This window comes from Ipomoea triloba, chromosome 7, assembly GCF_003576645.1.
Source record: "Ipomoea triloba cultivar NCNSP0323 chromosome 7, ASM357664v1".
In the NCBI taxonomy this organism is placed as follows: Eukaryota; Viridiplantae; Streptophyta; class Magnoliopsida; order Solanales; family Convolvulaceae; genus Ipomoea; species Ipomoea triloba.
In genome coordinates this window covers 22,531,221-22,601,723 of record NC_044922.1, presented here as the reverse complement: position 1 = coordinate 22,601,723, position 70,503 = coordinate 22,531,221, and the positions used below count along the sequence as shown (strand labels likewise).

Sequence of the window (70,503 nt, the reverse complement as noted above, 5' to 3'; positions counted from 1 at the left end):
ACCCGTACTGGAATGAACATAAGCAGGACATCCAAAAACTCGTAACATAGAGTAGTCAACAGGATTACCTGACCAAACTTCTTCTGGAATTTTGAAATCGAGGGATGAATGTGGAGACCTATTTACCAAATAGGATGCAGTAGAAACGGCCTCGGCCCAAAAGTCACGCCGTTTCCATAACCCAGCATTAGAGAGCATACAACGAGCTCTCTCTAACAGAGTCCTGTTCATACGTTCGACAACACCATTCTGCTAGGGTTTTCCAGGCAAGGTCTTGTGCCTGGCAATTCCTTGTGCTGCACAGAACTCAGTGAAATCTGTCTCACAGAACTCCAAGCCATTGTCTGTCCTGAGCTTCTTGACCTTTTTTCCTGTCTGAGTTTCAATGAGAATTTTCCACTTTTTGAAAATAGAAAATGCCTGATTTTTATGTTTCAGGAAATAGACCCAGACTTTACGAGAAAAGTCATCAATAATAGACATAAAATATCTACAGCCTCCCATAGACTGGACTTTAGTCGGTCCCCATAAATCAGAATGTATATATTCCAATACATCTTTGGTACGGTGTGTAGCAGTAGAGAAACTAACCCTCTTTTGTTTCCCAAAAACACAATGCTCACAAAATTGTAATTTACCCGTATCTAAACCGAGGAGGCCTTTCTTGCTCAGGATATGCATGCCTTTCTCACTCATATGCCCCAGACGCATATGCCATAGTTGAGTGAGATCAGCATCAGACACCGATGAGGATACCGCAACTGAACCTGTCACAGTACTGCCATGCAACACGTACAAGCTTCCAGAACGAGAAGCTTTCATGAGAACGAGAGAGCCTTTTATAACCTTCAGAACTCCACCTTCAGCTGTGTACTTGCACCCTAAAGATTCCAAGGTGCCCAATGAAATCAGATTGCGTTTCAAATCAGGAATATACCGAACATTGGTAAGAGTCCTGATAACGTTATCATGAGTTTTAATTTGAACACTTCCAATTCCACTAACCTTGCATTGGGTATCATTACCCAGCAAGACAACTCCACCATCAACTGGTTCTAGAGAGACGAACCAGTCTTTGTGTGGACACATGTGGAATGTACAACCAGAGTCCAGAATCCACTCAGTTTCGCTTCGTTTGTCACCGGAGCTAACAGATAACATCACATCGCCTTCTGAATCACTTTCAACAACACTAGCTTCAGCGGACTTCTTCTCTCTCTCTTGCTTGTTCTTCAGTTTGAAGCATTCAGTCACATCATGACCATGCTTTTTGCAGTACTTACAGGATTTGTTGGACTTACGCCCTTTGGACTTGGATCTAGATTTTTTATTGCTACTATCCGTTTCAACTGAACGACCCCTAACAGTCAAGCCTTCACCTTTGTCCCCAGACTTAGTTTCTAAGTCAAATTTTTCTTTGGACAGTAAGTTCGACTTAACACTTTCGAAAGTTAGGACTCCAAGAGAATTACCATACAGCATAATTTCGAAAGTTAGGACTCCAAGAGAATTACCATACAGCATAATTTCTAAAGTTAGGACTCCAAGAGAATTACCATACAGCATAATTTCTTTAGTTAGGACTCCAAGAGAATTACCATACAGCATAATTTCTTTGATTAGGACTCCAAGAGAATTACCATACAGCATAATTTCTTTGAAATGCTTGTATGATTCAGGGAGAGAAACAAGCAATAAAATAGCACGATCCTCATCATCAATTACGACATCAATATTTTCCAAGTCCAATAAAATAGAATTGAATTCATCCAAATGAGACTGAATTGAAGTACCTTCCGTCATACGGATTGTGTACAGCCGCTCCTTCAGGCGCAGCTTGTTCGCCAGAGATTTGTCTGTTGGTCCCAAGGGGATGGGGTACAAGTCTAGAGGGGGGGGTGAATAGACTTGTATAAGATTTTGCAAATCTTTTCGACCTCTCGTGTGTATTGAACTTAGGATGTTTAGGTTCGATACCTCACGAGGTGAAGACAAAGTTTTATGCGCAGCGGAAATGTTATCCCCTTTTAGTTAGCACGAGTAGTTAGTTCGAGAGGTGCGTTTATATGCAGTGCAATCGAGAAGTTAGCGAGAGATAAAAAAACTGTAAGTAAATGCAAGAGAGATTTTTAAGTGGTTCGGCCAACCCGCCTACGTCCACTCTTCTTCCAGAAACTCCCTGGAAGGATTGCACTAAAAACTTCCTTTATTTAGTACAATATTGAGCGCTTGAGCTTTGATCACGAAGCCCGCCTCAAGCCTCAGGTTTTTCACCCCGCTTCTTGTTACTCCACCTCTCGAGCACTTGACCTTTGATCACCAAGCCCGCGTCAAGCCTCANTTTCGAAAGTTAGGACTCCAAGAGAATTACCATACAGCATAATTTCTTTGAAATGCTTGTATGATTCAGGGAGAGAAACAAGCAATAAAATAGCACGATCCTCATCATCAATTACGACATCAATATTTTCCAAGTCCAATAAAATAGAATTGAATTCATCCAAATGAGACTGAATTGAAGTACCTTCCGTCATACGGATTGTGTACAGCCGCTCCTTCAGGCGCAGCTTGTTCGCCAGAGATTTGTCTGTTGGTCCCAAGGGGATGGGGTACAAGTCTAGAGGGGGGGGTGAATAGACTTGTATAAGATTTTGCAAATCTTTTCGACCTCTCGTGTGTATTGAACTTAGGATGTTTAGGTTCGATACCTCACGAGGTGAAGACAAAGTTTTATGCGCAGCGGAAATGTTATCCCCTTTTAGTTAGCACGAGTAGTTAGTTCGAGAGGTGCGTTTATATGCAGTGCAATCGAGAAGTTAGCGAGAGATAAAAAAACTGTAAGTAAATGCAAGAGAGATTTTTAAGTGGTTCGGCCAACCCGCCTACGTCCACTCTTCTTCCAGAAACTCCCTGGAAGGATTGCACTAAAAACTTCCTTTATTTAGTACAATATTGAGCGCTTGAGCTTTGATCACGAAGCCCCGCCTCAAGCCTCAGGTTTTTCACCCCGCTTCTTGTTACTCCACCTCTCGAGCACTTGACCTTTGATCACCAAGCCCGCGTCAAGCCTCAGGTTTCTTTCGCTCGGACAGCAGCCAGGGTTACTCCGCCTCTCCTCAGGTTTTCTCCCGCTTCCAGTTACTCCACCTCTCGAGCACTTGACCTTTGATCACCAAGCCCGCGTCAAGCCTCAGGTTTCTTTCGCTCGGACAGCAGCCAGGATACTCCACCTCCCTTGCTTAATCCAAAGCAAGACGTTGTTGATAGTCACAGTTGAATGTAACAATCTCCAATCTGACCACAAGCTATCGTTGAATCAACTTTGATGTAGAGCAGCTTTGGTCACCTTCTGGATGTATGACAGTTTAGCTTTGTAACTCTCTTCGAACACTAAGATGTGTTCTCTCGCTGTATTGAATATCAGGATGATATTCCAAGTTAAGCACTTTGCACTGGAACGTTTTTATCAGACACCTCTTGTTAACCTCTTGACCTCCTTTTTTTTTTTTTAACCCCTTTTTTTTTGTCTTCTGTGTCTTTACGTCCTTATATATGAGAGTAGAAGAATAGTTCCGTTGGAGGGAAAACTATTCCGTTTGAAATTGGTCTCCCACGCCGAACATGGGTCTTTGCACAATTTCAGCATTTTTCATGGAGTAGTGGTCTTGTAACTTGAGCCTTTTGTTTTGTAGTGAATATTCCATATTCCACTTTCTTGAGTTCATGCTTCACTTGCTTCTTTTGGATAAAGTTACTCTTTTTATGTTCCCATCATTCCTTGTTTGGGGAATCTGACCACTTCAGGATTGGTGCACTTCTTGACCGTTTGTGGTGGAGGTCTGACGTGTCATCCACTTCCGTCCATTTTGAAACCTCCCGCTCAGCACCTCTTCAATATTTTATCTCCATGATATTCTTCTTCTCCAAACTTAAAGTATTTTATCTGCACATGTTGACTAACATTCAGCCTCTTGGAGAAGTGCCAGTTTATCGAGACCATAAAGGATGTCTCGACCACTTGATGTTTCAATCCCATGTATCGAGAGGTCTATCTCTCGAATATTCTTTACGTCTCGAACTCGATAGGTATATCGAGAGGTCCTTACCTCTCGAACTTGGCTTGTGTCTCGAGACTTAGTTGATGTCTCGTAGACCCTTATTCCTCCAGAGTTGTCTCGTGCCTGCTTCTGATCTATCTGTTTGCTTACAACACGAAAACTTCTAAGTTGTTCAAACAAGTTTACCTTAAGCTTAAATATTTCCCGAGTTGAGCTCAAATTACCCGGTTGTATTTTCGCTCTTAGTTTACTTATCGAACTTACATTGTTTTGCCTATTTATCGAGACTTGGGGATTCTTACTTAACAGTTGGTATCATCAAAACCTATTACATGATGTTCCTAACATTGTCCATGTAGCGCGAATCCAGCTCGGACCATAAACCTGACGTAGTCGTCTCACCTATCACCTCACGTAGAACCGATTTAGACAGGCACAATTGAATGGTTGAACGTGCCTTGTCATCTAAATCTTCCCAATCTTCATCTGTCATTGTAGCCGGTTTCTTCTTCTTCCCAGCTAGCGCTTTCTTCAAACCGTTCTGGGTCAGAACGGCTTCCATCTGAACCTTCCAGATAGAAAAGCTAATTTTCCCGTCGAACTTCTCGATATCGAACTTGGTAACAGTCGACATCTTTGAAAATAATTCTCAATTAAACCGCTCTGATACCACTTGTTAGGAATATAGCGGAATAATGCGGAAGGAATAATCGAAAATTGAGAATTATAGAAGTTAAATAATAGGGACAATATAATAATGACAAATAAGGAAATTGCTAAATTGGGAAATTATAAAATATATATATATATATATATATATATATATATATATATATATATATATTAATATCTTAATAGAGAATAACAAGGAAATATATATATACGTACGTGAAGCTGACAAAAGAAAGGAAATGAATTCAAATTAAATTGATAATGAATTGTATTGATGCAAATTACAAAGCAAATGCCTATACCTATTTATACAATCAAAATAGGAGACAAAAACGGCATTTCATGGTGGAGAGATGAACACGGAACATAGTGTAGGAATGTGTACAGGCGCTCGACAAAAACGGAGAAATGGTCCAAGCAAATTTGAGCCACCCAAATTATCATATTCTAACAGAAAGAGCAAGAAAGAAAGAAAGAGCAGTAGAGGGAACCTGAAGAGAATAATCAGCCATCGTCATCGCAGAGGGAGGGAGGGGGGGGGATTACGAGACAGTAATTCAAAAAATATTACAACTGTGGAACCGAGCCATTTCCGGCTCCGCGTATGCGAGAGCCAGTTTGAACCGAGCCATTTCCGGCTCCGCGTATGCGAGAGCCAGTTTGGCTGGTTCCCTGTTCGCCCATCAACGGATGGAGCTTTGTGTTTAAGTTTGAGCCTTGAGGCATCAACGGATGGAGCTTTGTGTTTAAGTTTGAGCCTTGAGGCCCCTTTTATAGGAGCCTCAAGGCTCCCATGCCACTTTTCCCACCGATGTGGGAAACTGGAAACTGAAAACTGGAAAGCTTGCCGGTCGCCGCAACTGCCCTCGCCGCCTCTGCCCTCGTTGGTCACCGCCTTCGCCGCTCCGCCTCACCGCCTCCCCTCGCCGGTCGCCGCCTCTCCGGCTCTGCGAGATTTCGACGCAGCTCACACACGCAAACGGCACACAGGATGAGGATTGGGGATTTGGGGCTGAGATGAGAAATAAAACCTAAAAATTACCCCAAATTTTGCTTAATCAAAGGCCCAAAATATTGTAAAAAATAAAAATAAAAATAAAAATTGGCCCAAAAAAGGCCCAAAAATATGTTCCCAAATTAAACAATATTATTAAGAAATATTAATTTTATTATCATTATTAATACACAAGGACATATAGGTCTTTATAGTCATTATTCCCATACTCTTTTACCTCCAACCAAACAACAAAATTTATCGTCGCAGCAACTTCTTTTCCACCAACCAAACAACAGAATTTATCTTCCTTGTAACTACTTTTCCACGTAATTTCACTTCCACTTCCCTTCAAATATTTTCCGCGAACCAAACGAGCCTGAAATTTACTTTACTTCTTTTCTGTGGTATATTAAAGCAAAAAAATCAACACAATAATTAGTTAAGTGGCAACTGAATTCTTTTTTAGAAAAGAATTTCAAGAAAATTCGGGTTCGACTCCAAAGAGTGAGGAACAATTAAATTATTGATTAGGAACGCAATCAATTAAATTCCATTATTTTTTATTTTTTTTTTTTGCCTAGTGTAATGAAGGGGGGTGACTACATTAAAGAGTGAAATTAAATTCTAGTAATGAAACGTCACTATACATATCTTTTTAAGTAACATTTATTATTTGATAATAATTTATACTATTAATAAAAGTAAAATCATCCTATTCAATTTTTCCGTTCAACCTTTTCTTAATATTAATTAATTGGTAAAAGAATTAATAAAGCTTAATTGGTACCAAAATGTATATGAAAATTAACTACTACCTCCGTCCCAAAATGGTTGTCTGGTTCGTTTAAAGAGGCTTGACTGAAGTAATTTTTAATCCAATTTTTCATATTATTAAGTTTAGCATTAATATATATAATTTATATATTTAGAAACTACATTAAAAGTACTATTAAACACAAAAAATTAAATTTAAAAATAATAAAAAATTACTAAAGAAAATAAGCAAAGAAGGAAGAATTGGTTTGACCAATGAATATAAATAGGACAGGTAAAATGTGACAGAGGGAGTAATATCTATTAAATTGTTACCACAAATTAAACTCAATATATGTAATTAAAAAGGAAAAATGGTTACCAAATCTGCATAATAATGAATTGTGAAAATAATGAAATCAATTTTGCGTAATAATTGGTAATATTTCTTGAAAATTTTCGTAATAATAATAGTATTTTGAATACTAATTCCGCGTAATAAACTGTTGTGAAAATAATGGATACAATTTTACGTAATATTTGAAAATATTCCTTGAAAATCATATTACATATCGATTTTCTAAGATAATTGTAGACAAACGAGTCATATATTATTCAATTAATTGAGTAATACTTTTGCACTAATTTTAAAATCAAATAAATGTACCTTCAAATATTAGAATGGTTTATAATTTTATTTTTAATTTTATTTNCCCATCAACGGATGGAGCTTTGTGTTTAAGTTTGAGCCTTGAGGCCCCTTTTATAGGAGCCTCAAGGCTCCCATGCCACTTTTCCCACCGATGTGGGAAACTGGAAACTGAAAACTGGAAAGCTTGCCGGTCGCCGCAACTGCCCTCGCCGCCTCTGCCCTCGTTGGTCACCGCCTTCGCCGCTCCGCCTCACCGCCTCCCCTCGCCGGTCGCCGCCTCTCCGGCTCTGCGAGATTTCGACGCAGCTCACACACGCAAACGGCACACAGGATGAGGATTGGGGATTTGGGGCTGAGATGAGAAATAAAACCTAAAAATTACCCCAAATTTTGCTTAATCAAAGGCCCAAAATATTGTAAAAAATAAAAATAAAAATAAAAATTGGCCCAAAAAAGGCCCAAAAATATGTTCCCAAATTAAACAATATTATTAAGAAATATTAATTTTATTATCATTATTAATACACAAGGACATATAGGTCTTTATAGTCATTATTCCCATACTCTTTTACCTCCAACCAAACAACAAAATTTATCGTCGCAGCAACTTCTTTTCCACCAACCAAACAACAGAATTTATCTTCCTTGTAACTACTTTTCCACGTAATTTCACTTCCACTTCCCTTCAAATATTTTCCGCGAACCAAACGAGCCTGAAATTTACTTTACTTCTTTTCTGTGGTATATTAAAGCAAAAAAATCAACACAATAATTAGTTAAGTGGCAACTGAATTCTTTTTTAGAAAAGAATTTCAAGAAAATTCGGGTTCGACTCCAAAGAGTGAGGAACAATTAAATTATTGATTAGGAACGCAATCAATTAAATTCCATTATTTTTTATTTTTTTTTTTTGCCTAGTGTAATGAAGGGGGGTGACTACATTAAAGAGTGAAATTAAATTCTAGTAATGAAACGTCACTATACATATCTTTTTAAGTAACATTTATTATTTGATAATAATTTATACTATTAATAAAAGTAAAATCATCCTATTCAATTTTTCCGTTCAACCTTTTCTTAATATTAATTAATTGGTAAAAGAATTAATAAAGCTTAATTGGTACCAAAATGTATATGAAAATTAACTACTACCTCCGTCCCAAAATGGTTGTCTGGTTCGTTTAAAGAGGCTTGACTGAAGTAATTTTTAATCCAATTTTTCATATTATTAAGTTTAGCATTAATATATATAATTTATATATTTAGAAACTACATTAAAAGTACTATTAAACACAAAAAATTAAATTTAAAAATAATAAAAAATTACTAAAGAAAATAAGCAAAGAAGGAAGAATTGGTTTGACCAATGAATATAAATAGGACAGGTAAAATGTGACAGAGGGAGTAATATCTATTAAATTGTTACCACAAATTAAACTCAATATATGTAATTAAAAAGGAAAAATGGTTACCAAATCTGCATAATAATGAATTGTGAAAATAATGAAATCAATTTTGCGTAATAATTGGTAATATTTCTTGAAAATTTTCGTAATAATAATAGTATTTTGAATACTAATTCCGCGTAATAAACTGTTGTGAAAATAATGGATACAATTTTACGTAATATTTGAAAATATTCCTTGAAAATCATATTACATATCGATTTTCTAAGATAATTGTAGACAAACGAGTCATATATTATTCAATTAATTGAGTAATACTTTTGCACTAATTTTAAAATCAAATAAATGTACCTTCAAATATTAGAATGGTTTATAATTTTATTTTTAATTTTATTTTATAAATATATAATAAATAAATTTTATCCGTGCATCGCACAGGTAGTTTACTAGTAATAGTAATATATTTTTTATAAGTATTAAATTTAAATATATAGAGATGTTATCACGGTGACAATAAATTTTGTAACGTTAATGAACATTATTGTAGTTAACTATTAAAATTAACACATAATTTTTTATCTTTAATTTTATCAATTTCAAAATTATAAAAAACTAAATTTATCAAAATAAAATAAAATAGTATATTAAAGGGATTTCTTAATTTTGAGTGTTCCAATAATAAGAGTTTAAATTGGGAGTCCAAGGTATTACTTTCCTATTAGAACATATTTGTTAATTCCAATTTTAGTCCCTCAATACTATTTTCAGAATTAATTTTGTTTTAAAAAAGTTTATGTAATTTTGTTTAACTGATTAAATCAGATAACAAAAATTTAAAAGATACTACCCAAAAAAAAAAAAAATTGAAGTTAGAGATATAATGTGGTCAAATTTAAAAAGGATTAAATATGAAAAATAGTACATAATGCAGACTAAAACTACAATTAAGTCCTAGCCTCTCACCTTCTGATCTCATTGCCATCAGTGGCACCATAAGCTCCATTAATACGATTTCAATTTTCAAGTCAACTCCACAAGATATTGTGAAGTGATACTTAACCTGAAGTCAAATTTCTATTCATAAGTTCCAGCTTTTTTTTTTTTGAAAATCAGTTCCAGCTTAAGTATCACTCTATAATCTTTTATGAAATCGATGTGTGTTGGTCCCGAGCAAGCTAAAATGTCTAGAAAAGGGTTGAATAGGCTTTTTCAAATTTTGTATCGTAGCTCTAGTATAACAAAGTTAAGAAATAAATTTCCTTACCGGGGAAGTCTCAAGCTTGCTTAAAATCTGTGCTTGTACTGTTTTGTAAATATTGTGCTCATGTGAATAACAGTTATGAGGTTAGTTGCACAGTAATAATAATAGCAGTAAAAGTAAAATGCAAGAAAGAATTTTTAAGTGGTTCGACAAACCCAGCTTACGTTCACTCTTCCCCTTTCACTCCAAAGAGGAATTTCACTAAGTATTTTCTCCAAAACAAAGTGCAGACAAAAACACCCCGCTTCTACCGTATTTGACATCCCTTGAGACAAGGATCAAATTACAATGATACCCTATCCTTCACTGTCTGATTGGAACTTGCCAAGGATCTATCACCAAGTCCCCTTGCAAACTGCTACCAACTTCCTTGAAACATGGTGTTGTTGAGTGCTGGAATTTCAAAAGAATCAACGTGATTTTGTTTTTTTTTTTTTGTTTTTTTTGTTTTTGTTTTTGTTTTTGTTTTTTTTTTTTTGGAGCTTAGAATATGCACACTAGATATTATACTCTCTCTGTTGAGTTGACAATTTGATCTTCACTTTCGACTGCTTTAGTTTTTCTTACGTTACTTGTACTTCTAGTATGTGCTTTTGTGACTTGGGCCCCATTTATGCTTCGACATAGTTGATTTCCAAGAATGCAATCTCTCACTGATTTTGATTGTGAAATTGATCTTCAACTCCTCTTTTCCTTCCTCTTCTATCTGTTGAGTTGACAATTTGATCTTCACTTTCGGTTGCTCTAGTTTTTCTTACCGTACTTGTACTTCTAGTATGTGCTTTTGTGACTTGTGCCCCATATATGCTTCAACATAGTTGATTTCCAAGAACGTAATCTCTCACTGATTTTGATCGTGAAATTGATATTCAACTTTTTTTTTCCTTCCTATCGTTCTCGTTCTCTATCTTCTCCTTCTTGTTCTCCCATCTTCAACCCTCTTTTCCTTCTCGTTCTCTATCTTCTCCTTCTTTTTCTCTCATCTTCAACTCCTATTTTCCTTCCTCTTCTATTGTTCTCTCTTCTCCTTCTTGTGATCTCTCATCTCTTCTACATTAACTTCTTTTTTTGACAAAAAATAATTTTCATTAAAACTAAGGATGCATAATTTTCCCGTCAACTTCTTCTTGTTCTCATCTTTTCCTTCCCTCTTCTCCTTCGTCAACTTCTACAAGCTTGTGCTACCATGCTATTAAGTTGAGATTCGAAACTTGTTCATTCTACTTTAAGCTTTGCTATCAAGTTTTCTACCAACTTGAATAAATTGTCTCCATTACTACTTCATAAAATAAATTTCATCTCCCCTCTTAATTAAATGCTTGGATCAACTCTACTTCTTCTTTTTCTCATAGACACTAACAATACATTTATACAACGAAATTTTAGGATTTTTAATAATTCAAAATAAAATACACTTGACTCATCAAAATTTAATAAATACAATTATTCCTAACAATGTGAGATCGCATCATGAAGCATAGTAATATGAAACGATAAGATTGTCCAGTCATCATCCTCACGCCATTGATTCGCGGCGGTGTTAATATGATGAGCGCTGAAAATGAGCACAAATTCCAGCTGCTTAATTTCTCTCAACAACGTAACATTCTTCCAATAACACTCATATTACAAACACTGTATAGTATATGTCTAATCCATTACAACGTAACATTCTTCCTTATTTTACTCTTCACTATCAATCACACTAATCCTATAGTTTATGGTATAACAAGAATATATTCATACTGATTTCTCTTTGTGAGCTGAGGCAACACTGAATTTCTTCAGAATCTGCTTTTTTTGCCAACAATTCCTGCAATCACCTGTCCTACTTCTTCCCCGCTATCTTCTTGAACATGATGACCAGCCTGCACAAACCAACCAACAAATTAGCCTATCGGGTGTTTGGCAATTAGCTGTTAGCTGATACAGAGTAGTTGATAGCTGATTGTGTTAGCTGGTTTGGCCAGATAATAGTATTAGCTGAAATTAGCATATGAAAGAAAATGACATTGAGGTTCAAGTGCAAGGCAGCTGTGACAGTATATTACCATGGGAAGCTCAACTAGTCGGAGCTTTGATTCTTTGCAGAAATCTTCTACACCATCAAAACTTAGCCAACGGTCTCTTTGCCCCCAACATACTGTTGTTGGGACTTCCCAATTTTTGCCCGTGAGTATCCCTCGTGCTTCCTCAACGTACCCCTAAATATTAGAGGGGATTGGTATATATTAGTCCATGAAAGGAGACTTAGAATTTGCGTGCTAGTTGAGCATTCAACAACCGAGTCTAGTGATTTATGATTATGAATGATAATGGTAAGAAACAAAGAACCAATGCCATAAAGTCGATCTGTGGCTTATGGAGCTAGTTTTAATTTATAAACATTTCAGTAAGTAAGCCAACTAAGACGAGTTGAATAAACAAAAGAAAGCAACAAGTGGAAAGAAATGAAGGTAAGAATTGCACCTTAAGCTGCTTCTTCATTGCCCTACTTAGTGCGTTCAACGCAAACCCTGAAGATCCAGATGTAAGATATGGTCTCCTATATACCATGGCTACCTCTTCTTTTATTTGGTAAGGACCACAGCTCAACAATGCCTTGTCACTCGCCCTTAGTGGATCCTTCATGAGCAAAATTAAACGAAGTGTCAGGCCAAAAACGGAAAATTTTTGTGAAGGCCGGGATGAAAGTTAAGGTTATCCTACCTGAGAAAAAATTTCCCCCAGCAAGAAATTGCTGAATATGGATAAGGTTGAAGGCAGGTTTGCATGCTTGACTGTCAACTACAGTGAGCAAAGAAAACAATGTTTTTGGAAGAGCCAAAATTAAAAAAAATAAAATAAAATAAACCAAAAAAAAAATGCTATTCTGTGTACATCAGTACATGATTGTTGGGCGGAGGCCGGATAAAGGCTTAAAAGGCCAAGTCCAGCACCCAGTGTCTCGAAAATATGTGGATGTATAAAGATACAAATTTGCGCCTTTGCTACTAGCTATTGCTTTTGGCGTAGTGGTAAGCGCTTGACCTAACAAGCGGCATGAGAGCCACAATGATATAGTATGAAACATGAATGTGCATTTGTATATTTAATTTCCTCTAGTTTCTTGGAATAAGGTGTTTAAACTACTATAAGCTCGACCCCAGAAGAACCATATAACGAGACTATTGCTGCAAATAACTGGAATCAGAAGTTACGCAGGCACAGAGGACTCCGGGGGCATAGATGAAAGCACATACAAAACAATCATTATACATATGACGGAATTCAGTGACATAATGTGTCAATTGTTTGACCACACACTGATGAGGGAATCTAAACAGCATCATACTAAAGAGTGAAGGGAAAAAACATAAACCATAATAACACAGTGAGAAATCCCTACCGGAGGATTGAGAAGTATGACACTGTTCACCTTTTCCTGATGAGTGCTGGCGTATTTGATAACAATAGGCGAAAAATATCCCTGCAAAAGAGCAGTATAATTAGACGATACTTGATCACTTCAGTTCGATCATACTAGGTTAGCACTTGCGATTGATAAATGCAAGCACATCGCATTCGGGACAAGGATAACTACCTGGACTACAAGGGTAACCTTTTTGTTAGTCGTCAGTGCGTTAATTACAGATTCCAAGGATGATACATATTCTGCAACCAAGAAGTCAGAGTGGTGAAAATCTGAAGGTAAATTTTTACTACTTTTATTTTCGTTTTCCTTTTAGTTTAAGTATAATACTAAACACTCTTGTTTCTATATCTTGCATCTTTTATTAATAAGCATCATACCATCCAATGTGTAGTCAAATCCATATTTTGGCTGGGGCTTATCTGAAAATCCAAATCCTGCATAAAAGGGAGAAAGCTAGAGAGTTTAGTGTTTTTTTTTTCTTTTTCTTTCTGAGCACTATTGACTCTATTACAAGGTAGTATCTGTTCTATACTTTCTCTATCTGTTGTTGACCAAAGAGTCAAGGAGAGCTACAGAAGTGTCATATGAGCACACGGTGCTTGGTAACTAGAGAGTTTAGTTAATTACTGTAAAATGAGCATTGATAAAAGTAGGCTAGAAAATTCAAATCTGGCCTGGATATATTCACTTATTCAGTATGCTTAAAACATTATAATTTCTAATAAAACAATAAATAGGAGCTTACCTAGCCAATCAAATGCAATGGCATGGTGGCTCTTTGAAAGTATGGGGAGAACTTTGCGATAAGAATATGCCTGGAACACCACCAATGTTAAGTTTAAAGCTTCAAGCTTAATTATATTAGATGTTTCATTCTCTATAAAAATAACAAACATTTAAATGAAGAATACAAAATTTTGTGCCAATTCGATTAGTTCAACATGGCCTAACCTGTGAGGGAAACCCATGGATTAATACAATGCAAGAATCGTAAGCAGTTCCACTTTCAACGCAAAACCATCTATATATTGCACAAAATCATATACAGAGAGCATTCAATTGGTAATCCCTGCAAACAATACATCCTCAATTTCTGCATAACAACAATTTCTTATTCCCTTGAATGTTAGTTATAAGCACATTCTAACCTTTCAGTGACTAAAATTTCTGCGAAAATGCAACCACAATTACCTGAAAAGATCAGATGATGACTGTGAACCAGCTCCCATTGTAAGACCAAAAATTGGGTCTTTTGCCTTCTCACCACTTCCATTGACTGGATGAGCTTTTACCTAAAATGCCAAGAGATTTCCAACAACTTTCAAATGTAAGATCAATAAAATCCTAATTACACTAAAAGCACAGGTAGGGGGCTTACAATTCTCCCCTGCTTGAACCATTCATCTGCGGGACTGGGCTCGTCAGAATACTTTCCTATATCAAAGCAGAAAACACTTGGTTTCAACAACTGAATCCATAATTATAAGTGTTAGGATCAAGTGCTTACCATTACCCAAAAACTATAGCTAGTAGCGAAGCACAACTTTATTTCCACCGCCATCACATTTTCACATTTTCGAGAGGCAAGGTGCTGGACTTGGCCCTTCACCGGCCTCCGCCCAACAATTCCCTAGCTAACCACCAATTGATGCACTTGGTCTGGCCTATGGCCCAACAATTCTCCTCCCAATACCACTTGTTAGGATCAAGTGCGTACAACTACACCAAAGCTATAGTTAATATCGAAACGACAAATTTCTTTTTTCTTGTAGACCGCTGTAGAGGTAGGTGCTGAACTTGGCCCTCACCAGCCTCTGCCCAATAATTCTATAATCATCAATTGATGGACTTCGCCCTTTACTAGCCCCCACCCAACAAAAAGAGTGAATTTTCTTGAAATTTCAAGAGGAAAAATATCAAGTAAAAAGAAAATAAATACAACCTCCACTGAAAGAAAACCCATCACCAACAGAAACGGGAGCATCCAAAAAATAATCCTGAACATCCAACATAGAAGAACAATAAAATATCCATGAAAAATATAAATAAAAGAAAAACTGAAGGAAGATCGAAAGAAGCATTACTATACCTCGTTGCCATCGCTACTTGATCGGCAAAGGAACCGGGAAAGTTTCCAACTTTGGTAGTTTCGAGAGGTTTGCTTGAGAGAGAATTGGTGAGGGGGAAACTGGGAAGCAATGGTGCACAGAGAGTGGCACTGGGAGTGAAGGGAGGAGAAGGAGGTATGAATGGCGGCCATGGATATGAAAAGGCCTCTTGGCGCCGGAGGGAAAAACAATCCGTTCGGGCGTTGGTTGGATTTAGTTAAAGAACGAACTTTTGGGATTCGATCAAGGAAACGTTAAAGTGGGAAATGGGGATAGGGTGTATCTGGTTCTCATCTATCACATGTTTTGAAGCACACATGGTATTGGAAGTTCAGCAATTGTGTTGTGATTTAAGAATTTAGGGATTTTTCTACCTTACCAAATATAAATAGATAAATATAATATAATTGGTTATACTTTTTTTTTTTTGAAAGCAATTGGTTATACTAAATATTATTAACACCAATGATAATTGTATTCGGTATCACTAAATATGATATAAGAAGACCTTGAAATAGAGGTGTCAAAATAGGTTTTGCCCTTCGGACCGGCCTGTCCCGCCCCTACTTAGGTAAGAGGTAGGTTTTGAAAATAGTGGCCTGTCAAAGAGCAGGCTTTTTTGACCCATCCCGCTTAGGCTTGCGGGTCGCGGCCTGGCCCGTGAGCTTGCCAATGTCATGTGTGTGTGTGTGTGTGTGGGCGGGCTCATGTGAAAACGAGTTCCTATGAAAGAATTAAGAATCAATTGTAACCGTTCACGTGTCCAAATTTAACGAATTAGATATAATTTTAAAAAATGACGCATTGGTGTTTTTGTAAATAACTTGAACTTTGTTGCAAGTAAAATGTGTTAAAAGTATAAGTAACTAGTGCAAGTTTGTAAGTAAAAAGTGCAAGCAAAATCACTTAAAAGTGAAACCGTTTTCACTAAATAATGCAAGTCATTACCTTGTTAATATTGGTGCACCTAATAATAACATCTTTCACATTGGTGCACTTAATGATATCGTTTGATGCAACTAATGATAATGTCATGTGCACTTAATTTTGATGCTCAATGTACATTATTTGTTTCACTTTTAATACATTTTACTTGCATTTAAGTACACTATATGAAACTGTTGCACTTTTAGCATAATTAACTTGCACTTTAATTTGCAATTATTTACGAAAATGCTACCGCGTTTTTTTAAATAAGTGTTTTTGATCCGTTAGAGCTGGACACGTGGATGACTGTGAGTGGTTCTTAGTTCTTTCATGGGCAACCCATTCTCACATGAACAACCTCATATATGTGTGTGCGTGTGCGCGTGCATGTGTGTAAAATATTTGATGAACTTTAGAATCATTATTTAATGTTTTAAAATTTAAATTAGTACTTATGTCACAAATTATTTTAATTATTATATTTTTAGTGTACAAATGGTAAAACTTAAGTAACAAACTAACAACTTAACAATAAGGAAAAAAAAAAACAATGTTGGGTAGGTGGGGACTGCCTAGCTCGCGGGCCAAGTGTGGACAAGCAAAACCTAGGCCAGTCAAAGAGCGGCTTTCTTTGGTCCACCCCGCCTAGCCCTGCCGACTCGTTTTGACAGCTCTACCTTGAAGTAACCGAGTGGGCGGAGCAAAATTTTGATACTAGAAGGTCACGAATTCAATTCTTGTCAACACTCTTTTAGTTTTAGATATAATAAATTAAAGCAGTCACTTTTTGGTTTGTTTTCAAAAAAATAACAAAAATCTATTACACATATTTTTATAAAATATTAATTATTTTAATAATGATAATAATAATTGTAATACAATAAAGTTTCATTTTCTGACTAGGGGTGTTAGCGAACAGAGTTTCGATAAACTACTCGTGTTCGTGTTCGGTAAGAGTTCATTTATTAAGGTAAACGAACATAAATAAACAAATTTTAAAGCTCGGTTTATAAACAAACAGAGCTTGAACATATGTAGGCCCGTTTGTTAAGACCTCGTGAATAGACTCGTTTGTGTTAATTTAATAATGTTTATGAAACACATAAGTTTAATCCCAGCGTCCAATGGTCATCAACGAATTTCAGTAGTTGATTGTGAACTTGAAGGGGTAATTGCTTCAAAGGTATTTTGCGCACTGAGGGGTAAAAAAAAGTAAAAACAACCAAAGAATGAAAAACTAAGCAATCTTCTCCAGTACATTGTCTTTTCCCACTCAGTCTCCATTGTTGCATGCTCTGTGTGTGTCTTCGAACTATTTGTGATCACTCACAGGTGAGAAGAAGATAAATACGTTAGGCGAAGTGATCTCTTCCATTGTTGGTTGCTGTCTTTGTATCTTCTCCATATCCGATCACTCAAAAGCGAGAACAACGTTAATACCTTCAACGCGAAGTAATACAGAGGATTAATGGCTTCTGAAGAAAATGTACCCCAACCGAGGTTGACTCTTTCATGATATAAAATTTTCTAGTTTAATGTTAGACAATCAAGATTCAAAGTAATGCATCTTAAAGAGGAAAATTGTGCACCTAAGTTTAAAGTTATGCATCTTCGACTAGGAAGTAGTAACTCTTAACTTTTTAATGTAAAGCAATCAAGATTCAAAGTAATGCACCTTAAGATTTAAATGCATGCACCTTAAAGATTAAAGCTGTACACCTTAAGGTATTAAAGTCTATTCACCCTCCCCTCCCCGTTTTTAAAATCCCCACGCTGCCTCTCTATCACTCCAAACAACACCACCTTGTATGATAGTTTGGGAGCACCTCTCAACCTTTATGTTCCCGGCTCAGTTCCCACCTCAACTTCGCTGCCATTCTCCGCTAGAGTTGCCACACCATCATCTATTGGAAACCTTTTTTTTTCATACTTCTTTCAAGGAGGTCCTAGTCCTGAAGTAACCTAGTTGCCACCTGTTTTTTCAATTGCACTAAGTTGCCTTCTGAGTGTATTTTTTTTCTCTTCACTTAGGGGTGTATTCAATCATGACTTTTGTAGATTTTTAAAAACTTTTAAAATGATAGATTTTAATAAACTTTTATTGACTTTCATAGAGTCGTTCTAAATTTTTTAAAATTTTGTAAAACTCTATAAAAGTCTGTATAAAAAACTTAGCATAAACTTTTATCAACTTTTTTATTTTAAAAAGTCTACAAAAGGCATTAAAATTCTAAATTGAATACATCCTTACAAACTTTAATAAGCAATTCATAACAATATTAAACACTAAAATTTATAGTTATAGAATTGTTCAAATAAAATATTTAAAAATATAATTACTTTTTCTTGAGAAATTAATATTTTAAAAAAATATATAATTACTAGTCGCATAAAATACAAAAAATTAATAATATATATAAAAATTATATTTGATATACTACTAGGTATCAAGAAAAGATCTATTATTTGCAATAACAATATGGGACTGCTAACAACAACAATGTGTTTCTCTTTGTAGCCTCAAATTGCTATTGCGAACAATAGTTCACTATTCGTAATAGCATGTTGTTAAAAAGAAAAAAGAAAAAATATATTACGAATAAACATATGAATATTATGAAACATATAGTAAAAGTTGACGGTAATAGATAAAAAATTTACTCTGTTCATGTATTTAGGAGAAAATGTTTAGAAGTTAGGGATAAAAAGTTCATAGAAAAAAAAATCAAAATATACAAGCAACAATGAAATAAAAATAATATTATTTTGAATTTTTAGAGGAAGATTGTAAAGTTTAGGAGAGAAAAAAATTGGTAGAGTTTAGGTATGTAGAAAATATAGGATAATGAAGAAAAAATAATTTATTGAATTTAGGTATAAGGTTTATAAAGTTTAAAATTTTAAATAAGGAGAAAACAATAGAGTTTAAATAGAGAGAGAGAAAAAAAAAACCTTCTGAAAGAAAATTTTGAAATCTTGAAGTTGGGGGTTGGATTTCAACTATTTATATTTGAGAAGGAAAAGTATATAAAAGTCTACCGAAGTTCTAAAATTAAAAAGTCCTTACAAATTCATAACTTTTTGAATACCACATGACTTTTAAAGATTCTTTAAAAGTTTTAATTGAATACCACATGACTTTTAAAAACTCTTTAAAAATCTTGATTGAATACCGCATGACTTTTAAATACTCTCTAAAAGTTTGAATTGAATACCTCAAACTTTTAAAGTTCATAAAAATCTTTAAAATTCTATGGAAGTCATGATTGAATACACCCCCTTAGTGAATAAATGGCAGTAACTTTGGATGAAAGTTGTAACAAATTGTCTTGAAATATATGACAACGGACTAATTTGTCTTTAAATGAGCCCAATTAAGTACTTATCAACATTATCAAATGGATGAGAGTATCTCAACTTGTAATAGACAGGCATGACCCTAGGCAAGGGCCAAGCCCAAGCTTGGAAGGGGTCCGTCCACCACCTTTTATATATACTATAGATGTTTTTTATAATAATTTAATATAAATTTATATTATCGAATTGAAAGTAATTAGTTGAGTTGGTAAGTTTTGTGGTTTGGATGCTCAAAGTCATGTACCTTTACATCAAATTTTTCCAACCTACTCTTTAGTAGATGAATTTTGAGATATTATTATATAATATTAAAATTGTAGCTTATGAAATTTATTTATACTCTTTAGTAGATGAATTTAGGGATGTTATTATATAGTATTAAAAGTGTAACTTATGAGATTTATTTATATTTTTAATTTGTATTTTTAAATTTAATTTGTAACTTTGTCGTTTTTATTTTTACATTTCTATAATTATAGTGAGATTTATAATATAGATTGATTTGTGATTCACATCTAATTTTGAATATATTTTTATTCAAGTAATTTAGTACTTATATTTAAAATATGTGTTATTTTGTGAACTTTATAATGAGTTATGCATATGTAATATATTTTTGTGATTTAGTTATGAAAAATATTTTAAAAGATAGTTTAGTTTTTTTATAAATTATCTAGTCGAAGTCCTATTGTGTATCATGGTATTCAAATTAATCTAGAAAAAACTTGAAATTGATCTAACTAAAAGAAATAATATTTATAAATATTATATCAATATAGAAGATGTGTGATTTATTATGTGCTTTTTATTCAAACTATTTTATCCAATTAATTATGTTTCATATTTTATATTTTATTATGAATATCATTTATCACGTTTAGATTATTTTGATTTATTATTCCCAATAATTAATTAAGATTTTATGCTATGCTTTTTATAAAACTAGCTTTGTTATATAAATTTTTATTAAAAATTAATTTATTATTTATTATAATAATAATGTGATTCTCTATGGGCTCATTTGGATTTAAATTATTTATTTATTTTTATAAACTATAATTCTTTATTTATGAAAGCACGGATGCAGTGATTATTTTTGAATGTATCTAGAATTGTTTTGATGTGTATGTATAATTGTTAAAAACTTTTGAATCTTATTTCAAGTTATTCGACAATAGTATTTTTTTCCCTTATTTAGTTTAAATTTTAGTTATAAAAATATATATGAATTTAATATAGGGCTCATTTTTGTTGAGCCTTTAAAATAATAGAACCAGGCCTAGTAATAAACCTAACACAAATTATACTGTGGACCATGGTCCACAAAGCATTGTGTAATGAAAAGAAACGGCACATGTCCACGCCGTTATGTGTATAGTATAGCTCTATTTGTGTAAGATATTCAATTTCATTTTATATACACTGCAGTTTCATTTCGATATAACTACAATTTCATTGAACATTATACACTCAAATATGTGAAACTGTTATTCAATTTCATTTTATATACACTATAGTTTTATTACAACACAACTACAGTATCATTTCGATATAACTACAGTTTCATTGGACAATATACACTCAAATATGTGAAACTGATATTCAGTTTCATTTTATATACGCTGCAGTTTCCTTTCAACACAACTACAGTTTCATTTCGATATAACTACCGTTTCATTTGATAATATAAAAACAAATGTGAGGCAGCATGATTTGAGATAAATTGTAGTTTCATTTACGGAGCTCCGTTAAGTTGTAACGGCAACCGTTTCTTTACTTAAAGAACCGGTGCCGTTTTTGGACCATGATCCACGATATAACGACTGTAGACCTAATAGCCTATATGCTATAATGACAATTGTTATACTAAGGACCAGGGTTCATATTGCATTGTGAACCATGGTACAAAAATTTTGTATACATTCTGTACCTACAGTTAAATACATTTAAACAAATAACTTGATAATTGCTGACACATAATATAATAGTTACATATACAAAGGCTGTCAACTACAGATACAAAAAGATTATTTTTGACTAAGATAATCTAGAATGTAAAGTAGACCCTGATCCATAGTATAATTTGGCCTGGAGTGATATGATTTGTGACCAAAGTTTGTTAGAATGACTTAATATCCCCAGCTTATTGGGTAAATTCCAATAAACACAGAGACTATTGAATGCATGCAAAGCATATATATATTTGAAGCAATATATAATATCCAGTAGTACGTTTCTCGATCATGTTTACATGCAGAATTGAAATAGATGAATACACAGTACAGAGTTAAAACGAATCTACTTAACAAAGTAAGGGAGGTCGAGGACATAGAGGAGGAAGTAAGCCCAGATGACGCCCGAAATTCCGCCAAAGAAAAACCCTCCGGTGAACTTGCCCCATCCATCCGCCGTCTGCAGCGGGTCAGGAACCTTCTTCCTCCCGGTCAACGTCAACCCCGGCGCCGTCGACGCGTCGCCCTCCTTGAAGGATGCGATACCGTACATGGTCATGCATATGCTGAGGATCACAACCAGCCCTCCGGCGGCCAACGACCCTGCGCTCCCGGCGTAAACCGTGTTTCTCAGTGGGCCCGCCTTCACGAATGGGCCCACCAGGAGGAATCCGTGGGCCAGCCCTACTTCAATCCCCCGGAGAAGTGGGTTCACGGCGGTCCTGTAGGCCGGCAAGTTGGAGAGGTACCAGGCGATGAGTGGGCTTGACGTTACGGGCGTTTCCAGGCTTCCGATGAATGGGTCTCCGTTCAGCGGCTGAATCACTTGAAAAGTTGGCTGCACCCAAATTCAACGTAACAATTAATTTTTTATTCATCTAATGGAGAATATCACTAATGTAAATTTATAAGGTTCATAATTATTTGGATGGAGTGTTTAGTCCTAAATTTTTAATTTGAACACCTGTTTTTTGACTTTTAAATTGTTATTATTCGTGATTTAAATTAGTCCCTCATAGTCATTCAACTTTTAAATTTTAATTAGCCATAGTCTTCCTAGAATGGTCACAGTTTGGTTAAAATTTGATAATTGAATAACCATGGTGGTTAGCTTGGATCATGTATGGTAACAATTTGAAAGTCGAATGACCGGAGTGTCAATTTGAAAGTTTGGAATTAAACGTGACAAAATTACTATACTCGGAGAACATCAGATGATATTAACTCTGCTTGAATGTGTAAAAAATAGTATATATGAAAATATTTTGAGGGTTCATTATTTGAATATATATGATCTGATTGGATATTTGTGTACATAGAATTCATTATTTGAACATGTACGAGCTGATTGAGGGTTAATTGTTTAGACAAAAATATTCTAGTAGGCTCATTTATCTTGTAGAGCATAGTTGAACTTATTTAACACATCTCACCCTTTTACTTAAAAATTTGATATGAAGTAAATTTAGGTTCACTATTTGACTATTTGTATGTGTCTTGATGAATGATTCATATATGAACTTAAAATTTGCCCAAATTCAACATTTTTGTTTTCTTTTTTCTTTTAAATCTATATGCAGATCTAATGAAGAACAGGGGCAACTTCAGAACATGAATCTAAGAATTTATGAATGGAGAAGCTAGCTAGAGGGTTAGTTGTATGTTACCTTTTCACTTTGGACAGCCTTGACGGTGAAGCAAGAAGGCCTTCTTGAAGGCAAAACTTTGAAGGGGGCTCCAGAAATGCCCTTGGGAACGCCAAACCCTCTGGTTAAAGAAGCAGCTTTGAGCTGGCTAGCCATGGTGGAAGCAACTGTTGCCATTCTGGGAATGAATAATTTTAATTTGGGTTGATCAGATAGATAACAGGGGATATAACACAACCACTACAAGAAAAGGGTATCTTGTAACTCATGATGACTGGGCAACTGAATCTTTCATGCTCAGAAATGCGTGGTTCTCAGGGGTGATGTCTCGTACGTGTGGCCTTTTCATTGGACTTCATATCTTATCTCTTATCCACTATGGATCACAAACAAAATTTTTTTTTTTTTTGAAAGTCAAACAAAAATATTTTTTCAAATCTAATAAAGTGGGGTACGGGAGTATTCCGCATCTACCTTAAAAACTATAGCGGTAAGTTTAACAAATAAACAAATAAGAAAATGTTATGTTACCCTCCAAATCTTTCCCCTAATATTTCTTCACATGATATGACGATTTATAATTATTGAATGTTCATGAATTAGGTGATCTTATCATTAGTTAAAGAGGAAATTACCGTTTTGATCTCAATTGTTAATGTAATTTTTAGTTGTCAATTTCAACTAATTTGATATTCAAATTGTTTAAAATTTAGCCAATTAAACCTTTCGAGCTAAGGATCAAATTAACGGAATTTTAAAAATGAAAAAATCACCATTTTGATCCATCGAAATGGTTTAGTTGACAAAATTTTAAACAATTCGAAGATCAAATTTGTTGAAAATTAAAACTATGAACTATATTGACAGTTGAGAAACAATTGAGAGACTAACATTGTAATTTTTCCTTACTTAAAAAGAAAGTTAATTGTAATTCAAAATGCTATGCAACAATGGAAAAATTAGAAGGAGAATTTTAGAATAGTGAGTAGCATTACTCAAATTTACTCGGCATAAGGCTTAGAAAAGTTATAGATATAATCACGGATAAAAATTATAAACTTACTTTTAAGAAATATATCCCTATAAAAAGAATAAAATTGTGAGTTTTTTTATTATATAAATCAATCAAAGTATGTCATATCAATAATATATATATATATATATATAAAAAGCAAACAACAAAATTTGTAGTATTATTCATTGCTTGACATGTGTTATAATTGATTAATTTTCAAAAGAAAGTTTTAATGTCAAAAGATTGTAGTGTTGCTAGGGCAATCATTATTGTGTGGACCATACTATCAAATAATGCACATTCAATATAAAAATAATGTACATTTAGTATAAAAATAATGTACATTATATCCAGGGGATGTACATTATTTGTGTACTGAATGTACATTATTTTGTATAATGTACACTCAGTACAAAAATAACTCAGTACAAAAATAATGTACATTCAGAACAAAAATAATGTACATTTAGTACATTAAAAATGTACATTTTGTTATGGTCCACACATCACTGTGTGCACCATGGTCCACCCAATACTTTGCCTTGCCAAGGACCTTGTGGTCCAGTGGCATCAAACATTTCCCTTTATACGGGAGGTGGTGGGTTCGAGCTTATTGCATTGTAATAGAGTCAGTAGTATAAAACCATACAACAGCTTTTGCCAAGGACCTTGTAGTCTAGTGGCATCAAACCCTTCCCTTTATACGGGAGGTGGTGGGTTCGAGCCTGTAGTTATGAACAGATACTGCATTCTAATAGAGTTAGATTGCATATACCTACCACATCATTTTTATTTTCTTTTTATTAGACTCAAAATAAGATTAACAAATCGAGAATGTGTTCTAAACGACTTCCCTTTCTTTAGGCAATCATTATTGAATGGACCATGGTCCACACAGTTGTGGGAATCATAAATAAAAAGTACATTTCTAACTGGAAACGACTATTCGTCTTTTCCAACTGGGCAACTAGAGAAGACGAACTGGAGTTCGTCTTCTCTCCATCGGAGAAGACGAACTGGAGTCGTCTTCTCCAGTTCGTGAAGATGAACTCCAGTTCGTCTTCTCCAACTGGAGATGACTGTTCGTCTTCTCCAATGAGAAGACGAATTGGAATGTTGGTCGTTTGTTCGTCAGAAGACATGGCCGTGGAGAAGACATGTCCGTCTTCACCATTTGTTTGTCGAAAAAAAAATTCTGACCGTCGACCGTCGGAATTTTGGCCGGAAAATTAATGACCAGTTGTTTACCTGAAACAATCGGTCATTTGGGTTTAAATGTACCAAAATGACAAGTTTGAGTGTTCAATTGAACATTTTTAATGTTTGAGGGCTTAATTGCACTTTGGGGTAAAGTTTGAAGGCTTATTTGACCATTTTCCCTTATTTTATATATACTATGAAATAATGTATTTTTAGTATAAAGTATAATAAAAATGTACCTTATATTCATGGTCCACACAGCTATGTGGACCATGATCCACACAATAATTTGCCCTTTGGGGGAAGTCATTTCAAGTCTCTCTACCATGCCTCTGCTGCTCTACCAAATCAAGCTATCGAAAACCAGTCATCGAAAACTAGTCTGTCCGACTGATTTCCAATGTGACACTAGTCTGGCCGATTGGTTTTTGAGGGTGATTTTGTGATCTTTGGTTCTTGGTTATTTTGTTTTGATTTTGTTGTGGTTTCTCGAAATGAACCAAACATAATAAAACAGTATTCTGGATTGCAACCAAATATGGGCAAAAATATTGTCTAAAAAATGACTCGTTTTCCAAAAAATATTTTTCAGAAGTCATTTTCCTCCTTTTCAAACAGACCTTTAGTTACATTTTGAAATCTATAAAATAATAATTTTTATTTAATAATTTAGTGTTGTGTTATATAACAACAACAACAACAACAACAATAATAATAATAGGGACTTAGGGAGTATATAATTTCCTTATTATATTTAAAAGTAATGATAAATTCCCAAAAAGTAACATTCATAGCAAAGTAGATTGACTTAATTGAGATGTTAATTAGCACTATTTAAGATATTAAAAAAAAAAAAAAAGTAAGATCATTTCTATATATTTATATTCTCCATCACAGTCTTCCCATATGCTTAATGATTGCATGGATGAATTATCTCTACTAAATAACCACCTACATTACAAGCTAGGATAATACGAAAATAATGTCTATATAGAACTATAGAATGCAAGAAAAAAAGCCTCGTGACTCGTGTGTGGGGAATAGAATGGTGAATATGGGAAGAGAATTAGTGCGAGTTACATACCTAGCAACCATAATCACCATCCCTGCTTTCCGGAACGAGCGGGATTAGTCAGGTGAACCCAGACTGTAAGACTGGACGAAAAAAATTCTGAAACACCTTGTGATTTACACCCAAAAAAAACCATAATCACCCTAGCTCCTGTATAGATCAGACTTAAGTTGAACATACACAATCTGTGATATTATATGTATCATCATCTTCTATATACACAAGGCAGGATAGGTCTCACGTCACTAATGTAGCATTGCTTTTACTATCGTTCTGCCCATGGATTTTTTCTTCAAAGCCTACAACAAAATCTTCCATGCACGATCTATATGTTTGCATCCCCGGAACTGTCCTAGCCAACTCCAACCCCATGCCCATCCACTTCTTGGCTGTATCTATATGCCCCAGCCTGACCGGTACAGCTGCACGGTTCCATGCTGTCATAGACAGCCATTTTGCTTCTTCAACTGGATATTCCCCCTCCTTCAGTCCCACCATAATCCTGTATGCTTGCTTATACGTTTCCATTATGGCGTCATCACATGTATCGCCTTTAAGGATGGTTCCCGAAGAGATTAGTTTTCTGAGGATGAGTGCCACTTTGGAGTAATCGGGAAAGGGTGAAGCCAGGAGGTTAGAGAGGCATGTGTTTAATGCAAATGCAGCTACTTCATGATTGGATTGCGCCCCTTGTGAGGCCTCAAGGCCTATCTGGAGAAGATGTTCTATATTGCAGCTTTTTGAGTTTGCAAACTGTTTTATTAGGACAAGCTGTTGTGGCCCCATTCCACTGAGCCTCCCATAGAGATCATAAGCACTCCAAATATATGTAAAGAATAAGCCGGGTGCAATACTGGCTAGTAGATTGTCATTTTCACCTGAGCCACTTGTGCTCGACAACAATATCTGCATCCAAGCATTAATAACTTCAGATCAAAGTATAAAAGTACACATTAAGGACTGAAGGAATTTATCTGTCAAACAAAACTATAAGGGTTGGGAAGTTAGTTACTCAATGGGTAATTTACCTTCTGCACTCTATCAAGCAATGCAATGGCCTGTTTGACTTCAGTTTCCATTAGTGTACCCTTTCTTTGCTTCTCATCAGCAATAATGGCAGATACAGCCAATATCAATGAATGGCAAACCATTTCGTTGTTCCCTTCTGTTTCTTCATCAGTCACAGCACTATAAAATTCTGATGCTAATCTAAAGAACTCTGCACATAAATCATAATTTTTCTCCTTCCCAGTTCTTACCCCAGAATTCCAAGCATTCACCGAAAACCAATTTCGTTCTCGTTTTCCAACCTCACCTTTCCCAAAAAAAGCTTTTGGCCCAAGTTCAGACATTCTAGCATGAGCTCGTTTCATCTGTTTAAGGATATCAGAATCATTGATGTGATCTTGAGATAGAACCGTGACTAAGGTCCGGAAAATTATGACCTCAGTAGTTGGCATTGGTTTCCCTGCAGAATAGAGGTCTAAGATGTGTGACAGAGAAGCAACAGCCACTGGAAGAGAATGGCAAGCAATAGCTTCATGAGCTGAGAGCAAGAGAAAGTCTGTGGTGAAATCTAGGCAACTTGACATTGTTTGGACCTGGGTAGTAGCAGCACTGTCGTTTTTCTTCTGTAGGTAGACCTTAAACTGCAACATTCAGCATAAGTGTAAACTTCCATTACAAATTTTCAACCAGGCAATCCTTTATTCAAGTAATTTCCAGGGATGTGTGGGTGTTTCTGGGCAAGTGAGAGGAGAGAGAATATCACCTTCAGGAAGGCACTAGCTATATTTGGTTCAAGCTGCAAAAGTATAAAGTATTAGATCAAAGTTGAAGAGAGCAAAAAGGTTTGCTTTAGTCATTTTAAATATACCTTTTCAGCCTCATTAATGTATTCTTCAGCTCTATCTAGCTGTGCGAGGCCTAGATGACAGAGACACAAAACTCTATAGCCCTTTGCCCTGAGAGTTCTATTCTCTATGTCATATGGAACATAAAGCATAGATTTTTCAAATATCTCTGCACTGGTCTGGAAATCTTTCGAACGGAAATGTTCGGCAGCACTGCAGAATCAATAATTTAAACAATTAAAACTGTTGAATCTAAAATGTCTCATAATTCTAGTAATATTGTTAGGGTATTTCACTAGTTATGGAAGCAAAAAAGACTCTTACAAACTAGTCAGCATCTCTACCAATGGGACCTCGTATTATTATGCATTTGTAAAAGATATGAAAGGATTATGCTCATGATCCAATCAATACTCTGATTGGAATAGCCTATTACCATGTTTCCCATCAAAAGACAAAGCAGTGCTGAAAACTTACCTTATTCACATAATCCTGGAAGCACTGATGCTCTGATGCAAACATTGAAGAAAAGTGGTTCTTTTTATCTTCACTATGCACTAATAAAAGATATGAAAGGAATATGCTTGATACAATTCTCTGATTGGAATAGCATATTACCATGTTTCCCAGCAAAAGACAAAGCAGTGCTAAAATCTTGCCTTATTAACGTAATTCTGGAAACACTAGTGCTGTGATGCAAGGATTGAAGAAAAATGGATATTTTTATCTTAATATATGCCACTCGGCTACTGAAGTTAGAATTATCATTAAAGAATTCATGAGATAACATAATTCTACCATCATTTCTGTGAAAAGCTATAGTGAAATGGCAAGTTGTTAATAACTCATTTTACAAATATATGTAAGTTACTTAAAGCTAAGTTACCATAGAGTGCAACATTTAGTGTTTTCTGAGGCGGAAAATTGATCAGCACAATAACAATGCAAAGAAAGCTAAACATTTAAACAATTAAGCAGGAATGTCAATATCCATGAATTTACCAGTTCCAGAGAATAGCATGCATGGCTGTTCTCTCATTGGCAGCTGCCTCTCCAGCAAAGAGTTCCACCACTCTGTCATCAGATACCACATCAGCTACCACCTTTGCTCTCACTCTTGCCTCCTTTCCATCACATCCACCAGATCCTATCACCTTATTCACAATCCTTATTGCTGCACCAGCACTGACATGACACCTTCCAACAAGTCCCAAAAACACCCCCTTTGCAGTTTCAGCCCCTGCAGTCCCCACAGCTTGAAAATATGACTCTACTGCTGACACCCAAACTCCCTCTGGAATTCCCTTATCCAACACCATGGACCTCAGCTCCTGCTCTGCCTCTCCGAACCTGCTCAACCCCAACCATGCCTTCATGGCCAACACACTCAAACTAGGATGCTGGTCCCTCTCACCACTTCTCAGAAACTTCACACACTTCAATGCACTCTCAAATTCATCTCTCTGCAAATGAGATGCTGCCATAAATCTAAGTGTCTTTGACTTCAGCTCCTTGAGGGCTAATGTCTCCTCTGTCCTTTTCACAATTCTCAATCCCTTCTCACACAACTCCAGTGCTTCATTCATCAATTTTGATTCTTCATTCACTCCAGAAACTTCATTTTTAGACAGTATAGTCTTTGCAAACATCAAATACTGATTTGCTACAGCTTTGTAATTCTCTGCATTTCCAAACAGTAGGTTCTTTGATCGATTCAATAATGTGATACATAAATTTCGATCCGCAACTTCCCAAGCTGTTCGTGATCGAGCAATATTTAGGTCTAATAAAAGCCTTTTTTCTTCGTTATCTGAAACTGAACTGATTTCGACCTTTGAAGTTAGATCAGTGGCTTTCTCAAAGCAATTGTTGGCGAGATCGAACTTCCTGAGCTCGTGCCAAATAAGGCCGGTCTTGTAGAAGAAGGAGGCGGCTTTGAAAGCCGGTGAGGGAACAGTGGAGACATCTCCGGCGAGGAAGAGTAGATCAGCGGAGACTTGTCGGAGTTTCGCATGTTCTTCGTTGAGTTTGTAGGCGGAGGATTTAACTCCGGCGGCATTAGAGAGGTCGACGCAGGCGTTCCAGAGGCGGTAGCTGAGTTTCCATATCTGGAGCTTGATCGAGTTCGGAAGCGGTACAAGTGGAGTCAGTTGAAAAATGCAGCGGTTAAGCTCCGCGGAGAGAGTCTCAGGCAAGGGCTTTCCCGGGGAATGCCGTTCAATTTCCTTGATTGATAACTCCATTTGAGAGCATATGTTAGAGTGAGGATCATCGTGGGGGATTGGCCGGAGATCCGGCGAGGAAATTTCGTCGATTTTCATTGTTCTACTGTAGGAAATTTCACCGGAAATCAAAGCGGGAGACAAAACAGTGAAAGTGAAGATGGAGATGGCTGTAGTAGTCTCGTAGAAGATTTTTGAGGGGAAATTGAAATGAGGTGATCAAAATTGGTTGTTTTGAGTTAATATGAAAAGAAAAATGTTGTCAAATAGCTTGGAAGCTCTATTAGTCATTTTCGATTCACCAAAGTTATTTTTAATTTACTTTTTTATAATATTAAGTTTAATTTTAACATACAAAATTCATATATTAAAAATTACACAATCGAATTATATTTTTAAATAATACATAAATAATATACTTTTAATATATTAAAAATATATATTACATTCAAATTCAAAAAAATACATTATTTGAATACTAAAAATACATTATTTTATATAATATACATACAGTATATTTTTCTTGTTATGATCCACATAACGCTGTATGGACCATAGTCCACATAATAATTTGCCAAAACCTAAAAGTACTATTATACACAAAAAAATTCAAATTTAAAAAAAAAATACTAAAAAGGTAGACAAATGATAAAAAGTTAATTTGATCAATAGATAGTAAGTAAGACAAATAAAATGAGACATGAGTAAAACAGCAAAACAAAAGAAAACACTAGAGAGCCAAAATGAAATATAAACATGTACGGTGGTGCATATTAAAACATTACAGCATTAGCTTTTACAATAGACTAGAAATTAACAAGTCGGCAATTTTCAGTAATAAAATTACTCATACGGTTCAAATTAAGCAAACTCAGAGGGGGTTAAGGACTAACAGCTAGAAAGGTAACCAAGTTCAGCGCTCTAGTAATTAGTGCAGGTAAGTTGCCTGGTAATGGTAGCCATTTGCAAAGAAGTTGCCATGCCCAGGGAGATTGTAAGCAGGAGTAGCCATGAACGAGGGGATATGGGTGTCGGTTGGTCCAGTGTAGGCGTACTGTCTCTCGTACAAGCACGGTGGGTACCTGTCAGTGGTTCTAGCGTAGAAGTTCTTGTCAGTGGCAACGTTAGCAACTCGGGAACCATGGCAAACACCATTAGCACGGGGTCTTTTGGGTTGAGGTTTTGGAACTTCAGTTGCCCTTTTCTTGTCTGCCTTGGCTTTCTCCATCTGGAGAACTCGTTTTTGGAGGGGATCCACAGGATATTGCTCCTCAAGATTATGATCCTCGATGCATTTAATCACAGCCTTCAGTGCATTCAATTCCTTCTCATTTATATCATTCTGGAATACAAGAAAAATATTACTCCGTAGCTTTTAGAAATTTGGACAATAAAGCCATAAAGGCATTCAATTTTTTACAAAGCTTCAGCATGCCTAGCAGCCAAGGCTCCAATGTGAAAACCCTGATAACTCATGCCTGCAATGGCTTTATGAACTAGTCAGTGATTCTGTCAATTCAACAATTAGCCATTTTACCAGAGTCAGAGAACTAACTCATCATCATACAAATAGAGTTCTCAGACTCCCACACAGCCACACTTTGGCCCCCTTCCCCTCTTTCCTTCCGAAAAAAAAAAAAAAAAAAAAAAAACAGATAGGGGAAACAATATATACTATGATAAACTGATAAAGGTGTCAAAACTTTCTGATCCCATTGCAGAAGGCATCATATTTCAGCAGAATATATTATCCACTCATCCCAATCTTCAGAGTACACCTAGCTCTATAAATATTAGGGTGAAAAGAACAAACCTGTACAGTGGGTGTATTCCCAGATTTTCCAGGAGCCTTGCTTGCCTCGTTCAAATAAGATTTCAGTAGAGGAACAGGTGGAAATTTCTCAGTCAGCTCAAAGGCAAAAGCTAGATTAACAGCGTCTATTTGCCTTCCAATATTTACCAAGACATTAATAACACCTGTAAAGTGCAAACAGAACGCTACCGTGTTATAAAAACAGTCTGCAGAATAATTAATTTCTAACGATTTTTTTTTTGGGTGAAAAAAAGAACCAAAAACATCTGCAGAAACTAATCAAAAAATAAATTGATCTTTGGGCAGTTCATGCAACCATTATGTTAGAACCGACCTGGCATTTTATCTGAAAGTCCAAGGGAACGGCATAAATCAGCTGTTTGACGACGACGGGAAACCATGGGTATCAATTTGGTTAAATCCTCCTGGTCAAAATCTGAGTTAATACCAAAAGTCGCTAGAAGCTGTAAGAATGCATGAGCCTCCAAGGAGTTCCCATGATTGGCATCAACATCCAGATCATCCAACTTTGGTTTCCAGTCTTCAGCAATAGTTTTTGCTCGAGCCTTCACACTTTCAGAGATCACTCTTGGAATAGACTCCATTTTCATGTTTGACAATAAACTGCTGAGGCACTCCATCAACATTATACAGGTTCGCCGAAGACCTAAGAGGTTTGCATCTTTTTTAGCATCTGAATTTATTATTTCTGAGTTGTAGAAACCCTTGAGTGAGTCCAAAACCAAAGAGGCAGGGTCAGCTGCAGCCTTCAGAGCAGGTGGAATCTCCTCTCTCATAGCAGCAAGGTCCTTGCGGTTGTCTGATATAAATTTGTGGATGCCATCTGAATCCATCTCTTGGCATAGCTTTACTAACTCAGGATAAGATTTCACCTCCACATTTCCATTCTCGTAATGCTCCCCATTATCTTCAATGTTACTCTCTGTGACCATTGCATTAAGAGGCTTTTCTTGCATAACAGATGAATCATGTTGGTTCGCAATATTAACTGTAGGTTCCACAGAAAATGGCTTCCGGCGCTTTTCTAGAGCAAAGGAAATGGCAGAAACTGCAGCATCTCTTTTCTCTTGTAGCCTTTCAAGTGAAGCTCTCTCTTTAGCCACAACAGCTGCTTCACGCTTCTCCAAAATCTCTTTAGATTGAACTATTTTTGTTTCAAACTCCTTCTCTTGATCTTCCAATTCCGTGAAACGCCTTTTCAAAGATTTCTCAAGACCATGAAAATGTTCTTCAAGTTGTTTCCATTTCATGTTGAGGGTAATTGCGCGGTGACTTTCAAGCTCAGCAAATGCTTTCTGCAGTTGCTGGATCTTTGAGGTAGTCGAATGCATGAGTATCTCAACTGACTGAGAATCTTCCATGGCAGCTTAGCCCTGGAGAACCATAATATACAGCTTAGAAGATATCGAATGTGAACAAAGAAACAACAGAGTCACACTGGCCAATTCAAACAAATTCATAATTCACTCCTATAATAGAGGGCACCACTCTGACTTTCTCTCCTCCATATTCACTCACAGAATAATGGTAACACAGTGAAAGGGTCCATCCATCAGTCAACATCACGATTCAAGATGTGGATAGTACAAACAATAATTGTCATTTTAAGTAATAAATCAACCCTATGGCGATTAATGAAGCTTCTCTTGTATATCTTGCATTATTTACCCATGGATCAGTAGAGTTCATGATCAAAACACCAACCTGTAAACTTCATCTAGCAAAGGCCTCACTAAATTCCCCAAATTCTATAGGATACCACAGAGGGCATCATTCAAGAACAAAAGAAATTGCTATCCAAAATAGTAAACCCCACTCTAAAGTTAATAGCATTAATAGAAAAAAGCATCAAAAGAAAAAACAAATAAATAAGTAGAAATTGAGAAAATTTTAAATCTCAAAAGCTAAGATGAAGCAAATGTAGAAGGCATGCCACAACATACCGAAGCGATAACGAGCTAAAATTTCAGCGACAAGTGAGAACACAGCAGAAATTGACACTCGGATCGGAAAAGCGACTGAAAAATAAGCATAATTAGTAAAGGCGAAAAGTCTAATTATAGTACTCCGCACAAACGAAAATCGAATAAGCAGAAAATTCTCGAATTCAAAATTTTTTTAAAAGTTGAGGTTTTGAAAAACAATACCTGATCTAAAAACAGAGAGGGAAATAAAGCGAGGGAATGAGCAGATGAGAGAGCAACGCGGTGAACTTACCGGATCGGAGGTGAGAGGCGGAGGCTGAGGACGGCGGGAAGTCGCCGGAGAATCAGACCATTTTGGTGGCGAGGGAGGGTTTGGGATACAGCGAGCGAATCCCTAAAGAGAGGAAAGAGGAAAGTATCAGCGAGAATGTTGAGTGGTATTTATGACAAGTCTCCGACACACACGCACACGCAGACAGACACACACCTCTCTCTCTCTCTCTCTATCTATCTGTGTCAGAAGATGAGTGCGTCAAAAGTGGTCTAAACTCTAAAGATACAGCTAGAAGTATCATTATACACAACTCAGCTAAATTTACTACTCCGTATTACTCTGTAAAAGGGAATTTTTACTGCGTATACATTTTGAATTGCTGAAGTTAGAGCATCCACACCATTGTATAATAGGAGAATCATGTCAGTGTAAAAACTAAGATTAAGAACCTTGAACTGATGTAGGAGATATTTAGAGAAGAAAGAATTCATCTGCTAAAACATGGATATTGTCAGTTTTGACAGAATTAAAAAAAAATAATAAATAAATAAATAAATAAACCAAGGAAGTGCGCGTTTGGCGCACTTCCCGCCCCAAGCGGGCGCGTATGGAACACGCGCCCGCTGGGCGAGGCCACTCTGACTCTTGCATTGCTTTTTATTTTTATTTTTTATTTTTTTTACAAACTGTCAGGCTTTGTGATTATTTTCTTTTTCTTTTTCTTTTTTTTCCTTCTCTCCATATTCTCTTTCCTAATCACACTTACAAAAACTCCTCAATAACCGCGAAAAAATTACACTGATAACTGGATCAAATATGTTTATCAAAAAATTCAAATCCATTTACTGTTTCTGAATTTGAAATGCTACTGTTTGCCGTGACGAAAACAACAATGGTGAGTTTGGTTGACGAGTTTAAACACTAGAAATAGGAATTAAAATTTTCTAATTAAAAAGGAATATCATTCCATCTTATTGTTAATCTAATTTTGGAAAAAGTGTCAAATAAACTCTTAATTTTTGTCAAAAGGTCAATTAAACTCTTAAACATGTCAAATATATCAAATTTATCGGTAACCAATAAGTTACCTTTAAAAAAATCGAAAGACGCACCAGTTCACCTTCTCCACTAGAGTATTTTATTTAATTTTTTAGAATAGTACATGCTGAGATGGAAGGGATAGAAGACAAGAGAGAGAAAATTGGAGTTCCTTTGTAGTGTGGAATTTTTTGTGGGCTCTGCTTGGAGAAAAAAAAAAAAAAAAAGAAAAAAGAAATGAAGTCAAGCACAGCCGTGCGCGTGTAGCTGGTGCATTACTCACCAATTTCTTTTTTAACAATTTCAGAGCAGTGTTTTTTTTTTCTTTTTTGTTTTTCTTATTCTCTTTCCATCTTCTATTTCTTAATCATACTTACAAAAACTCATCAAAAATCTAAAAAACAAAAAAAAAATTTAATTATTAAAGATGCTCTAAGTTCATTGTTAAATTTTAAAGTAGACTAAATTAAATTCTTTTTTTTAACATAAATTTAGTTGGAATATTTCAACCGCAATTGGAATTAAAGTACACTTATCTCAACTAAAATTAATATATAAAAAAATATATATATATATATCATTAAAAAGTTCTAATTAATATTTTTTAAATGACATTATATTGATATTCTTATTTCAATATTTTAAATTAACATATAATCTTCCTATATATATATATAATAAAACCAATTTGTATTTTCCGCCCAAATGATGCGCGTCGTTTTGAGATTGCCGATATGTACATTTCTATTGTGCATTGATTCATTGATTAACCAATGGTCATGTTGTCTCAAAAAAAAAAAAAACCAATGGTCATGTTAAAAAAAAAAATAACAAGGATTGCGTACTTGCGGCTGATATTAAGGACCAGAGAGGAGTGTCTAGATCTCCATCTCGGTACATGAACACGAAATGAAGAGAACAATGAAGAAGACGGGTCAGACTGTCAGAGGAAGAAATAGTTGTCCTGATCCGAGAAAGCGTGTCAATAGGTTATTTATACATGGGCTTTCAATATTTGGGCTGTTAATTATTATGAACTTTGGGTCCATTATTTCTGTTTATTTGATTAGTTCTGGTAGCCCATATATATATTATCCCGTATTATTTGGATCCAGTTTTGCAATGAATTGTAAACAAATAATCCACCTAATGTGCTCTTATATTTTGTATTCTTAATACAAATTTATAATTAACTACCTATTCAATTTTTTCTTTGAAGACAACTACCTATTCAATTATATTTCTAAAAATGATACACTTTAAGTTACACTCTAAATTGCCATTACGTATCAATACCCCAACATTATTGCAAAATGACAAAAATGTCAATTTACTTTCTATATCATTCCTTCTAGGTCAATTTTGTCATTTGGTTTTTTGTCCTATCAATATTCTAGCTAATAACTCAATATAATTTCATTCATTTGGGGTCTTGTCAATTGAGGCACATCCCGATTCATCTCATCTACTAATCTCTGGGCAGAAACGATTATAGACCCTTAAATTTGATATTCAAGCTTATATAATTTCATTAAATTTATTTGTTAATAAATATTTTCAATTATATCTCATTATTTACTTGATTAGAACAAGCAAGATAGTAACTTTTCATCTATCATATATAATATTTTAAAAAATCAAAATATTTAATTTAACTACTCAGTTAGAAAATTTATCTTTTACATTAAATTTTTATTTAACCCAAACATATAAACTATTGACCATCCCTTATATAGTATAATAAATCTTCCACTAAGACTTATTATAACACGAATTAACTCTGTTAAATCGGATAACCAAAGGTTGTGACCATCCCTTAATCATGCACGGGCAATGATGGAGAACAATGCTGACGGAGACAGCAAAGAATGAAAAACTGGTCGAATAATCAAGAATAAAACAAAACTAAAAAAACAAACACGGGGGAGGGGATGCGGAGTAATAATAATAGAGAATAAGGCAGACAGACAGAGACAAAACTCATACACATAAAGATATACAATTGAATTACCAACAGTTAAAGATAAACCCAAGAAAACAGAACTTTGAATTCAAAAGACTCACTACATAGAGTACCAGAATGTCCAATAATCGTAACGCTCCATTCAAATGATTAAGGATATAAAAAAATGGGGGAGTGGGTGGGGAGCAATAACAGAGAAGAAAGCTGACAGAGACAGCAGAGAATGAAAGACGGGTCGAATAATCAAGAATTCAAGAATATAAAAAGAAGGCTGACAGAGAGAGCAGGAAAAGAAAGAAGGTTTAGGAGATGGAACCTGAAGCGAAGAAGCAGCGATTGTCGTCGAAGGGGAAGGCGTACGAGACAGTATTTCAAAAAAAAAAAAAAAACTATAATGCAAGAGCCAGTTTGGCTTGCTCTCCGCCCATCAACGGATGTTTTTAAGTTCAGCTAAAATACGGACATTGGGACAAAAAAACAAAACATAATGTTTGGTCTTTCATGAAACACAAAGTCAGTGTTACCAAAAACAAATGCATTGACGATAATGATGATGTATATATTACAATCATAAAATGCAGTTTACAGACCATTAGGATGCGAGATCTCTCATGTAAATCTCATAGCATTGGAAAAGACTCTTCATTGCATCCATATAAAGGCATTCCTCATCCTAACTAAGCACAATTATTAACTAGCAAACAATGAAGAGAATGAACTATGGATACTCTCATACTCATTCTTGGTAGATGGAAGATAAAATTGCAAACCAGACATCCTACAATTGACAAATACTATATGCTAAGCAATGATTAAGTAAAATGCCTTGAGTAATTGCTAAGTAGCCATCTTACTAGACAATTAAATGCAGGTTAAACAAATGTATCAAAGCACCCAAGCCTCCATAAAGAAAAAGTACAAATCAATTCACCTTATTTCCAGCAGTGTGCCAAAATAACCCAATTAAATATATCAAAAACAAATGGAACAAATAATAATCAAAGAGCCCAAGACTCCATCAAAAAAAATCAATAAAAACGTTGAACATCATTTCAAAAACAAAAAAGAACACTAAAATACAATGAGCATCATTTCATACACTAAAGGAACACTTCAAACCATGAAAATCATACACAATTCACTTCCATCATTTCATACACTAAAAGAACACTTTAAACCACCGAAAATCATACACAATTCACTTCACTCACGGAGTGTGTCAAAATAACCCAATTCAATATATAAAAAAACAAATAGAACAAATAATGATAGAAGAACGCAGACCACAATCAAGAAGAATCCATAACAACTCCCCTTTTATTACAACACAGTTAATAAAAATAAAACAATTCAATATATCCAAAAATGAAACATGATCAAGGCACACAAGGCCATATGAAAAAGATTCTATAGTGGCAAAACAACCTGATTCACTATATATAAAAAAAATAAACAAAGGAACTGCAAAACCCACAAAAAATTACTACAAATTAACAAAACCCTATACAAATGTCGTAAATAAAAGATATACAAATGAAAACCATACACTAAAAGTCGTAAATAAAAGATATACAAATGAATTTACCAAACAATATTCAGTGAAAGATAAATCCAGATAAATCCAAGAAAAACAGAATCATGATACACTCACTGTAAATTATCAGGTGGTCCAATAATCATTACACTCCATTTGAACAAAAATTAATACTTGAAAACAAGATAAATTTAAATTAAAAAAAAAAAACAATAAAGTATACCTGATAACAGTGATAATTATTTTGAAAAACTAAAAAGAATACAAGAAACACTGATAACCAACAATAACGTATACCTGATAACAGTGAAAATCATTTATAAAACTAAAAAGAATACAAGAAACGCTGATAGCCATTTTAAAAATTTAAAGAACACTTAAAATAGCTGAACATCACTTCAATAACTAATAAGAAAACTTAATGCTGAAAATCATTTCAAAAATAAAAAGAACACTTTAAACCACTAAAAATCATACACAATTCACCTATTTACAGAAATGTATCAAAACTCCCAATTCAATATATCAAAAACAAATTGAACAAATAATGATTAAAGAACTCAAAGCCCAAAGAAGAATCAATAAGTTACAATAGAATGTGTCAAAATAAACAAATTCACTACATCAAAAATAACTGAAACAATTAATGATCAAAGCACACAAGCCTTGATAAAAAAAAATTCATAACAATCCACCTTATATCACAAGGCAATTTATCAAAATAAAACAATCCAATATATATCCAAAAATAATCACTTACTGATCAAAGAACACCCCCACACAAAGAATGAATAACGAATAGATTGAAAGCACACTGTAAAAATATAACCCGATTCACTATATAAAATAAGTAAATAAGATAATAATACTCCGTAATAAAGAACAACAAACCAAAGGAACTCCAACACACACAAATAATTACACTACAAAATTATCAGAACCCTATAAATCAATACCAGAGACAAAACTCATACACATAAAGATATACAATTGAATTACCAACAGTTAAAGATAAACCCAAGAAAACAGAACTTTGAATTCAAAAGACTCACTACATAGAGTACCAGAATGTCCAATAATCGTAACGCTCCATTCAAATGATTAAGGATTAAAAAAATGGGGGAGTGGGTGGGGAGCAATAATAGAGAAGAAGACTGACAGAGACAACAGAGAATGAAAGACGGGTCAAATAATCAAGAATTCAAGAATATAAAAGAAGGGGGAGGAGGACGGGGAGAAATCTAATGGAGAAGGCTGAGACAGAGAGAGCAGGAAAAGAAAGAAGGTTTAGGAGATGGAACCTGAAGCGAAGAAGCAGCAATTGTCGTCGAAGGGGAAGGCAAGAGCCATTGTCGTCGAAGCGAAGAGACAGTATTTCAAATTCCCAAAAAAAAAAAAAAAACTATAATGGAGACTAGCCGTTTCCGGCTCCGCAAATGCAAGAGCCAGTCTGGCTTGCTCCGCCCATCAACGGATGGGTCTGTACGCTAAATTTGGGGCCTTGAGGCGCCTTTTATAGAAGCCTCAAGGCTCCCATGCCACTTTTCCCACCGATGTGGGAAAAGTGGCAAAACTAATAATTGTTAATCTAAATATCTAATTCTTCTGATTCTTCTCGCTGATGGACCTCCGCTCGCTGCCTCATCCTCCGCTGCCGCGAGTCCGCGCCGCCGCGAGTCCACTTCCTGCGCCGCCACCTCCGCCTCTCATCTTTTTCGCAAATTAAAGAGAGGAAAAAACAAACATGGATGAAAAAATGATAACCAACCTGAGTCAAGGTTGCCTTCTTCTCTGAGCTCTCTTCGATTTTCCCATTTCCTTCTCCTCTCTAGCTTGGCTTCTTCGATTGCTTTTCTTCTCCCAAATTCTTCGACTGCTTTTGCACTTTGCAGTAGTGAACAATGAGTAGGGTTAAGTGCAATGGGTTTGGGCTGATGGGCTACAAATGGCAAATGGGTCAGCACATTAGCACTTTGGACTTTGGTAGGCTTAATAATAATAATAATAATAATAAGAAGGTTTATGGGTTTAGATAATAATAATAATAATAATAATAATAATAATAATAATAATAATAATAGGGGCATTTAGGTCTTTATACACATTATTCCTTACCATTCTAAACCTAACCAAACAACATAATTTATTTTCCCAGCAACTTCTTTTCCACCAACCAAACAACATAATTTATCTTCCTGGTAATTACTATTCCACGGAATTTCACTTTCACTTCCCTTCCAATACTTTCCGCGAACCAAACGAGCCCAAAAGGGGAGCCGGTTCCGCTCCGGCTCCACCTTATGTTTTATTTTTATTTTAATTCTTTTTATTTTATTTTTTATTTTTATTATTAAATAAATAATTGATTATTATTATTTTTTTATTATGAAATTTATTTATATTTTATACCTTTTAATTATTTTACATATTAATTGTTAATCTAAATATCTAAATTTACCAACCATTGATACAATGCATTAGTCAAACTCGTTAATATAATCTGCTATTTACTAATTGCTAACCAGCCAAATAAGACTAGAGAGAGATCCAAGTGAGAGTGGTGGAGAGAAAGTATGGCGCCTAAATAGTCGACTTATCGTTGACTTAATGGATTAAATTAAATTTGTTAAGGAGTTTTTAAAATTTAATTTAGTTCATATTATTTTTAAATTGTTCATAGCCCAACACTTTTTTTTGAAATACCAATTTCTATTTTGCTTGATTTTTTTAATTTATTCAACTATGAACAGGTCCATCCAAAAACAAAAATATAAGCTCTGCCCATCAAAAATTTTCAACAAGTTTTAAATCTTTTTCAATTTCTTTATTAATTTGGTTGACTAATGCTAGGCCAAATAATAAATATTTAGGCCACATATGGCTTATAGCCTAATTTTTTAATTACAAAAGTTAAGTTTTTTTCTTAATATCTTTAATTTGGTCTGGTTAAGATGAATGGAGTCGAACAATAAAAAATCTAAGCTCATACTAGTCTATATCCCCCCAAAAAAATCAAGTTTTTTATTTTATTTTTTAATTTCATTAGTTTTGAGATTTCAGTCATGGTTTAGATCAACATCCTTCATGTAGTTCATCACTTTATCGTTCTGCCTTCTGTGAATCGCAACTTCAGATTTCACTCTTAGGGGCCGTTTGGTTCGGGTCATATGAGATTACCTAGGTAATCTAAGTCTGGTAATGTTATATTACATTGTTTGTTTCAAGTTATGAGATTACCTGGTAATGTTATATTACCTAAAAGTTGATGTGGCGGTAATGTGATTACCCCCGTTTTTTTAGGTAATCTAAGATTACCTTGGATTATTCCAACTTTGCCTTTGTTAACTAATCCTTATATATATATATAATAATAATAATAATAATAATGATAATACTAACACAATAACATATATAAAATAAATGTATGTTTATATAATCAAATATATATGTGTGTATATTTATATATTTATTTTTTTAATATTAAACATCAATACATTCATACATATAAATAAATAAAAATACACACAATAAAGGCACACAAATAAATAAATAAATAAATAAATATATATATATATATAAGGACATTATAGTAAATTGTCACATATAACCTAAAATATAACCCTTAACCAAACAAAAGTAATATTATATTTCACAATCCAAACCAAACACACCAGGTAATCTTACATTCCCAAAATCTCACATTACCTTCCATGAGGTAATCCTACTACCTGGGGTAATCAAAGATTCCGTGAACCAAACGCCCCTTAGAGTTTAGACTTCGCCTTTGCCCTCTGCTACAAATCGCGAATCCAAGCTCTTCACCCGTGCTGCCTGCTCTACGTCGCCACCGCCTCTGCGAATCTGCAAACATGTGAAGTGCGAACTGCGAACTGCGATTGACCATGCGACCATTAGTGCTAAATTTTTTTGTTTAAAACTATTTTTTTAAAAGAAATTATAACATGTTAATGTAATTAAATTGAGTTAAAAATAATTGATCTTAACCGACCAAAAATTTCAATTTCAGTCGGTTAGGTTATGAGACTAATACTTTATTATTATTCTAGTTCTCTTTCACAGAACTCATCTCCTTACGGGATGCACAATGCATTGTGCACCCTGGTCCACGGTATAACGATCCAAATAATTGAAACATTAGTAAACAAAAATATTATAAAGTAAAATTAACTAGAAAGTATGGAATATAATATAGTGGCCAAATTGCTACAATACAATTGCCATTGTAAAATTCATCTATTATTAATGAATGATTTGTAATTTAAATGGGAATAATTTGATTTCCCTTAAACAACATTTCAAATTCAGAGCACTATAACAACATAAATCATATTTTTTTTCCTTAAATTATAGGATAAGAATACGTTATTTGAAAATGGATAAGAATAAGTTTAGTTCTTAATTATCATAAGTTATGTCAAGGACCTTGTAGTCTAGTGGTATCAAACCCTTCCCTTTATACAGGAGGTGGTGGGTTTGAGTCTCAGTGAACAGATACTGCATTCTAATAAAGTTAGTAGTATTAAAAAAAAAACAAATTATCATAAGTTATAAATTTAGCTATAAGGATCTGTGGTACTCAAGAAAAATGAAATTAAAGGAAAATGTTCAATTTGATGGAAAATGTGTTCCTAATTTTGTAGTGGGAAAACATTTTCTGAATTATTTATTTTCCATCTCTCTTCCCTCATATTTTAAGTTAGTTTTTTAGATTATTATTATTACCACTACCACAACCACGCCAAAACACAACCATAGCATCACCATCACCATGACACCAACACCATCACCATCACCACATCTTATTATTATTATTATTATTATTATTATTATTATACTACGGAGTAACAAATAATATGTCCATTTTAAAGAAAATGAGCCAGACAAAGAAAATACAATTTATTAACTTTTAATCAAATAAAAAAATATAAGGAATAACGGTCAAATAGGCCATTGAATTACACACCAAAATGCAATTAGGTCATCGAACTAAAAAACAATGTAATTGGGCACCTAAACTACACAAGTTCATGTAATTTCATCTAAAATGACTTGTTTTAACTGATGTGCCAATTATCAATTTTAAAAATAATATTTTAAAATAATTTTAAATAAAATAATTAATTAAAATTAAAAATTAAAATTAAAAATTAAAAATTATTTTTAAAAAAATTAATCGTCTCCGGCCGGCTTCGTCTCCATGGCCGGAGATGAAGGTCTTCGTCTCCGGCCATGGAGATGAAGGACCCTGGCCATGGAGACGAATCATCTCTTCATCTGCTTGGCCGGAGACGAAGCGGATCTTCGTCTCCTGGCTATGGAGACGAAGGTCCTCGTCTCCGGTCGACAGTTTTTTTTTTTTTTTTTTAAATTGTAATTTTAATTCTAATTAATTATTTTATTTAAAATTATTTTAAAATATTATTTTTAAAATTAATAATTGGTATATCACGTAAATAGATCATTTTAGATGAAATTACATAAATTTTTATAGTTGAAGAACCTAATTACATTATTGTGCCACTTGTGTAGTTCAATGACCAATTTGACCATTATTCTAAAATATAATTTTCAGGCATCTCGTCAATCACCAGAAATTTCACACCCCCGTTTTTCTCACGGCAAAAACAGACTCAAATAGCGAGTCAGAAGATCAGTGGTTGACTCGCCGTCCTCTTTAACGCTTCCTCCATTTTTCTTCTCCACATTCTCAAAGTCTATAGTCTTCCCCCCTCTCGCTGCCAAAGCGAGCAACGATGAAACTTCCTTCTTTGACCCCAACAAACCATATAATCACTCTTCCAATTCTCGCCATTTCTACGTCGCCTCCACTCTAGAGATCCCTCCCGCCCTCTGAGAATCAGTACGTTGTTCTTTCTTTAGCTTTAATTTTGTTCCTTAAGGGGTGAAACAAAACTATAGTCCCTTGATATTCTGTCTGTGCCTTGCTTTTCATACTTTGTTTAAAGACTTGCTTAGAATTTCCTTTCAGTCTTTTGAGTTGTTTGAAAATTTTTAAAAGATTGATCAAGGAGCTTTAGAAGCTCTTATGTGAAATAGAATTTGCCTTTTCATTTCAATTGTCCTTTTCTGAGTTTTCCTATGCTGGTGTGTTTTATTCCTTGTTTTCTCCAAAGGGTGTCTAAAAATTTTCATTTTTTGTGCGTAAGTTTGAAGCTTTGTGTTTATGGAAGGATAGGCGAACTCTATTGGGTTTAAGGTATTTGAAAGAGAAGATCTGCTCTTTAATGTCACTTATCTTTATTGTGTATCTCCTCTTTTTCTTAGGGGTACGAAGATTGTTCTAGTGCTATAAGTAGTCCTCATCAGTTATTGATATTTCTCTTCACTTTGTGTTTATCAATGGTGAACTTTGGGGCAATATTTGATCAGGGTTCTGCCTGAGATTGAGTCATCTTGCATTTATAGTATTCTCTTGTTCTGAAAAAAACTTTTGTCAGTTTTGTGGAGTATAAAATTCTGACAGAGTGGAATTTGTTTTGCAGTTGATTGTGATGCTTGAAGTTCATTTACTTGTCTGCAAAGATATTAAATGTGCCATTCGAGTATCTTAGAAGGTTCTCATCATTTAGGTACTTGAGGTTCGTGACTGGTTCACTGTCGAAGATGGAGTTGAATAACAGATGTCTCACCACGCTTTCTACCATCTTCATTTGCTGTGCCTTGAGTACCAGTCTATGTTATTCTCTTCAGAGTGATATAGATTGCCTTAAATCCATAAAAGAGACTCTGCAAGATCCACTTAACTACTTAAGTTCTTGGGATTTTAATAATAGCACTGAAGGTTTCATCTGTAAATTTACTGGGATTGATTGTTGGCATCCGGATGAGAGCAAGGTGATAAGCATTCGTCTCTCAGACATGGAGCTGAAGGGAAAATTTCCAGTTGGCATTAGCAAATGCGAAGCTTTGACGGGATTAGATCTTTCAAGTAACAAGATATTTGGTGCTATTCCACCCAACATCTCAAAACTCATTGCTTTTGTAACAATCCTTGATCTCTCCTCCAACCAATTATCAGGAGAGATCCCTGTCGGTCTTGCAAATATAACCTTCCTAAACTCGATTAAACTTGATAACAACCAGCTAACAGGTCAAATTCCTCCAGAATTTGCTCTGCTTGGTCGGCTCAAGGAGTTTAGTGTAGCAAACAATCGTTTGTCAGGGCCTGTTCCAAATTTCGGAAGTAATGTTAGTTCTACTTATGGAAATAATTTAGCACTCTGCGGAAAATCTCTGTCCCCTTGCCCGGGCCCACCAAAGAAATCACGCGTGGGAGTCATTGTTGGAGCTGCTATTGGTGGCGTAACTGTTTCAGCTATAGTTGTAGGTGTTGTCATGTTATTCTATTTGCGAAGGGCATCCAGAAAGAGGAAGGAAGGTGATCCTGATGGAAATAAATGGGCAAAGAGCATTAAGGGCGCCAAGGCCATCAAGGTAAGATAGTTTATCATTTGCACTTGTTAGTAATCTATGTGACTTTTTAGTAATATACGTCATTGGGCATTTTATTTCTTTTCCTTTGCCATAGAGAATTTTAAGATACCATTACTTTGATCCTCACATTTTCTCCACCACTACATTATGGTCGATACCATTACTTTTGCTTCCTTGCTTAATGTTATAGCTGTGTTTTAAACCATGATGACTTTTTTTTCAGCTTTCAATGTTTGAGCAGTCTGTCTCAAAAATGAGATTAAGTGATCTCATGAAGGCTACTGACAACTTCCACAAGGGGAACATCATTGGGTCGGGAAGAACCGGGACTGTTTACAAGGCCGTGCTTGAGGATGGTACTTCTCTTATGGTTAAGAGATTGCAAAACACTCAGCACTCTGAGAAAGAATTTATGTCTGAGATGGCGACTCTTGGAAATGTGAAGCACCGGAACTTGGTTCCTCTCTTAGGGTTTTGCATGGCTAAGCAAGAAAAGCTATTGGTCTACAAGTACATGGTGAATGGTACTCTGCATGATAAGTTACATTTTGTGAACGAAGGGGACAAAACACTTGAATGGTATTTGAGGCTCAAAATTGCCGTTTGCTCAGCTCAAGGATTTGCGTGGCTCCACCACAGCTGCAACCCCCGGATTATTCACCGCAACATTAGTTCTAAGTGCATCTTGTTGGATGCCAATTTCGAACCCAAGATATCTGATTTTGGACTTGCTAGGCTCATGAATCCAATCGACACTCACTTGAGTACATTTGTGAACGGTGAATTTGGGGACCTGGGTTATGTTGCCCCCGAGTATACACGGACTCTGGTCGCCACGCCTAAAGGCGATGTCTACAGCTTCGGTGTAGTACTACTGGAGTTGGTCACTAGCGAAAGACCAACGTACGTGAGCAAAGCCCCCGAGAGCTTCAAGGGAAACTTGGTGGAATGGATTTCCAGTCTCTCTGGTGAATCCAAGCTTCGCGAATCAATCGACAAATCCCTGCTTGGAAAGGGCTACGACAGTGAGGTCTTCCAGGTTCTTAAAGTTGCTTGTCGCTGTGTGTTGCCCGCTCCCAAGGAGAGACCCACAATGTTTGAAGTTTACCAGCTTCTACGTGCCATTGGCGAGCGGTACAATTTCACAACCTATGACATTATGATGCCCTCAGAGGGCGACGATGGTATTGAACTAGAAGAGCTGATTGTTGCCAGAGATACGATAGACGGTCACTGAACAGGTATGAGCAAGCAAGAGCATGGTAACGACGAAGCCATGATAGAGATATATAATTATATGTGTTGAGTTCTCAAATAATTTCACACGTTTTGGATGAAGTCTAGCATTTCTCTTATATATATATTACCATTCTATTAGAAAGCTTCCCACTTTTTTCAGCTTATCAATTTTCTTTTTCTTTTAATGTCTGTACAGTCTATTAGGTAGAATGTGATAAATGATGTTTAAGGCTATTGATTGGAACAATGATTTGTTTAAAGGTTGCTGTTGTTGCTGTTATTTATATCAACTTATAGGAAGAGCTTTGATCCCAGCATTGTTGCTGCCTTAAAGCAGGATTGATTTGAAAAGAAAAAATAAATTAGAGGTGTATTTGATTCGTAGGTTAGACACAAGGAATGTGAATGAAAGTTATAGACATTGTTTGGTTGACAACTTTTTTAAAACACATATTTGAAAGTGTATATTTATTTAATTATAAGATCAATGCAAAAGATTCAATAATATATGACTTGTTTTATTGCATTTATTTTAGAAAAATTGATATGGAATGTGATTTATGAAATTATATTATTATTAAAATAAACATGGGAAAAGGGGAAATTTATTTTAAAAAGCATCAATATAATTTTTTATTATAAAATTTTATTACCATACTCTGTAATTACTTTCAATTCCTTAATTTCTTATTCTCCATTATTAGCTTAATTACAATTATTTCCTTATTTTACTTAATTTCATTATTAGCTTAATTATAATTAATTCTTTAATTTCTTAATTAGTATAATAATAAAAAGAAGGAAACGACTACCTAATAATAATATTATAGTACACTTTAAAATCTATTTAATAGTTTTCTTTACAATGATTTTTACCTTTTCCGTATATTCATTAACTAAAAAATAATTTTTTGATTGTAAAGACAATTTTATTACCATTTAAATACTATGTATTAAATATTTTTTTATCCTATTAATTATCATTATAATGATAATTTTGAAAATATTTTATTTATTATAAATATTAATATTTTGAAAGATTTGCTAATATTCATTAACTAAAAAAATGATCTTTTTATTATAAAGATAATATTATTACCATTTAAATACTTTGTAATTATTTTCAATTCCTTAATTTCTTATTCTCCATTACTAACTTAATTACAATTATTTCATTATTTTACTTAATTCATTAATTCGATTATTAGCTTAATTTTAATTAATTCCTTTTTTTAAAACAATTAATTCCTTAATTAGTATAATAAAAAAGGAAGGAAACAACTATCTAATAATAATATTATAGTACACTAAATTTCAAAATTTATATAATAATTTTCCTTTACAATAATTTTTACCTTTTTCGTATATTCATTAAGGAAAAAATGACTTTTTGATTATAAAGACACTTTTATTACCATTAAAATACTCTTTATTAAATATTTTTGATAGTGTTAATTATCATTATAATGATTATTTTGAAAATATTTTATTTATTACAAATATTAATATTTTGAAAGATTTGCGTATATTCATTAACTAAAAATTACAGTAGAATACAATAGGGCTCTCGATTTCATATCTTGGTAATGATGATCTCTCACAGTGGTTCTTTGGTAATGTTGGTTTGCTGGTAGGAGATGATTTATGTAAATTTGCTATGTTTTTATGGGGTTTGTGGTTCAGCAGGAATGAGTACGTTTGGAAGGGCGATCCTTATGCGATGGGCGCAGTAATTCAAACAACCATGTCTTTGTGGTTAGGATGGAAGAGTGTGCAAGAAGATGAGTCCATGGCATCCCCTCATGCAACAATTACCGATCGCTGGAGTCCACCAAGTCAAGGTATAGTAGGCTAAAGCTCAATATGGATGTGGCGATGGATCTTAATAATTCTGTTATGGGCATGGAATGAATAATTCGTGATGCGGATGGTAATTTTATTGCAGCTAAAGCCAAAAAGTTTGTTGGGTACTTTAGTGTTAAAGAGGGGGAAGTTGTAAGTATTCGAGAAGCGCTAAGCTGGATTAAGGAGATGGACTTAGGAGATGTGGATGTAGAGACTTATTCACAACTTGTTTTTTATGCTTTATTATCTGAACCTTTAATTTCTCCATTTGGTTTCATTATTGCTGATGTAAAAGAAGCCGCATCTCAGATTCATGACGTGGTTTTTCGTTTTGTTAAGCGATCTGCGAATCGTGCAGTAGTACTGTCAAAGTGGATCGAAGCTCGCAGGCTGGCCCGCACCAGCCCCGCGGTGGGGCGGGTTAGGGCTACAAAAAACATGGTTTGTGAAGAAGCGGGCCTAACGGGCCTAGCCCGCGACCCGCAATATATATATGAATATTATATTCATGTGTACACAATACTTTGTGTACACATTAAAAAAAAAGTCAAAAGCCCGTGGGCCGGCCTGTGGGGCCCGCCAACCCGTGCGAGGCGGGCTAGGGTTGTATGAATCCTAGCCCGCGGGCCTAACGAGCCGGCCCGCAAAAGCCCGCCAAAAATTAGGCCCGCGGTGGGACGGACTGGCCCGCTTTGACAGCCCTATCGTGCAGTCCGTGCTTTAGCTAGGGAAGCCGTTTCTAAGTCAGGTTGCGGGAAGTGGTTGTACTCTCCTCCTTTATTTCTTGTAAACATTATTGCTTCTGATTTAATGATATAAATAAGTGTTTACTCTCAAAAAATAATTTTTTTTGATTGTAAAGATAATTTGATTACCATTTAAATATTCTATAATTATTTTCAATTCCTTAATTTTTATTCTCCATTATTAGCTTAATTACAATTATTTCCTTATATTACTTAATTCCTTAATTCCATTATTTGCTTAATTATAATTAATTACTTAATTAGTATAATAATTAAAATATTTTAATTATTACAAATATTAATATTTTGAAAGATTTGTTTATATTCATTAACTAAAAAAAATGATTTAGTACACTTTTGTAGACTCTACAATCTGTATACCAAGGAGAGCTCTTTCCCGCAATGGTCTTCATTTGTTTTTCAGAATTACAGGAGCATCCGTAGATGGAGAAGATGAAGATTGCTCTGAAAGTTAATCATCATAAAGTAAATAGAAAGAAGGAATAAGAGGCAAAGGACCTTGTAGTCCAGTGGCATCAAACCCTTCTCTTTATACGGGAGGTGGTGAGTTCGAGCCTTAGTACAGTCAATATTGACTCTTGTGCTTCAATAGGTTGAGAAAGTAGTTATGAACAGATACTGCATTGTAATAGAGTCAGTAGTCTTCAAAAAAAAGGAATAAGAACATCTATAATTTTTTTTAAAGGAGTTTGTGATTAATTTTTTAAAGACTAATAATTATAAATTATATAATACTTTAATAGTTAATGATAAAATATTAAATATTAACCTAAAAATATCTAAAGTTTGTACAATTTAGGATTGTTAATGATAAAATATTAAATATTAACCTAAAAATATCTAAAGTTTGTACAATTTAGGATTATTTCGCTCAAAACGATGTTGTTTTGAGTGAAATAACCCATTAAAAAAAAACAATAGTTAATCGACCGACTAAAAGGCCTAGTCGGTGCCTAGTCGATCTAGTCGACGCCTAGACGGTCAGCGCCTAAGCGGCCTAGGCGGTGCTTTGGCGGCCTAGGGGAGCTTAGGTGGCCTAGGCGGTCGCCTAGCCGGCCAGCCGCCTAGACCACCATTTAATGTGATACGCTAGGCGGTCGACCAGAGCCTAGCGCCTAGGCGGGGATTAATCGGCGCCTAGGCGGGATTTTTGCAACACTGGTTATTATACATACTAATTAGACCCGTTATGTACATAAGAAACACATTTAAGCACATATATACATATACTCACAATATTGGCACTCCTATTACATTTAAGAAACACATTTAAGCACATATATACATATCCACACATATATACATATATACATATATACATATATACATTTAATTATACAATATTTGTACCAATAATCCAAACATACAATACACAGACAAATATTACATAAAATCATGAATCAACTAACAATTATTCATAAATACTATAGAAACTATTTTTGAGGGTTTTAGAAAGATGGTGCACATAAACACATACAAAAATGATTACTTTTGATGAAAAAGTATTTTGGTGAACATAAATACTTACCATAGAAATCAAAATTCGTTGCGCACACTCAAAACACTTATAGTTGATAATCCTTATTTGCTAGTTCTTTTCTTCCTTTTGGCAAGAAAAGGGAAAAAATATGGGGAAGGATGAAGAATTTTTTTTGAGCCAATGGAAGAAGATGGAAAACTATACTCAGATTAAGATTATGTTACGAAAAGGAGTGCATAATGATTACAAATGAAGATGATATAATGGGATTAGAATGAAATTAGGGAAAGAAATGTGTAGGATATTTATTTATATAATAACTATTTCCATATGAACGTATGTAACTGCCAATTTCATAATTACATATAGGTATAATAGGATAATACTATATTTATATATACATATATATCGTACATCATATGTAGTTATTAGGATCAGATTTAGGAATAATATATATAATTGGATAGAATAATTTTATATATATATATATATATATATATATATATATATATATATATATATATATAAACATAATAAGTCTCAATCCAAGTTATACCCCTGGTTTATGTCCGTTTTTTCCGTTAATTTTTGTTGTACCTTATGCTATAAAAGTTGTACTACATAATTTTTTGGACAGAAATATCCCTACCGTTATAACTTCTGTTATCTTTCAACATTATAATTACCATGCACATGCATACACAATATGTTTTCTTACATTCTTCAATGGTAAGTTTGAATTCATTTATATTTTAATTAAATATTACCACAGTTATATTTAATAATTTATCATTTCTATAATTCTTACTTCAATAATATTAATATATATATATATATATATATATATAAACACTATCATTTAAAAATATTAATATTATAAATGAACAGCAACATAATGCATTTGCAGTTGAATTGAGACAAGATTTTTGGATATCAATCTGTGGAAGTTGTTGAATTGAGATAGTTGAAATCAAGTATTATGTATATCCATATATGAATATGAATTTATAAGGGATATATCTCTAATTAGAATAAGACTATATTTTTTCTCAAAAAAAAAAAAAAAGAAGAAGAAGACTATATTTAAACAACTTTTATTCATTTTCAAAGACAAAAATATTGTAATACAACGTTGAGTACCCCTAAAATTACAGTGAAATATATTCATCACAATGAATTTGAATTTCTTGTATTAATTTCAAATACATACACAACAAAAATTTTATTCGAATATCTATGAAACTTCGACAACTAAAAAAAAAAATACATTATATCTATTTCAACATTATTTACTAATTGGGTTTAAATATTGGGCACAAGTCTTCGCGCAAAGCGCGTAAAAAAAACTAGTATATATATGATTACTCCTATAATTATAAAACTCAATACCTAATTTAAATTCGGTGTCATTCCATTAATTTTGGATTATCTCTCCTCATTTCACTGATTCCTCATTTCGTTGCCTTCTCACTTCATCGACTTCCTCACTACATTGCCTACTCATTTCATCATCACTTTAAGATCAATTGTCTTGATTTTTTGTTTTGTTTTTTTTTTTTTAACTTTTATTCTGATTGTAGGGTCATACATAACCAAAACATCAATATTGGTAATTATTCCAATTTCACTCTACTACCAAACATGTTAAATACTTTCACCAAATTAAATTGAATCTAATTATCAAGTATTTGATTCACATTCCAATTTTGATCCCCATGTTCAAACCAAACACACCCAAAGTAAAACCTAAGTTGTTAACAATTCCTACCTCGTACTGGTACGCAATAACAAATAAAAAGGGGCGGGAAGGACTGATGCAATAGTTATACCATGGACCCGGGTCCACCTTACAAGGTAGACCCGTGTCCATTTAGATACTGAATGTTCACAATTTGAATTTGTGAACATTCAGTATGTAAATTGTGAATATTCAGTATATAAATTGTGAACATTCCGTATGTAAATTGTATATTTTGAGTCTAAGTCCACTTTACGAGATGGACCCGAGTCCAGAATAATTTGCCTTAATGATGGTAATGAATACATGTCAAGTGGGAGAATAAGGAGAGAGTAGACTGTTAAAATCATTACTAGAGATAATGAATAATATCAAAGAAAATTGTCTTTAGCGATTTTAAAATCAACTCTAATAACAATTTTTTTTATTTAAAAACATCCAAAAATTAAGTGACGCATAAAACAATCAAAAGTATCTCATTTTAATTGTTGAATAGTTATATTAGGCTTGACTCAAAACTCAAGCCCCCAAGCTGCCTCGGCGCACAGATACGTTCCCATGCTAACCAATGGATCTCTCTATCACATCCACTACCAGGAGCGAATTCAAAATTTCCTTTCAGTGGGGACGAATAAGCGAAAGTAAAATGAATTAAAAAATGTTCGAATACAAAATATCAAATATAAAATGCATTATAAATTACAATACAAGGTTTATGATGAACTACGGGATAATATTCCTCTGCGCTCTCTCATATTTTGAAATCAGTGTAGAATTGCTTCATTTGAAACTTGATCAAAAATATATTTTTCAACATACGTCACTAAGGAATCATTTAATAAATCACCACTCATTCGATTGCGTAAAGATGTCTTGATTAACTTCATAGCAGAAAATGTTCTTTTCACACTAGCAGTTGCAACCGGTAGGATCAAAGACAACTTTAGAAGCAAATACACCAATGTATAGTTCGAATGTCTTTCCATTACCACCATTTTTTGAGCTAATTCATCAATACCATCCAATTTAAAGAAAGCAGGATCAGAAGTTATATCAACAAAATAAGTCTGAAGTTTGTTATCTAGTAATTCAAGTTCAATATCAGAAAAATCATTTGGATAGAACCGTGTCAATCAAACTATTTTATCCTTATCAAACTTAGCAAATGAATTCCTTTGATCAAAACATGCCATACACAAGAGTAACTATGTATTCTTCTTAGTGAAACAGTTGTTTAGCTCTTGGAGTTGTAGATCTAAGACCATATAAAACCTTTTAACACGGTACCATGAGTGTTTTCTTCAAATTTACAATGTGGTCTTCTTGGAATTACATAAACTACATCCAAATTAGGTATGTGAATTGCATGCTTGTTACAAAATAGTGAAACTTCTTGTAAAAGAGCTTCACACACATCATCTCGCTTCCCTTACAAACTTTATATTTTTAGAGATCAATTAGTCTCATGGAATTCACAAGGTTTTGATCTTTCTTCTGTAATGCATGTGACAGTTCATTGATAAATCCTAAAACATCTCCATTAAGTGCAACAAGAACACAAAATCAAAACATAGGACATTCTGCAATACTCTAGCTTTTATTTTGGATCCTACCTTATTTCATCATGAACATCAATCACCGGAGAAAATAATTTCACAATGCTCACAAGTGCACTATAATGAGATCCCCAACGTGTATCACCAGGACGTTGTAAAACTACTTCTTGATTCAAACTAGTTCCCATTTCAATTGTGTTAGCAGAAATTGAATCCATCAACATCTTTAATTGTTTGTCTTGTAAGTTATCCCTATGCTTACATAAAGCACATATAACTTGTATGATTGCACAATTGCAAGACAGTGACAAAAACAAATCTCCGACATCTTCATTTTTCTTTGCAACACCCACAAGTGTTAGTTGTAGTTGATGAGCAAAACAATGAACATAAAAAGCACTTAGATTCTCATTCATAATCAAAGTTCTAAGACCATTGAACTCACATCACATATTACTTGCTCCATCATAGCTTTGGCCTTGTATTCTTGAAATGCTTAATCCATGCTTTGTTAGAAGATCTTCAATGGCTACTTTAAGAGACATATAAGTAGTATCACGTACATGAGTGATTCCAAGAAGGCGCTCAATAATTTGCCCACTTGAATCCATATACTGAATAAATACAATCATCTGCTCTTTAACTAATATATCTATCGACTCATCAACTATTATTCCAAATAAATCTTCACCAAGATCATTGGTTATTATTTGAGTTATCTCACTTGTAATTGCATTAGCTATATCTTTTTGAATGCAAGGAGCAGTCATTTGGTGATTTTCAAGTGCATTTCGTATCACTACTTTGGCAACATCTTCATTATTATCTGCAAGGAACTTTAAAGCCTCAAGGAAGTTTCCTCGATTAAGTGAGTCAAAGCTTCCATCATGTCCATGAAAAACAAGTCCTTGCCATAAAAGAAACCGAATGCATTTAACTGATGAAGTCAATCGAACACGGTAGTCTTGCTTCGTTTGCTCCGTTTGTTTTGATACACAAACTTGTATGTGTTGCTCTTGAGTCATCAAGTCGCAACAAGCTTGTACGTTCCTTGCGTGAGCACTATTATGATTACCAACATGTGCATATAGCCTTTTTGGCCCTTTTTTCAATTGTTAAATCATTCTTAACAAATGACTCTCCTCTTGCTTGTAGTCCACTACTTTCATCTTTTGAATAGATAATAACATAAACAATAGGTTGCATCTTCTGATACACTATACTCCAACCAATTACTATGATCTTTAAACTATTTAGGATTAAATCTTCTATTAGCATCCGTAATCACTCTAGTAAGAAAAACATGATTTTTTTGTGACAATGACCCATTTGTAGATATCATCGTCGTACAATATCTCTATCATTGATATGATATTCATAAATACTTTTCCTTTTAGCCGGATCAACTTTAAGTTCATCTATGTTAACTTCAATACGAGACCTTGTACTTGACACTTTGCGATTACCTTGACTAGATGAATCCTCAAAAGTTGATTTTCTTTTAAAGAATTTTTCCATAACTGAACCAAATTTCCAACAAACAAATAAACATAAACAAAACATAATTTCTGGAAATAAAAAAGAAGCACAAGTGACTCTAGACAATCTCTAATATGTAATCAAGCACAAGAAGCACAAGCAAAGCATTGACTAATTAACATAAGCAACTATGTTGGGCGACCCCTTGGGAAGTAAGCATAGTGCAGCGCTGAGATCCATCAATTGGTATCAGAGCCGAGGTCATCCGTGGTTAGAAAAATTGTACGATTGTAGGGAAAAATGGTGCCCGGCATTTAACAAGGATTACTTTTCTTGTGGCATTTTATCCTCACAAAGGAGTGAGACCACAAACCATTCAATTTCTAGGAAGCTAACAAAGACAGCAGGGCTTTGTGATTTCTACTCATCGTATGTGAGCGTTGTTTCTGAATGGAGAAGTAAGGAAAATGGTGAGGATTTTCGGTGTGCTCAAGGCATGCCCAATATGATGATGGATGATGTGAAACTTCTTTCACATGCTAGATAGGTATATACCGTTGAAATATATTATTTGTTTGAGGAACAATTCTTGAAAGGTGCTACTTGTCATCAAGATAGTGTTTTGGATGATGGCTGTCATTTGAAGTATCATGTTTGGCGTCCTGATATAGATATTATAAGGCATGAAGTTAGTTTTAAGCCTACCAATTTGGATATTTCTTGCAGTTGTAAGTTGTTTTCTGAATTAGGAATTTTGTGCTGCCATTGTTTACGCATTATGAATGTACATTGCATTTGTTCTATTCCCGATAAATACATTTTGAAAAGGTGGACAAAGAAAGTTGCTGAAAGCAAGGCTGTTGATATGGGTTCTTTGTCTTCTAATGTTGGTGTTGCTCCTTCAATTTGGGTTGTTGAGATGACCAGGAAGTTTCAAAGACTAATTGTTTCTTGTCAAGACAACAGTGCAGCTAGACAGCGTTGTGAAGAAGCTTTTGAAAGTGCAAAGAAAAGTGTTGAAACCGAGGTTGGTTATGTCCATATTGAAGAGTCTGATGTCCCATCTTCAAGTGGTATTGTACAAGATCCATCAAGCCGGAGATTGAAAGATGAGCGTAATAAGAGGCGAAGTAGTATTATTGAAAAGAAGTCTGCTGTAGCTAGGGGGCAAAAGAGTTCTGCAAACAAGGTTGCTTCAATTACAAAGGGTGTTGTTCAATCTATTTTGTCGGGAAGTTTATCTGAGATTGCTGGGGATGGATATCTTGTACATCCAAGTTCTGGGAGTTCTGAATTAGTTCATGTTAATAGGAGATGCCAATATATTTTTTGTATTTGTGAACATTTAGTTATAAAATTTCTTTGGAGTTATTAATTAGTACATTTCAGTGATATTTGTGGAGTGTTGAAATTGTGAATTTGGAGTTATTAAGTTGTGGATGTTTAGTTTTAAAACTAAAATGTAGAACAGATAGTAATATAATCACTGAAATGTGTGAATGTGTAGTTTTCAATCTGTGAATATAGTGTATTGAATATGTGAATATATAGAAATGAATGTGTGAATGTAGAACAGATAGTAATATTGTAACACCCCGTAAATTCGTTCAAGCCTTGAGACCGGTAATCGTTTCTGCCGGGTGATTTATTTGATTTAATTGGGCTTAGTCTTTCCAATTGATATATATATTTCTTGAACCCAGAATTAATTATTTTATTCAAAAGGCCCAATTCTTGATTTAATTCTTGTAAGGGATTTATTTATTTTATTGAATCCTTACAATTTCTATGGAGCATTTTATAATTGCCCAATATATATATATATTTAATTCTTGAAAGATTAATTTCCTACAACTAGTAGTATAATACATAATGTGAGACCCATTTCTTTTTATAAGGGCCCATTATTTCATGTCTTACCCTAGTTGATACATACATAATATATGTAATGATCTTTCCCTACTAATATAAAAGCCTTGTACTTCCAACCCTATTTCCCTTTTCATCCTCCTGCATTCGAATCGATGGCGAGGCAAAAGCCGAGTCCAACCGCGCTGTGGCTTGCCCAGTTAAGCGTGCTTAATATCACCCATCACATAAGCAACTAACAAACATCAGTACATCGCCTATCTCTCCATCACAAAAACACATTGTAACAATCATTTTAATACAATAATAATACAAAAAGTACTGATTATAGACAATCTGTACTATGTAGCAGTCAAATATGTAAAATAGGGTTTAACAAAATGGATAAGAAAAACATAAAGAAACAATCTTTAACACTAACACAAGTACATAACCAAGTTTCATATCTTACCTAAGTTATAGACAAAAATCACACTACAGCAAGCCAACAACCATTTTAATACAATAATACAAAAAACATTCATTATAGGCAATCTTTGGCATCCAAAATTGTAAAACATGCTTTAGGAAACAGTTTTATACCCTTAGACAAACAAAAGTCAAAAGCCTATGCAAAAAAATAAAAGAAATTAGGGAAAAAAGTTTGGAAAATCAGTGAAATCCAGCAAGCAATATAGTTGATTTACCCTTAGACAAGCATGCTTTAGGAAACAATTTTATACTCGTAGACAAACAAAAGTCAAAAATCTGTGCAAAAAATAAAAGAAGTTATGCAAAATCAGTTGGAAAATCAGTGAAATCCAACAAGCATTAGAGTTGATTTACCCTTAAACAAACATGCTTTAGGAAACAATTTTATACCCTTAGACAAACAAAAGTAAAAAATCTATGCAAAAAATAAAAGAATTTAGGCAAAAACAGTTGGAAATCAGTGAAATCCAGCAAGCAATAGAGTTGATTTACCCTTAGACAAACAAAAGTCAAAAACCTGTGCAAAAAATAAAAGAAGTTAGGCAAAAACAGTTGGAAAATAAGTGAAACCCAGCAAACAATAGAGTTGATTTACCCTTAGACATACATGCTTTAGGAAACAATTTTATACCCTTAGACAAACAAAAGTTAAAAACCTGTACAAAAGATTAAAAGAAGTTAGGCAAAAACAGTTGGAAAATCATTCAAATCCAACAAGCAATAGAGCTGGTTTGCCCTTAGACAATCTGCAAAGAAACGGTTAGGGACAATCTGCATTGCATTAAAAATTCGTATTAGTTTCATAAGTCAAGAATGCATAAAAAAAAATAATTGAGAAAGTATATTACCTTTATCAATGTTCTCAAGAACATCACAATCTTCCTCATCAGCCACAGGTTTAGTGCGAGCCTAAACCCAATCTTGGGTACAAATTAATGCTTCCAATGTTTTTGATGTTAAGCTACTTCGAAAATCATTTAATACCCTGTTACCTGTACTGAATGTAGATTCATATGCAACTGTTAAAATAGATACAGATAGAATATCCCTTACCATTTCAACCAAGATTGAAAACCTTGGTTGATTAACCTTCCACCACTGAAGAATATCAAATGGTTCTTTATCTTCTACATCTTCTCTTAAATATCTGTCAAGTTCTGTCTTTTCCATTGATGAACTAGATTGATTCTTGAATCTTTTAAATCTATTCATTAAGCTTGAGGTCCTTGACTACCACAATCATAAGTAAAAATAGATGATGCTAAAGAAATTGAACTCTCATTTTCAGAATTGGATTTTGAAACATTAGATGATTACAATTTCTGTATTCATCAAAAAGCTTGTAAGTTGCATCCTTAACCATATAAAATGCAAGTACCCCAATTCTTTAAAACAGATTTTAATGATTTAATCACATTGTCATTAGCACTTGCATTGTCCAATGTGATGCATAATATTTTATCAACTCCCCATTCAGTTAGACATTTCTCAATTACTTCTGCAATATCCACACCTTTATGAGATTCAACGGGGGGTAAAGTTAAAGACTTTTTTTTTCCAATTCCCATTCTTGATTTATCCAATGTGCTGTGATGCACATGTATGACATTCTTTGATTTGAAGTCCAAGTATGTTGTAAGGTAGACTCTTTGTTTACTCTTTTTTTTTTATTTTTTTTATTTTTTATATATATATGCCCTTCATTATCCCCTTACTTTCAGCATATAATTCAAGACAAGCCCTAGTTGTTGTTCTTCTAGAGAAGGAGAGGGACGATCCCATAGAGTCTGGAAATGCGGAGAAGGAGAAGGACGATCCCATGAAGTCTGGAGAGGTGGTCACGATCCCATGGAGTCTGGAGAGGCGGAGAAGGAGAAAGAGTGGCTAAGATGTCAGAGGTGGAGAGATAGAGTCGCGAAGATGGAGAGACTATCAGACTAGAGAGTTCGAGAGGCTGAGATTGCGAAGAGGAATGGTGAGCGACTGAGCGGCGATGAAATGAAAGTATGAAGACTCTGGAACCCTAACATAAAGTTTATATACCTATATAATTCGGGTTTCGGGTCAGATTCGAATTTTAAACAAGGACCCGAAACCTGAACCGATTAAACTATATTTTGCCTGATTTTTAACGGGTTCAACCCGTATGTGCTCGAATCCGAACCGAAATGGTTCAGGCTGGTCGAACTCACGGGTTTTCAGGTTAAACCCGAATTATGCCCACTCCTATCCCTCAAGTATATGTCAATTATAAATGCCATCTCTTAATTCTTAATAGTATAAATGTTGCTCTTAAATTGTCAAATTGTGATGATATATTGTAATTTATGTCCCTCTGGAGGGGTAATATATGGTCACATTTTGACAATTCAACGATAATATTTATACCACTTAAAATTGAGAACTGGCATTTATAATATTCACACAGACTTAACTTACTAGTTTAGTAGGTAGTATTTGAGAGAAGAGACTAAAGTTTAAAATTCGATAGCTGCACGTACTCTTATTAGGATGAGGTAGGATGTAGGGATCATTTTAGAGTTGGGAATTCAACATTTCAATTTTAGTTGAGAGGGAGAGAATTGACGTTTATGTTTTTAGATTAACCTCTACACGAGGTAAATAAAATAAGTAGTACAATTTTTCCAAAGTTGTATTAAACGTGCAGCAGCTACCATCTTCCCAACTGCTAAGCTTCCAAGTTCCAACCCCATTAAAGAATCCAAACTCTTGCCAGAAAGGCCGGACATACTTTTATCATAAACAAAAGAAATCCAAGAATTCGTGTAATTTGATGGATCCCAATTCCTCTCCTTCAAAAGCTATTCCAATCGTATCCACTTTCGCTTCTCCCTTTGAGAGCTCACCGGATGCAAATGATTCGAGCAGAAAGCACCTGAGTTTGTGGCCTGGGATGTACCATTCTCCGGTAACCAATGCTCTCTGGGAAACAAGGTCTAAGATTTTTGAAAGGCTTCTTGATCCGCCGCTGGATGCGCCCCCTCAGAGTGAATTGCTCACCAAGACTCCGTCCCAGAGCAGGACTACCATTCTTTATAACTTCTCGACTGATTATATTTTGAGAGAGCAGTATAGGGATCCTTGGAATGAGGTTAGAATTGGGAAATTGCTTGAGGATCTTGATGCCCTTGCTGGAACCATTTCAGTCAAAGTAAGAACTAAGAACACCCCTACCCTCGGAAATTATTTTTCTTTTTTCCATAATCCTATGCGTTGGGATTTTGTTGATTTGATTTTTCAAGATTCTTGGAATTCACCTTCAGAATTATGCCCTGGATTCCCCAAGACTTTAACCATAAAAGGTCACAGCTTGTTGGACTATCAAATCTATCCATTAGTGGCTAGGGGATTGTTGGGCCGAGGCCGATTATACCTGCCTCTTGAAAATATGACGACGATCTATAAGGAAATAAAGTTATGCTATTAGCTATATCAGAGTCAAGTCAGGGTGCGGAGCCAAGTCCAACACTCTGCCTCTCAAAAATGTAATGGCGATTTATAAAAAAATAAAGTTGTGTTATTAGCTATAACTTTTGGCATAGTGGTAAGCAATTGATCCTAACAAGTTGTATCAGAGTTAGGTCACCCTTACGGTCTATAAGGAAATAAAGTTGTGTTTTCGCTACTAGTTATAGCTTTTGACGTAGTGGTATGCGCTTGATCCTAAAACAACTTTTTTAAGTGTAGGCCAGAGAATTTATTTATAGCACAAAAAGACTATAAACTTTCTTCTTCTGTCTCTCGGTATTCAGTGTGGCCTAATGCTTGTGCTTGCAGATGGCTCTGGTTTTATTAGGGACCAAGGAAATGCCTGTATTTGATGGTGCTATAAGTGAAAGATAATTTCTCAAGTACTTAGTCTGTAGTTTACTTCCTAGCCTAAGCTCATATTTACTCTAGGGAAGTAGAAGATGTAATTTTACTTTACAGGGAATCATGGATTCTTGGATAAGGTCCCTCTTTCATGGGTTTGAACTCACCATCTATTGTATGTTTTCTTGTGAATCAGCATTGTTCAGATGAGGATAGCACGACCAGACCCCTGTATCTGGTGACTGCTTCTGTTGATAAGATGGTGCTTAAGAAGCCAATTAGTGTCGATATTGATCTGAAAATGGTTGGTGCTGTTATCTGGGTTGGCCGTTCTTCTATCGAAATTCAACTAGATGTTATTCAGCCAAGCAATGGTACTTTTCCTGAACTGAATTCATCTATAGATTTTTCTACCACTATGAGCTGCTAGGCTTATATCTTTTCGAGGTAATTATTGAGATAGTTTTTTTACTTATGTTTTAGAATCTTAACATGTAACATGCTAGGGAGATTGTGTGATGAGTTTTTTGTACCATCGAGAAATATTAGGGTTGTTTTGAGAATCAGACTTCTCCAAATGGAGAAATGGGAAGCTGGAAAACTGGAGAATGAAAATTAGAAAACTGGAAAATGGGAAACTGAAAATTGAACTAAACGATGAAGCACTGATCCTTGTAGGGAGCACTGATCCTTCTGAACCGGCACTGACAGCGAATTTCATTTTTGTTGCACGGGACTACAAGACGAAGAAAGCCGCTCCTGTGAATCGCTTGTCTCCCGAGACGGAAGAAGAAAAACATCTCTACGAAGCAGCAGAGGCAAGAAATAAACTGAGGAAAAGCAAGAGAGGAGGTGACAAGAGGGAGATTGAGAATGGGGGAGTTAACAGACTTGAAGAACTATTAGCCGAAGGTCGAATTTTCTGTGACATGCCAGCATTGGCAGACAGGAACAGCATTCTTCTGAGAGATACAAGACTCGAGAATTCTTTGATTTGCCAGCCTCAGCAAAGAAACATTCATGGTCGGATCTTTGGAGGATTTTTGATGCACAGGGCATTTGAATTAGCATTCTCAACAGCCTATGCTTTTGCTGGCATGATGCCATCCTTTATGGAAGTTGACCATGTTGATTTCCTAAGACCTGTGAGTGCATTTTCTTAAGTGTTCCTTTCTCAGTTGTCTGTGTCAACTTGATCCTTCTTTACATGACATATTTTTAAGAGAAAATTGCACTTTTCGTCCCTAAGTTATAAGGTAATTGTTCCTTACTTGTTGGTCGTACTCACATCTCATCCCTAAACTATAACTGGCGTTGCAAATTTCGTCATTTTTTCTAACAAAACATTAGGATGAAATTTGTAACGTCAATTATAGCTTAAGGTCGAAAAGTGCATATAACCTCTTAAAAAAAAGGACGAAATTTCCAACGTTAATTATAGCTTAGGGACAAGTAAGCACGACTAGAGTAGGGACGAATCCTACAATTACCTTATAACTTAGCGACGAAAAGTACAATTTTCCCTATTTTTAAATACGGAGTAATAATTAAAGAATAGCTTAGAGTCTCCGCAAAACTGCACTGGAATCTACATATTCTGCACTCTCTTATTCTGGTATAAGACAATTGAAAGTTACTAAAGTTTGCTCTTTTCCTCTTCATTTAATTTAGTTCTCTTTGTGCTACAGTTTATACATTTGCCATTTGTATTTGCATTTGTATTTAATGCCATTTGTTTCACCATGTTTGTGTTAAAAACTTCACCTTTCCTGCCTTACAGGTAGATGTTGGAGACTTCTTGCGTTTCAAATCATGTGTTTTGTACACTGAATACGAGCACACAGATCAGCCACTGATTAATATTGAAGTTGTTGCTCATGTCACAAGGCCAGAACTGAGATCTAGTGAGGTACACTCTACTTTCTAGAAATTTTAAAAAAAAATCCCCTTTACCGAAAATGAACAAACTTTTGCAGAACCAGTGTTGTAAAAATAGGCCTAGGCGGCCGCCCAGGCACATGGCGCCCCTAGACCGAGGGGATTTAACCCCTAGGCACCGTTTAGTCAACTGACCGACTAGGCGCCTAGCTCGGCCGAGTTGGCGCCTAACTCCGCCGAGTTAACGCCCAACTCGGCCTAGTCGGCGCATAACTCGGGTGAGTATTTTTTTGTTTTTTTTGTTTTTTTTGGGTTTAGGGTGGCCTTTATTATTATTATTATTATTATTATTTTACTCGACCGCCTAGGTGGTGCCTTTGGCACTAGGTGCCCCCGGTTGCCCGACTAGCACCTAGCGCCTTCTGCAATCTTGTGCAGAACATGCCACCTAAGAGAAGTGAGTGTTGAATGCAGGTTTCCAATAAGTTCTACTTTACATTCACCGTCCGCCCAGAGGCTAAGGCTCAAAATAATCAATTTATGATTCGGAAGGTGGTTCCAGCCACAGAAGAAGAAGCACGGACCATCATTGAACGCATGGATGCAGATTTGTTGCAGACAAACAAGTAACATCTATTTCAAATCAGGAAAGTTGGATTACCAATTCAACTTGTTAGATCATACAATATATTTATAAGCCAGAGAAAGGATGCCGGTAAATACCTCTGGACATCAAAGAGGATATAAATTTGCGTTTACTGTACTCTGCAACCTGATTCTCTGTCAATTCTGCCATTTTTTAAATTCTGAGGAATGAGCAGTGACATTCTAACTATTCTCTAGGCATAAGATATGTGAAGCAAATACTTTCAAGCCTTCTATAGTTCTATTTCCAAATCGCTTTTATAGTTTTTTTTTTTACTGCAAAATCTTTTGATTCTGTTTCTGTGATCTGAAATGTGAATAATGGGCATGAGCATTATGTTGACAGGACAAAACAAATGAAAAATAATAAGTCGAGGGTCCAAGGCTGACAATTGTCAACTATATTATATTTGTTGTCCATGCATGTGTTGAACGTTGGATTCCTTGAACCTAACCTGCAGCCCATAATTCTGCATTTTCTGAACATCTCATGTGATATATATATTCTTCTTGAAACTTGGCTATCATACTAGCACATGCACATGTACAACACAATTAGATTGCCAAGCTTGCCTAACTATATATAATTTGTTTTTTCTTTTCTTTTCAGTCCTTTAGTTCAAAAATCAAAATATTATGCCCCTATTACGATTAGTGTTATTCTCATGTTGATGGATCTCAACATTGTACTATGCGGATTTTTTACTATCTGGTTTGTCATATTCTATTTAAAACCAATTAACGATAAGTAAGTGGACAATAATCATTTAACTACATCTTTCTATGGTAAGTCATAGCGTCACGTCTCTAATTGAGTCAGGGCTGAACTCTGGCAACATGACTGACACCCAACAACAACCCCTCCCAACATCTATCGCAACCTTTAATCACAAAACCAAGCAGCATGCATGCCTCACTCGGTACTTAGTCTCCAGGCCAACTAAGTTTAAATTATTATCATTTTGACAAAAGCCATAGACTTTGTTTGGTAACATAGTTAGCTTATCAATCAATTTTGGCTTATTTAAACACTATTAGGTGTTTGACTTGGTTAAACATTCAATATAAGTGTTTGGTTAATCTATTTTTTGTAACTCCAAAATGTTAAAATTCAAAAAGTTGCTCAAAACAATTTTTTCAATTAGTTTTTTGAAAAAAAAAAAAGAAATTATATCAAACAGCTATCAACTAATTTACCAAACATCTTTCTACAATCAACTAATGTTATCAACTAGCTATACCCTCTAACTCGGGGATATAGGGGTTGGGCTAGGCCCAATGGGTGAGTGTGTGACGTAGTGTGCATGGGTGTGCGACGTGCGTCTCAAGGCGGTTAGGCACGTCTCATGGCAGCTAAGCACATCCCGAGGTGGTTGGGGCACGTCCTGTGGCGGCTAGGCACGTCCCAAGGTAGTTTGGCATGTCCCAAGGTGGTTAGGCACGTCCCATGACGGCTAGGCACGTCCCATGGTGGTTAGGCACGTCCCATGGCGGCTAGACATGTCCCAAGGTGGTTAGGGACGTCCCATGACACACTAGGACATGGATTAACACGTGGGTGGATGAAGGTTTCCACGTGGAGAAGGTCGTACACGTGGGTCAGTGGGTGGTCCCCAACTATTTTGCTCGATATCATTATACTCGATTTATGGTGGACTCGATCCCAATAAAATCATCAAACCCAATCATCTAACAACTATTTACCAAATAGAGTCATAATTTTCTTCCCAAACGGTAACATCAATGGAGTTTATTACCGAAATGGTCCCTCGACTATTGAGAAATTACCAATTTGGTCTTCGACAATTTTTCGTGCCCAATTAAGTACCTTGACTTTGAAAATTTTAATCAATTTGGTCCTCTGTTTATTTTGTTGTTAAATATCTGTTAAATCGGGACCAAATTGGTAATTTTGCTATAGTCAAGGGACCATTTCAGTGAAAAATTAATTATCAATTTGATCCCTTGACTATAACAAAATTACCAATTTGGTCCTGATTTAACGGAAAAATAAACGGAGAATCAAATTGATTAAAATTTTCAAAATCGAGAGACTTAATTGGTCACGAAAAATTGTTGATGACCAAATTGATAATTTCACAATAGTCGAGGAACCATTTTGGTAATAAACTCAACATCAATGACACTATCAACTTTGCACTGTTATTTAAAATTTATTATTAGAATGATGACTGATGAGTACAATTTCCTAGAAGTGCAGCATCTGAAAACTGAGTGGCAGGTTACTATGGGTACCATTTAACAAGCTATTATTGCAACTTTAAGTCTCAATCAATGGTACCAAATTTGTCCATTTTCACCACAAATAAAAAAAGATGGCAATAATTTACATATTGACAGGACATAAAAGTTCTCCAAAATCAGCTATGTATACATTTCTAATAAACACCAAAATGTTTTACATTATATATATGCTTATAAATACAGAAACAAAAAAGATTACACATACATATAAAATTGGTAGCCATAATCTCAGATGAGCTCCTAGTTAGCCTAGGTTTTAGGTTCATCTTCACCTGGATGGACAAATAGGTTGGTTCACCTGCTAAGAGCTAAGAGCTCTCATCACCAGAGGAACTGAATTGGGGTCTCCCAGGGAATAGACCTGCCACTGGCTGCAGCATGGGATTCACGGGCACCGGGAACTGCATGGGATTTACTGGAACGGGGAACCTGTGAGCAGAACTGACTATTGTTCGCTCGTTTATCATTCCAACTTCTTTACACACGCGCTCGAGAATCATTAGGAAGTCCCTCACCACCATGAAAATTCTGAACGGGTGAGCCTCTTCTTTGGCTGAATTCCCGTGGAAGTATTCAGTTATCTCCTTCACGAGAGACATGGCTACGCTTTCTAAGGCTTGGAGTTTTATAATCTCTTCCTCGGCCATTTTTGTGAACCTGTTCATCGATTCAGAAAACTTCTGGCTGTAGCTTTCATCCAATACCATCCCTTCGTTCAACCGTACAGCCTCTGCAATGTTAACGATCCCTTTAGAGAGCTTTAAGGCGTCACTATGGAGGACTTCTGAATCCATGGCAGCAGCTTTCTTCACATTTGTTAGCTCTGAACTGAGGCTGGAAACAACCTGCAGGCCAAGCTTCCGGCACTTTGCATCATCGGCAACAATTGATTTCTCATATTGGTTTGCACTGGAAAGACGAGCACCTTCGCTTCTTATTATCTCCTGAACAACAAAATGCAAGAGAGTTGTTCTTCCATCAGCACCCTTGATATCAACTAGCTTGAGGAGAGTATCGAGTTTGAATGCATGTGCATCTCCACGATTCGTCCCAACATTCATACGGTTTCCAGTCTTCAGAACAGCCTCCAGGAGCTTTAAGAACATCTTGCTACTTCTTAATTCTTCGCATGCAGCCTAACAATTAGCAAGCAACAATCAGATTCCAGCAAGGATACATCTACAAGAGTAAGAAGCTGATAACTAGTCGAATAAGTACCTCGAGTGTTTCGAATGACTTTTTGAGGTAGTCAACCTCAGATTCAAAATTGGATATATAGAGCATTGCATCTACTCTTTTGAATGCAAAAGGTACATCAAGCACTGCCTTCAGAAATTTCTCTGCTGGTCCAAGCTTGAATGGTGAATTATCTGTATACTCTATAAGCTTGCGCTCTTCTTCTTTTGTTGGAGCCATCTTCATCAAACTCTCGAGAAGATCAGTACCAAGGGTATCAGCATTTCCTGAATAAATTTCATAAATTGTCCATGAATGAGCCCCAAAGTTAGATGAACTTTATACACACTCAAAAACTCATCTGGAATAGCTTTTCCAGACGTGAGGACAAAGGCAAATATCATTGGGCATGAAATTTAGCAAATTTCATCAATGCTGTACTATGCATCAAAGAGCAGCACAGCGATTGGCGGCTTCTGCCTAAGTGCCTATTTTCTTCCAATATAAATTGATTAAAACAGCATGCAGCTATTCTTGCCCTTGGTAAAAAAAGAGAGGTCAGCATCACATCATCTAGACCTAAACATCAAGCACTGTATTTCCTCTGAAAACTTGGGAGAGAGAGAGGTAAACTAGTGCTAAAATAAAAAAAATAAAAAAAGGATGTTATCATAAACATTATTACAGTTCAAGTGTATTCTTCATTTACTTATGATGCTAACTGGAAGAGAATAAATTATTGCACAAAGTTGACAACTGAGAATTTGAGGCATTCCTAAATCTCCGGCTGCCAAAGTTGGCTCTCATAATCAGTACCTATTGACTACCATTTGAAATACAGGAACCGAAGTTACATACCTTCTAAAAGAGCATCGCAAACTTCCTCAGTGGTGACATTTAGGGCCCTAAGCGAAATTGCAATGTTCTGTGATTTCTTGGGATCAAGCACTCTATCCTCTTGGCTCAGTGTGGGAAGAGTTGGGCGCTGGACTGTTTCTTTTGGATTCATATTTGGAGTATTTACAACAAATAATGTCTCAATCATCTCTTCATTCAATCTGCAAATGATCAAACCCAATATAACATTTTTTTCACCAAAAAAATCAACAAGAACTAGAAAAATTAGTAGCAAGAGTTTCCAGTTTCATACTTAAATGAGCTTGACTTCAATTGATCCCACACCATTTCACGATCAGAACTTGCTCTCACTTTATCCCAATGCAATGGCTTCAGTTTTGGTTTCGGTGTCTCTTCATTTTTCTCAACATTCTCACTTGAACAACTTTCAGCAATATCTGAATTCATCTTGGCAGGCTCTAAATGAGAAGGCAACTGAATTGGAGATATCAATGTTGGACTCTCAATTGCAATGGGCCTTAAAGGATTCACCAAGACAGGAGGTTCAGATACTAGTTTTTGAGGTCGAGTGTTGGGAGTTCTTGGACTCTCCCAGTGTTTACTTGGGGGAGGTGGAGGAGGAGGAGGTGGTGTCCTAGATGGAATACTAATGTGTGGTACTGGAGGCTGTGGTGGAACCAAAGTTGGGAGATTTTGATGTAGAGGGCTGGTTACCACGGGCGACTCCATACTAGAACTGGAGTTGCCCATGGAACACTCAATACTAGGTGAAGCCAAAATTGGGACATTCTCC

General features: G+C 35.0%; 9 protein-coding genes across 10 annotated transcripts in view; 3 read left to right on the top strand and 6 right to left on the bottom strand.

Moving 5' to 3' along the window:
- Positions 1-11,270: 11,270 nt before the first annotated feature.
- LOC116026116 (cis-3-alkyl-4-alkyloxetan-2-one decarboxylase) lies at positions 11,271-15,635 on the bottom strand. Its single transcript, XM_031267567.1, has 13 exons — positions 15,304-15,635; positions 15,157-15,211; positions 14,593-14,648; positions 14,406-14,506; positions 14,166-14,235; positions 13,960-14,029; positions 13,592-13,648; positions 13,383-13,453; positions 13,188-13,268; positions 12,509-12,586; positions 12,269-12,424; positions 11,851-12,003; positions 11,271-11,667 (listed from the first exon to the last, which is right to left on the bottom strand). The coding sequence occupies exons 1-13, from the start codon at positions 15,472-15,474 to the stop codon at positions 11,584-11,586; spliced, it is 1,203 nt and encodes a 400-aa protein (XP_031123427.1). The 5' UTR covers positions 15,475-15,635; the 3' UTR covers positions 11,271-11,583.
- A 6,147-nt stretch (positions 15,636-21,782) lies between these two features.
- Positions 21,783-23,437, bottom strand: LOC116026052 (photosystem I reaction center subunit XI, chloroplastic). The gene is made up of 2 exons (XM_031267496.1): positions 23,226-23,437; positions 21,783-22,396 (listed from the first exon to the last, which is right to left on the bottom strand). Exons 1-2 carry the CDS (start codon positions 23,379-23,381, stop codon positions 21,905-21,907), a joined length of 648 nt encoding a protein of 215 aa, XP_031123356.1. The 5' UTR covers positions 23,382-23,437; the 3' UTR covers positions 21,783-21,904.
- Positions 23,438-26,326: 2,889 nt separating this feature from the next.
- On the bottom strand, positions 26,327-30,809 carry LOC116026137 (TPR repeat-containing protein ZIP4). The gene is made up of 5 exons (XM_031267589.1): positions 29,347-30,809; positions 28,368-28,557; positions 28,263-28,295; positions 27,520-28,140; positions 26,327-27,397 (listed from the first exon to the last, which is right to left on the bottom strand). The coding sequence occupies exons 1-5, from the start codon at positions 30,663-30,665 to the stop codon at positions 26,729-26,731; spliced, it is 2,832 nt and encodes a 943-aa protein (XP_031123449.1). The 5' UTR covers positions 30,666-30,809; the 3' UTR covers positions 26,327-26,728.
- Positions 30,810-31,271: 462 nt separating this feature from the next.
- Positions 31,272-41,031, bottom strand: LOC116024826 (FRIGIDA-like protein 3). Of its 2 annotated transcripts, XM_031265829.1 has the most exons (7): positions 40,903-41,031; positions 40,436-40,819; positions 34,618-34,719; positions 34,344-34,418; positions 32,714-33,773; positions 32,380-32,543; positions 31,272-31,908 (listed from the first exon to the last, which is right to left on the bottom strand). In XM_031265829.1, exons 5-7 carry the CDS (start codon positions 33,759-33,761, stop codon positions 31,495-31,497), a joined length of 1,626 nt encoding a protein of 541 aa, XP_031121689.1. In that variant the 5' UTR covers positions 33,762-33,773; positions 34,344-34,418; positions 34,618-34,719; positions 40,436-40,819; positions 40,903-41,031; the 3' UTR covers positions 31,272-31,494. The 2 variants fall into 2 exon arrangements, with proteins under 2 accessions (XP_031121689.1, XP_031121690.1); XM_031265830.1 differs by lacking the exons at positions 40,436-40,819; positions 40,903-41,031 and having other exon boundaries at positions 34,618-34,804.
- A 3,765-nt stretch (positions 41,032-44,796) lies between these two features.
- Positions 44,797-48,285, top strand: LOC116025684 (probably inactive leucine-rich repeat receptor-like protein kinase At5g48380). The gene is made up of 3 exons (XM_031267010.1): positions 44,797-45,015; positions 45,659-46,610; positions 46,834-48,285. Exons 2-3 carry the CDS (start codon positions 45,780-45,782, stop codon positions 47,845-47,847), a joined length of 1,845 nt encoding a protein of 614 aa, XP_031122870.1. The 5' UTR covers positions 44,797-45,015; positions 45,659-45,779; the 3' UTR covers positions 47,848-48,285.
- A 1,253-nt stretch (positions 48,286-49,538) lies between these two features.
- On the top strand, positions 49,539-50,916 carry LOC116024347. The gene is made up of 3 exons (XM_031265241.1): positions 49,539-49,690; positions 49,795-50,135; positions 50,791-50,916. The coding sequence occupies exons 1-3, from the start codon at positions 49,570-49,572 to the stop codon at positions 50,914-50,916; spliced, it is 588 nt and encodes a 195-aa protein (XP_031121101.1). The 5' UTR covers positions 49,539-49,569.
- A 4,765-nt stretch (positions 50,917-55,681) lies between these two features.
- On the bottom strand, positions 55,682-56,260 carry LOC116024346. The gene has a single exon (XM_031265240.1). It carries the CDS (start codon positions 56,258-56,260, stop codon positions 55,682-55,684), a length of 579 nt encoding a protein of 192 aa, XP_031121100.1.
- Positions 56,261-61,719: 5,459 nt separating this feature from the next.
- On the top strand, positions 61,720-65,674 carry LOC116026217 (acyl-coenzyme A thioesterase 9, mitochondrial). Its single transcript, XM_031267698.1, has 5 exons — positions 61,720-62,226; positions 63,085-63,262; positions 63,567-64,033; positions 64,669-64,797; positions 65,241-65,674. Exons 1-5 carry the CDS (start codon positions 61,849-61,851, stop codon positions 65,394-65,396), a joined length of 1,308 nt encoding a protein of 435 aa, XP_031123558.1. The 5' UTR covers positions 61,720-61,848; the 3' UTR covers positions 65,397-65,674.
- A 2,051-nt stretch (positions 65,675-67,725) lies between these two features.
- The window catches only part of LOC116025657 (formin-like protein 1), a 5,673-nt gene continuing 2,895 nt past the window's right edge, over positions 67,726-70,503 (bottom strand). Inside the window, exons 2-5 of the mRNA XM_031266972.1 lie at positions 70,003-70,503; positions 69,711-69,910; positions 68,895-69,139; positions 67,726-68,812 (exon numbers count right to left, since the gene is read on the bottom strand). The exon at positions 70,003-70,503 is cut by the window's right edge and continues 399 nt beyond it. Of these exons, the coding sequence (XP_031122832.1) occupies positions 67,985-68,812; positions 68,895-69,139; positions 69,711-69,910; positions 70,003-70,503 (1,774 nt within the window). The 3' untranslated portion in view covers positions 67,726-67,984. The remainder of the gene's footprint in view (positions 68,813-68,894; positions 69,140-69,710; positions 69,911-70,002) is intronic.

Excerpts from the sequence above, each read along its gene's own strand:
- LOC116026137 (XM_031267589.1), bottom strand. The coding sequence starts at position 30,665 with ATGAAAATCGACGAAATTTCCTCGCCGGATCTCCGGCCAATCCCCCAC. Across the intron at positions 28,296-28,367 it reads ACATTAATGAGGCTGAAAAG|CTTGAACCAAATATAGCTAG; the intron begins GTATATTTAAAA and ends ATACTTTTGCAG. Across the intron at positions 27,398-27,519 it reads TGCTTGATAGAGTGCAGAAG|ATATTGTTGTCGAGCACAAG; the intron begins GTAAATTACCCA and ends GCTTGGATGCAG.
- LOC116024826 (XM_031265829.1), bottom strand. The coding sequence starts at position 33,761 with ATGGAAGATTCTCAGTCAGTTGAGATACTCATGCATTCGACTACCTCA. Across the intron at positions 32,544-32,713 it reads ACTTTCAGATAAAATGCCAG|GTGTTATTAATGTCTTGGTA; the intron begins GTCGGTTCTAAC and ends TGCACTTTACAG. Across the intron at positions 31,909-32,379 it reads GGAATACACCCACTGTACAG|AATGATATAAATGAGAAGGA; the intron begins GTTTGTTCTTTT and ends CTTGTATTCCAG.
- LOC116024346 (XM_031265240.1), bottom strand. The coding sequence starts at position 56,260 with ATGACTCAAGAGCAACACATACAAGTTTGTGTATCAAAACAAACGGAG.
- LOC116024347 (XM_031265241.1), top strand. The coding sequence starts at position 49,570 with ATGGGCGCAGTAATTCAAACAACCATGTCTTTGTGGTTAGGATGGAAG. Across the intron at positions 49,691-49,794 it reads CTGGAGTCCACCAAGTCAAG|CTAAAGCCAAAAAGTTTGTT; the intron begins GTATAGTAGGCT and ends ATTTTATTGCAG. Across the intron at positions 50,136-50,790 it reads TTAGGGCTACAAAAAACATG|TACACTTTTGTAGACTCTAC; the intron begins GTTTGTGAAGAA and ends AAAATGATTTAG.
- LOC116026052 (XM_031267496.1), bottom strand. The coding sequence starts at position 23,381 with ATGGCAACAGTTGCTTCCACCATGGCTAGCCAGCTCAAAGCTGCTTCT. Across the intron at positions 22,397-23,225 it reads AGGCTGTCCAAAGTGAAAAG|CCAACTTTTCAAGTGATTCA; the intron begins GTAACATACAAC and ends ATTTGGGTGCAG.
- LOC116025684 (XM_031267010.1), top strand. The coding sequence starts at position 45,780 with ATGGAGTTGAATAACAGATGTCTCACCACGCTTTCTACCATCTTCATT. Across the intron at positions 46,611-46,833 it reads AGGGCGCCAAGGCCATCAAG|CTTTCAATGTTTGAGCAGTC; the intron begins GTAAGATAGTTT and ends CTTTTTTTTCAG.
- LOC116026217 (XM_031267698.1), top strand. The coding sequence starts at position 61,849 with ATGGATCCCAATTCCTCTCCTTCAAAAGCTATTCCAATCGTATCCACT. Across the intron at positions 62,227-63,084 it reads CTGGAACCATTTCAGTCAAA|CATTGTTCAGATGAGGATAG; the intron begins GTAAGAACTAAG and ends CTTGTGAATCAG. Across the intron at positions 64,034-64,668 it reads ATGTTGATTTCCTAAGACCT|GTAGATGTTGGAGACTTCTT; the intron begins GTGAGTGCATTT and ends CCTGCCTTACAG.
- LOC116026116 (XM_031267567.1), bottom strand. The coding sequence starts at position 15,474 with ATGGCCGCCATTCATACCTCCTTCTCCTCCCTTCACTCCCAGTGCCAC. Across the intron at positions 15,212-15,303 it reads CAAGTAGCGATGGCAACGAG|GATTATTTTTTGGATGCTCC; the intron begins GTATAGTAATGC and ends TTGGATGTTCAG. Across the intron at positions 12,425-12,508 it reads TGGGGGAAATTTTTTCTCAG|GATCCACTAAGGGCGAGTGA; the intron begins GTAGGATAACCT and ends TTGCTCATGAAG.